The sequence below is a fragment of the Heptranchias perlo genome, unplaced genomic scaffold, assembly GCF_035084215.1.
Source record: "Heptranchias perlo isolate sHepPer1 unplaced genomic scaffold, sHepPer1.hap1 HAP1_SCAFFOLD_60, whole genome shotgun sequence".
Classification (NCBI taxonomy): Eukaryota; Metazoa; Chordata; class Chondrichthyes; order Hexanchiformes; family Hexanchidae; genus Heptranchias; species Heptranchias perlo.
In genome coordinates, this window is record NW_027139623.1 from 1,400,896 (window position 1) to 1,472,984 (window position 72,089).

General features: G+C 43.5%; 3 protein-coding genes across 5 annotated transcripts; 1 reads left to right on the forward strand and 2 right to left on the reverse strand.

Moving 5' to 3' along the window:
• Window positions 1-620: 620 nt before the first annotated feature.
• LOC137316725 (zinc finger protein 436-like) lies at window positions 621-8,180 on the reverse strand. 3 transcript variants are annotated; one of them, XM_067980580.1, is made up of 3 exons: window positions 7,912-8,180; window positions 7,236-7,308; window positions 621-1,810 (listed from the first exon to the last, which is right to left on the reverse strand). In XM_067980580.1, the coding sequence occupies exon 3, from the start codon at window positions 1,531-1,533 to the stop codon at window positions 715-717; it is 819 nt and encodes a 272-aa protein (XP_067836681.1). In that variant the 5' UTR covers window positions 1,534-1,810; window positions 7,236-7,308; window positions 7,912-8,180; the 3' UTR covers window positions 621-714. The 3 variants fall into 3 exon arrangements, with proteins under 3 accessions (XP_067836681.1, XP_067836679.1, XP_067836680.1); XM_067980578.1 differs by having other exon boundaries at window positions 7,116-7,308; XM_067980579.1 differs by having other exon boundaries at window positions 7,116-7,308; window positions 7,436-8,180.
• A 2,062-nt stretch (window positions 8,181-10,242) lies between these two features.
• On the forward strand, window positions 10,243-37,798 carry LOC137316719 (leukocyte immunoglobulin-like receptor subfamily A member 3). The gene is made up of 7 exons (XM_067980568.1): window positions 10,243-10,330; window positions 15,907-15,939; window positions 25,245-25,538; window positions 26,847-27,140; window positions 30,638-30,934; window positions 35,792-35,914; window positions 37,355-37,798. The coding sequence occupies exons 1-6, from the start codon at window positions 10,273-10,275 to the stop codon at window positions 35,899-35,901; spliced, it is 1,086 nt and encodes a 361-aa protein (XP_067836669.1). The 5' UTR covers window positions 10,243-10,272; the 3' UTR covers window positions 35,902-35,914; window positions 37,355-37,798.
• Window positions 37,799-47,870: 10,072 nt separating this feature from the next.
• On the reverse strand, window positions 47,871-52,583 carry LOC137316722 (probable G-protein coupled receptor 139). The gene is made up of 2 exons (XM_067980574.1): window positions 52,514-52,583; window positions 47,871-48,769 (listed from the first exon to the last, which is right to left on the reverse strand). The coding sequence occupies exons 1-2, from the start codon at window positions 52,581-52,583 to the stop codon at window positions 47,871-47,873; spliced, it is 969 nt and encodes a 322-aa protein (XP_067836675.1).
• Between the last annotated feature and the right edge of the window lie 19,506 nt (window positions 52,584-72,089).

Genomic DNA, 72,089 nt, shown 5'->3' on the forward strand with positions numbered 1-72,089 from the left:
ACACAATCAGTGCTGGGACATTCAGTCCTGTTATACACACAGTCAGTGCTGGGACACCCAATCCTGTTATACATACAGTCAGTGCTGGGTGAGTCACTCCTGTTATACACACAGTCAGTGCTGGGACATATTGGATATATTGGCCTTGGAGGGAGGACAGTGCAGATTCACCAGAATGAGACTGAAGCTTGAAGGGTTCAATTAATGAGGACCGGTTGTACAAACTGGGTTTGCATTCCCTTGAGTTTCAACGGTTGGGGGGTGATCTGATCCAGATATTTAAAATTATAAAGGGATTCGATAGGGTGGAAATAAAAACTATTTTCTCTCGTCGGTGAATCCAGAACAAGAGGTCATAAACTTAAATTTAGAGCTCGGGTGTCTTGGATTCAAATCAGGAATCTCTTTTTCACACAAGGGTAGTGGAAATCTGCTCAGGCTGATTGAAGTGGACCATGTGATATAATGGAATTTTCTGTCCTGTCAGACTTGGACATCTTGTAGATCCATTTTTTAAATTGGTGGAGGAACTGAGTGATAAGATGGATTCCACTCACTTCATCATGAGTCCTCAAACTGCCTCTCTTATCATCGCGATATCAAGGACTGGACACACTGTGTTCAAATGAAAGCTTATTTATTTGACACTTGTACAGAATATTAAACTCCAGCCCAGTTAAAGGGATTATTAACATCAGAAACAACTCCCAACAGTCAGAATGAACATGGTTCAGTCCTGGATGTGATTGACATCAGCAATAACAGCAGAATCCAACCCCTGCAGTCCATGTGAACTCGCTGGTGACTCAGCAGGTGGGATGATTGAGTGAATCCCATCCCACACACAGAGCAGGTGATCGGCCTCTCCCCAGTGTGAATACGTTCATGTCTCAGCAGATCCCATTTTCTTTTAAAGCTCTTCTCACAGTTCGAACATTTAAAGGGTCTCTTATCAGTGTGAACAAGTTGGTGTTCAATGAGGCCGGATGAACAAGTGAATTCCTTCCCACACACGGAGCAGGTGAACGGCCTCTCCCCAGTGTGAACTTGCTGATGTCTCAGCAGGTGGTATGATCGAGTCAAACTCTTCCCACACACGGAGCAGGTGAACAGCCTCTCCCCAGTGTGGACTCGCTGGTGTGTCAGCAGGTTGGATGACTGAGTGAATCCCTTCCCACACACGGAGCAGGTGAACGGCGTCTCCCCAGTGTGAGTGCGTTGGTGTGTCAGCAGATCACTTTTTCTTTTAAAGCTCTTCTCACAGACAGAACATTTAAAAACTCTCTTATCAGTGTGAACAAGTTGATGTTCAATGAGGTTGGATGACTGAGTTAATCCCTTCCCACACACGGAGCAGGTGAATGGCCTCTCTCCATTGTGTCTGCGTCGATGAGTTTCCAGCCGGGATGAGTAACTGAATCCCCTCCCACAGTCCCCACATTTCCACGGTTTCTCCATGGTGCGGGTGTCCTCATTTCTCTCCACGTTGGAGATCAGTGGAAGTCTCGTCTGCACAGAGAACACGTGTCTCATTTCTCCCCACTGTGAATGGTATGATGTTTCTTCAGGCTGTGTAACTGGTGAAAGCTCTTCCCACAGTCAGTGCACTGGAACACTCTCAATCGGGTGTGTGTGTCTCGCTGCTATTGCAGTCACAGTGATCTTTGAAATGTTTTCCCACAGATAGAACAGATCAACATTTCTCCTATATTTTAAGGCCGATAATCTTCAGGTGCTGGTGAATGGAGTCAGATCTTGACGTGATGTTTGGTTTGAGTTTCTCGTCTGCAAATCCGCCCCTTGTAATACCCTGTAAAAGGAGATAACAAAAGTCCTCACTGTGAATACAGGATAGAAATTCAGAACAGGCCATTCCAGTTCCTGTGGAACATTCTTCCCGCTCATTCCCCCAGACTGTAAATCCCCGTCCACACACTCACCCTCCTCCCTCTGCTGAAACACAAACCCATCGCACCACCTCCAACATTTTTCCTTCTATTTAAGTTTTCTCTCTCTCCTGAAGATCCTGACTCTGACTGGGTTCAGTTCTGCACTAAATGGTTCCCCTCCCTCTCCTCCCCTGAAGGTGCTGACTCTGGTTGGGATCAGTTCTACACTCACTGGTTCCCCTCTCCTCTCCTGAATATGCTGACTCTGGCTGTGTGTATATGCTCTGCCCCTCATTTCCACACAATGTCCCTCCCTCTAGCTGCCTGTAAGCCGTCCATCTGTGATATCTCCCAATTTTGGCGACAGACTGTCTCTGACCAGTTACCATTTCTCCTTCATTTAAAGAATATCCTTGACCTGTCACAATTTCTCCTTCATTTTCAGACACTCCCTGATCAAACACCATTTCTCCTACATTTATAGATGCTCTCTTTTCCTTCAGATTTCTCCTTCATTTACAAACTCTCCCTGACCCGTCAGCATTTCCCTTCATTATTAGACGCTCCCTGACCCATCACTGTTTCTCCTTCAGATATCGACACGACCTGACCTGTCAACAAGTCTCCTGCATTTACAGACACTCCCGGACCAATCACCGTTCCTCCTTCATTTACAGACACTCCCGGACCAATCACCGTTCCTCCTTCATTTACAGACACCCCCTGACCAGTCACCATTTTGCCTTCATTTACAGACAATCCCAGAACAAACACCATTTCTCCTTCATTTGCAGACACTGCCTGACAAGTCACCATTTCTCCATCATTTACAGACTCTGCCTCATCTGTCACCATTTCTCCCTCCTTTATAGACACTCCGTCACCCGTCACCATTTCGCCTTCATTTTTAGACACTCGCTGACCTGTCACCATGTCTTCTCCCATTTATAATACTCCCTTACCAGACACCATTTCAAATTCATTTATAGACACTCCCTGACACGTCACCATTTCTCTTTCATTTATAGATATTCCCTGACCCTTCACCGTTTCTCCTTCATGTATAGACACTCCCTTACCAGACACCATGTTTCCATCATTTACAGACACTCCCTAACCAAACAATTTTTCCTGGCACTTTACATGATTGTGAGGTTTATTTTGTATCTGTCGGTCTCTGATAATGTGTGTGAGTATGAGATTCATTCTGTTCCTGTCAGTCTCTGGTATTGTATGTGATTGTGGGGTTTATTCTGTATCTGTCAGTCTCTGATACTGTATATGAGTGTGGTGTTTATTCTGTAGATGTCTGTCTCTGGTACTGTGTGTCAGTGTGGGATTTATTCTGTGTCCGTCTGTCTCCGATACTGTAGATGTGTTTGGGGTTTATTCTGTATTTGTCTGTCTCTGGTACTGTATATGAGTGGGGGGTATATACTGTATCTGTCTGTCCCTGGTACTGTATATGAGTGGGTGGTACATATTGTATCTGTCTGTCTCTGACACTGTATGTGAATGTGGGGATTATTCAGTATCTGTCTGTCTCTGATACTGGAAATAAGTGTGGTTTTTGTTCTGTATCTCTCTGTCTCTGGTACTGTTTGAATGTGGGGTTTATTCTGCATTTGTCAGTTTCTGGTACTGTATATGAGTGTGGGGTTTATTCTGTATCTGTCAGTCTCTGGTACTGTGTGATAGTGTGGGATTCATTCTGTGCCTGTCAGTCTGTGGTACTGTACCTGTGTGGGGTTTATTCTGTATTTTTCAGTCTCTGATACTGTACATGAGTTTGGGGTTTATTCAGCATCTGTCTGTCTCTGATACTGGAAATGATTGTGGTTTTTGTTCTGTATCTGTCAGTTTCTGGTGCTGTATTTGATTGTGAGATTCATTCTGTATCTGTCAGTCTCTGGTACTGTGTGTGAATTTGGGATTCATTCTGTATCTGTCAGTCTCGGGTACTGTGTGTGAGTTTGGGATTCATTCTGTATCTGTCTGTCTCTGGTACTGGAAATGAGTGTGGGGTTTATTCTGCATCTGTCTGTCTCTGGTACTGTTTGAATGTGGGGTTTATTCTGTATCTGTCAGTCTCTGCTGCTGTATGTGAGTGTGGGGTTTATTCAGTATTCTGTCTGACTCTGGTACTGTATATGAATGTGGGGTTTATTCTGTATCTGTCAGTCTCTGGTACTGTGTGTGAATTTGGGATTCATTCTGTATCTGTCTGTCTCTGGTACTGCAAATGAGTGTGGGGCTCATTCTTTATTTGTCTGTGTCTGGTACTGAACATAAATGTGAGGATTATTCTGTATCTGTCAGTCTCTGGTACTGTGTGTGAGTGTGGGATACATTCTGTGCCTGTCAGTCTGTGGTACTGTACGAGTGTGGGGTTTATTCTGTATCTGTCTGTAACGGGTACTGTATGCGAGTGTCAGGTTTATTCTGCTTCTGACTGTCTCTGGTGCTGTCTCTGAGTGTGTGGTTTATTCTGTACTTCTCAGTCTCTGACACTGTATATAAGTGTGGGGTTTATAATGTATCTGGTACTGTACATGAGTATGTGGTTTATTCTGTATCTGTCTGTCTCTGGTACTGTGTATGAGTGTGGGATTCATTCTGTATCTGTCTGTCTCTGGTGCTGTATGCAAATGTGGGGTTTCTCCTGTATCTGTCAGTGTCTGATACTGTATATGAGTTTAGGATACATTCTGTATCTGTCAATCTCAGCTAATTTATCTCAGTCTGGGTTTCATTCTATAATTCAGTCTCTGAGACCATGTGCAAGTCTGGATTCATTCTATATTCTTATTTCAGTTTACATTATTGTATTTGAAACTATATCTTTAATACTTTAAAGTATATGCAGTATTTATCGAGTGTTTAATTTGTAAATATTGATACACTTTTGGATTTTCTTTAATCAAACAACGTGTGTGAGTTTTGGAGTAGTATTACATCTTCATCTCTGAACTCTGTTGTGAATGATAATGTACCTTTCAATCTGTTCATGGTGAAATTATTTAACTGGTATATAATGTGTAGCTCAGTCGATAATAATGGAATTAATTCTGTATCTCAGTCTGACACTGAGATTTTTGGACTGGAATGTAATATATCGCTCAGCCTGCACTAATAGATTTGATAATGTATCAATCAGTCTGTTACTGTATGAGATTTTTGGACTGGTGTGTAACATGTAGCTCAGTCTGTGCTAATGGAATTGATGTATCTTTGAGTCTGGTATGGTCTGACAGTGTTGGACTGCTATATAATGTTTGGCTCAGTCTGCACAAATGGAATTGATACATTATCATTCAATCTGACACTAAGATTTTTGGACTGGCATGTTATGTGTAACTCAGTCTGCAGTAATTTGACTTAGAGATTCATTCTGTATTTGTCTGACTGTTACTTTGTGATTCATTCTGTATCTGTCAGCCTGTTGTACTGTGTGTGAGTGTAGGATTCATTCTCTATATGTCAGTCCCTGGTACTGTGTGTGAATGAGATTCATTCTGTTCCTGTCAGTCTGTGGCACCATGTGTGAATTTGGGATTAATTCCATATCTGTCAGTGTCTGGTGCTGTATGTGAGTGAGACATTCATTCCATTTCCATCAATCTCTGATACTGTATATGAGTGATATATATACTGTATCTGTCAGTCTGTGCTACTGTATGTGAGTGTGGGATTCGTTCTGTATCTGTCAGTCACTTGTACATTGTGTGAGTGAGGGATTCATTTTATATGTCAGTCTCTGGCACTGGATCTGAGTATTAGATTCATTATTTATCTGTATCTAATTTGTATCTCAGTTTACAGCATGGTGCTCAAAACTGTATCTTTAATACCTAAATGTATAAATAATTTTTCCCAGTATTTAAGTGGTAGATAATCATATCCTTTAAAATCTGATGCTGTCGGTCATAATCAGAGAATGAGTGCACTTTTTGGGCTACTACTAAATCTGCATCGATGTGAACACAGTTGTGATTTAGTGTATCTTCCAAACTGATATGGTGACATTTTTGAACTTGTTTACAATGTGTAGCTCAGTCTGCATAAATGGAACACTGTATATTTCAGTCTGAATCTGTATTGGTCTTTTGTATTGGTATATAATATGTAGCTCAGTCTGCACTAATGGAATTGATACTGTATCTTTCAATCTGACACTGAGATTTGTGGACTGGTCCCTAATTTGTAACTCAGTCTGCACGAATGTAGGTGACTGTGAGATTCATTTTGTATCTCTCAGTCCGTGATACTGTGTGGGATTTATTGTGTATCTTGTGAGTAGTTTGTTTGAGTTTGCGATTCATTCAATATATACAGTCTCTGATGCTGTGTGAGTGTGGGATTCATACTTTATCTGCCAGTCTCTGCTACATTATGAGATATTTGGGATTCATTTTATGTCAACTTTGGTACCATAAAAGAGTGTGAGATTTATTCTGTATCTGTCTATAATTATTCTCTCTGATTACATTATAGTGTTCAATACTGTAGCTTTAATATCTTCATGTTTAAATAGTTTTTTCTCATTTAATTGGTAAATATGGATAAACTTTAGAATTTCATGCTGGAGGTTTTTAATCAGATAATTTGTGTATCTTTGGACTACTGTTAAATCAATATCTCTGTGTACTATTGTGAATGGTAATATATATTTCAAACTGATAATGATTTTTGAATTGGTATATAATGTGTAGTTCAGTCTGTACTATTGTAATCGATACTGTGTTTTTCAGTCTATTATTGTATGAGATTTTTGGACTGGTATGTAATGTGTATCTCAGTCTGCACTAATAGAATTGACACTGTATCTTTAACTCTCATACTATGAGTGTATTATAAACTGGTTTCTAATTTCTTTCCCAGGTTACACTGTCACAGCATTTCTCGGTCTGATGCTGCAGATGAGTTTTGGACTTGGCTGCAATTTGTATCTCATGATACACTATTCAAATGGATACTGTATGTATTAAAGTCACATGTGCGAGTTGTGGGGTGGTATTCAATTGGAATCTCGGGGTACATTATTGGGGTTCATTCTGTCCCTTTCAATTGAGTACTATGTGTGATTTCTATCTGGTATTTAATGTTGCCCTATTGTGAGATTGACACAGTGCCTTTCAATCCGAGAGTGTGATTTTGGACTGGGCTTTTTGTATCCACCTGTCAGCGGGACTGAGTTAGGGGGAAATGGAACAGTGTCTGCCTCACCTGCTCTGTTTGACAGTTAGATTGAAAATGTGTCCCTGGGTCTTGGGATCAGTGTGGGACTGACGACTTCTGCTGTCTGAGACTGTGGAGCTGATGAGCTGTCTGTGATTCCGTACTTACTGTGTGTGAGAAGGAGCTGGCTGCACTGTTCCTTGTGCCTCGGGTGGAGGAAACATCACATTCATTCTGGATCCTTCAAGAAAGAAAATTATCTCTTGTTACTCAGGAACAGGTGAGGTAGAAAATACAAAAGTGATCAGTTTAATATCTCTGTTAATGATTATTATGAATATCCACAAATGAAAACCAGTGATACAAACAGTGTCAATGTCTGACTCCACTGCAGTCCTGCAGCACTCAGCTTCTGCACACCAGGTGTGTTCGACGATTTTAAAACAATTTCGTGACATCCAGACACAACCCAACCCCTGCACTGATCCGTGAATGGGACTACCCGATGGGGCAGGGACCTTTTTAACCGGTCAGGTTTCTCAACTCCTCGAACATGGGACGAACCGTTCACCCGAAACCAAGCAACCGCTGTTTAAAATGTGTCCTTCACACTTCTCACCTGGTGCCTGCAATAGATACTGTTTGTCTAACTCCCCACATCCTGACTGTTCACTGTCCAGTAACAGGGTGAGACTGGAACTAAACCAGGAACATTCACCACTGATTTGGGGAGAGAAAGCAGCAATGATTTTAAATAGCAGGTTCTTCCTATTCTGTCTCCCTTCCCCTGGACACACCCTGTACACACACAGCCCGAGAATGACCTCTCCCTTCCCCCGCTCACTCCATGTTCCGGGACCAATTCCTGATCCACTCCGCCTCTTACAAACAGCCCCCGGACTCCCCCTGACCTTCCCCCGGACTCAATGCCGATCTCTGAGCCCATCTGCGGACACGGTCCCGAAGCGATGAGCTGCTGTAACGAGGCTGCTCTTTGCTCCCTTCCCCCGGGGGCCGTGATCTCTCCATTCCCGGCTGTTTTAAACCATCTTCTTCCGCTCACTGAGGGAATGGCGCCCACAGGCCGAGCTGGGGGAGGGCAGCGCGCATGCGCTCTTCTGCTCACCAACACCCAGCGCTGGGGGCGGGGCTGAGTCACGCATGCGCAGATATCTGGTTTAATTCCCAATACAAAAATCGATGGAAACTTTCCCCAATTGGAATTTTTCAGAGTCTGAGCAAAGGAAGTGGGTCTGGGGGAAAGGTCAGAGGGAATGGGGTCCACAGGCAGTGCAGGAACAGGCACCAGAATGGAAAACAGATGGGATTCCACCAGTGCCTAACGCTGGAATCCAGACTGACTTTACAATCTCTAACTATTAAACTAGATGTTTCCATCCCTGCTGTTTCTCTCGGTATCTTTTGATGGTAAAGAGCCTTTCAGAGATAAAGTGAGCGGTTCTGAAATGAACCTATGGATTCTGTTCATTCGTGGCCCCTTTAATGATAAAACTGATGCGATGATTTCTCAGACCAATCCTGGAGAAACATCCGAGGTAAGAGTGAGTCGGTGTGTTTGTTGGGACCGTATAGGATTCATATCTGACAGTAAAAGTCACAGATTAACTTAACCGGAGTGAAACTCTCGGTCAATGAGAGTTATACCAAAAGGCCCTGAGCTGCATAACTGCAGATGGTAGAACAGGCAAAAGAGGGTTAAATGTCGCCCATTGTTTTTGTCACTCTCTGCACTGTCCCTGAGTGTGGGATTAATAGCGTGTCTGTCTCTGGTACAATAACAGTGAGAGATGAGACCAGATCTTTTGTCTCTCCAACGGGATCTTTCTGGATAAAACGCAACTTTACAGGTCAGTCTGGAACAAATACTGTTTATGTCTGTCGTTCTCTCTCTCTCTGGTGCTGTATACGTATGTTGGATACTGTTAGCAAGCGTGATATAGACACACTGATTGGAAGTGCAAGACTGACAGTGTGTGTTTGTCTCTCTCCAGTGCAGAACATGAAGGTGGGAGACCGTCTGATATAAAACAGAGAGAATGAGATGTCCGGGCCGGGCCTCACTGTAACTGGGGATGTGTTTGGCTCCAGTCCCAGTTCATGGTCATTTTCTTTTCACAGATTCAGGGCGAGAGTCTCTGTGAGACAGTAACACTGGCGAAGAAATTCTGCGCCACAACTCAAACACCAACACACGAGATTCTCCAAATCAGCTGGAATAAGGTGTTTGTAAACTGCTGAACCCGTCTGGGAGGGGATGTGTGGGGAGATAGAATCGGGTCTGGGACTGAAATGGAAGGAGGCGGGTTGACTTGTTATCGAAGGGACTGTATTTAGGCAGGAATATTACATTCTGTTAATTGTAACGGAGTTTATATAAAAGCTCCGTGTTTCTGGGAATCCTTGAATATGAAGCCCGAGTCTGTAAGGGTTTGTGCGGAGCGCTGTGTTTCGGTTCTATTATCGATAAACGGTTTGAAATTGGCGGATGGAGAAAGCTGGAGGTGGTATTTTCATTCTCACAGTCGTTTCCAGGGGGATATGAGAGAGTAAACCAACTCAATATCAGAGTCACATTGAACATATCCATCTATATTCATAATACCAGACTTCTGTGGAACTAAATTGCTACCGCTTTTGGATGTTCCAGTTTTATTTTTAATCGGCTTTAATTTAATGCGGACAACACCTCGCGAAACTAGCCCACGGGAGGGCTGTTTTGCGAAATAGAAAAGCAATAATCGATACAGTAGCTCTTCTGAGGTTTGGGTTGAGGCACTTTGTTGTTACATTTTCCTGCGCCTGAATTTTGGGTGCTTGATGATGACACCGAGTGCCTGAAGTGGGACACGGTCCCTTCCCAGTAATACAGATCCTGACCATGATGGGAGCAATCGTTCTAACTAAACACAAATGATTTACGCTGTTGTTCTGGGTAAATGGTCCATTCTCACCCCTTCATCCTGTGATCACCGTCCAATAGTCAAAGGCGGCCATATTGGATCATTGCAATGTTCCAAACCCCATCTTATTTCAGGTTGTACAAAACTCGGTGCTGTTGCTTTAATTGTGGGGACCAACTCATTTCCACCCAGCCTCTGTATCCGCTCTCAGTCTCTCAACCCTTCCGGGTTTGTCCTTCTGTGAGTTGGAGCAAGTGATTCAGTCGCCGTTCCTTACATCTCTCATGTCTCAAAGTAGCACTTCTTCGAAAATGGATACAACCGGCTTTTTACTGCTGTTTGGTGAGTCGTGAAACAATTTTATACCAATTCCCGGTCTGAGTGGGCAACTGTAAGCGGGAGAGTGAGACTGAACCAGGCGGTGTCCGAACTCCGGTATCTCAGTGGATTAAAGCAACTCATAATCTGGTGTGGAGCCCTCGACATTGGAAAGCATTCAGAGCGGTTGCTTGCTTGTGTTGAATTCTCTGCGGGTAACGGTGAGGGGAGTGTTACGGTGAGGGGACAATCTCTCTTCACATCGGTATTAAAGTATCTCGGATCGAGTTTTTCTTTGACAATTGAATCTATGAGAATCTGTCTGTTAAAACCTGTAGCTTTGACCAACTGTTGGTCACCTGACCTAATATCTCCTTTCGCGGCTCGGTGTCACATTTTGTTTGATAACGCTCCTCTGAGGCGCCTTGAGACGGGGTGAAAAGGGGAGATATTGGTCTCCCGATTGCCCAGTTACTGTCTACAGTGTAGAAGTAAGATATATATAAAAGGAAAATTCAACGATCAACATCCACTGAGTTTGCTGATCTCCATCAAGGGGCGGGGAGGGGGGTGCGGGGTGGGGATTGGTGATAGCAGCGATACCAGTGGGCTCAGAGCCCCAAAGCCATTGAATGAAATATCGGCCAAGTGTCGCCTTATCGCATCTTATTGCATCTCGGACGAGCCCTGCTATTTCTGGCGGGGCAGTGGGACTCGCTTCATTGCTCATGTCTGGAGCCGGCGCGGACTCGATGGGCCGAATGACCTGCTGCCGTGCTGTAACCTTCTCTGATTCCATGATTCTATGATACCATATGTTCCATGCTTGGAAGTGAGCATGCGCGTTAGGAGGGTACAGTTATCCAGGGGTCACCACGGCTGACCTCAGGTCAATCAACCCCCTGCACTCAGACATGAGCAGATAATGCGGTGGGGTATTGGAGGGCGGCCCTGAGCAACTCCCTTCGTGAATACACCTCTTTGGGGGAGATAGAGAGAAAAAGGGGAGAAGAAAAATTTGAACACATTCAGTGGATAATCAAGTAAATATATTTTTAGTTATTCAGTTGGTGCTGAGACATTGTTCCTTCTGTCAGAGTTTAAGTTCCTCTTTCTTTGAACTAACCCTCCTCTGAGTTGAAACCGCTTTCTTCCGCCATGAAGCCAACTGCTCTTACTGTTCTCTTCAGTACTGGCCATTTTCAGTTTGCTTGCTTATTTTTCATTCTCTATTCCATCTTGCATCTCGATTTTAGGTGTTTTGTGATATTTATGTGCGTGTGTGTACTGTCTGTACGAATAAATGTTTCTGGTGAATAACTCAGGCGGCATTCAGCTCTCGGAATTTCTCCTAACTCAACTTCCTCCTTCAGTGTGCTGGATGTCACGAAGATACAGATCTACACAGTGGGTGGAGACTAATGTTCCTCAATAAACACAGTGCTGCAGCTGCAAGTTGTGCTCAGCATTAACCCCTTATCTCCAACTTTTCATGCTGTTTTTTGTAATTAGACCCAAGGGCACCTATTGATAATTACCATGGATTAATGGAATTAGTTACAAATTTACACCTCTCGATAGACCTTATTCAGTTATGGTGGTGAAATGGAGAACAAGGGGGCACAATCTAATATATCCCCTTATTGCTAGCTTAGGAGATATTAGGTGGAATATTAAACATCTCTATCGATTTCAAGTGAATTCAATTCAATTTTATTAATAAATGAATGCCTGATAATCAGTGTGCTCCTGCACCACTATTAGGGGTGGATTTCAAAGAATTAATTAATTACTCGGTTAAAAGCCTATCAGAAAGATTGCCACAATGTATTTTCATTCAATATATTTCAACACATTCTTGGTTCTGCTACAATGTTCTTACTGTCAGGGGTTCCCATTCTGTTTGAGTGTTGTCCCTAAATAGATCCCCTTAATGAAAGCTTCGAAGATGTTAGTTGCAATATTAAATATTTTTATTCATTTTAAGTCCCTTGAATTGTATTTTATTAATATATGAATGCCTGAGAATATATCCGTTACTGCACCTCTAATAGTGGTAGCTTTCAAAGAATTAATGAATATAACCATCGGTTGGAAGAAAATCAGAAAGATTGGCACAATGAATTTTCATTCAGTGTGTTTAAACACATTCTTGTTCTGCTGACTGTCCTTACTGTCAGCGGTTAAACTTCCTCTTTGTCCGAGGTGAAGCGCTTCTGAGCTGAAACCATTGGCTTCCGTTCTAAGTATTTGATATCACTGTTAAATTCTGCCTGCAATATTTTCAGATTCTTTACTTATTCATGTTCAATTTACTTCCTCCTTCCATACCGTTCACCCGAATTGTGACATTTGTAACAATGAGTAAACTGTTTGTAAAAGTATCGGTTCCCAGTGAGTTCAAACACCATTCTGTTCCATTATTTAGACTCCACCTCCTCCTTCAGTATGCTGCAATTGACCACATCACTGAGATATCGATCTGCACAGTGAGTGGAGACTAATGTCCTTCAACAAACACAGTGCTACTGCTGACCGTTGCTCAGAAAAAAATAATGAAAGGTTTTAATCGAGTAGTTGGGGAGAGACTGTTTCCACTGGCAGGAGGGTTGGCATTTAACGTTTAATCTCCAACGACCACCTTCAAAGATTTGTGTATGTGAATACCCAGGTCTCTCTGTTAATGCTCCCGCTGTGCAATTTGATCATTTAGGTTCTATTGCCTCTTCTCACTCTTCTTTCCAAAATACATCACTTCACACTTCTCTACATTAAATGTCATCTGCCATGTGTTTCCCCATTTCACCAATCTACCAATGTCCTCCTGAACTCTGCCAATATCCTTCTCATTGCTTACTAAAATTTCAAGTTGACAAGAATCATAGAATCATAGAATCTTACAACGTGGAACGAGGCCTTTCGGCCCGTCGAGTCTATGCTGGCTCCTTGAACGAGCTATCCAAATTAGTAACACACCCCAATTATTTTCTCCATAACCCTGCAAATTATCCCCTTCAAGTACATGTCCAATTGCCCTTTGAAAGTTCCTATGGAATCTGCTTCCATCACCCTTTCAGGTATTGTGTTCCAGATCTTCGCAAACCTCTTTATGTAAACATTTCTCCTCATTTCCCTCTAGTTCTTTTGCCAACTCTTTGAAATCTGTGACCTCTGATTACAGACCACGTGCCAGCGGAATCAATTTCACTCTACTTGCTCTATCAAAGCCCCTCATTATTTTGAATTCCTCTATTAGGTCTGCCTTTACACTTACCTGCTCTAAGGAGAACAACCCAAGCTTCTCCAATCTCTCCACATAACTGAAGTCCCTCATCACTGGTATCATCCGGGTAAATCTCCTCCTTACCCTCTCCAAGACCTTGACATCCTTCCTAAAGTGTGGTGCCCAGAGTTGTACACTGCCAAGGCCTCGGTCACTTGCTTGCAACCATCATAACCCACATCTCCTTACTTACTTCAAATCGAATTACTTCTGCGTTCCAACTTTGGAATAAACACTTTCACACTCCCTGTTGCCTGGACTTTGACCCGCCATTTGTCATCATACTTCTGCGGCTGTGTAACTTCTCAACCACTCCCGTTCTTCAACCGTTGATGCCTTTGCCCCGAGTAAAACGTTTACTCTCTTCTATCCTGGTCGTTCCTGCTGGTTTAATTCCAAGGGGTGCAGACTTGAGCATATCTGGATCACCACTGGTTTAGCCATCCATCACCAGATATGGCTGACCCAGAATTAGAACAAGCACGATGTCCTCTCTGAAAACCGCCTGCTGCTCCAGGATGACCCTGGGGACCAAAGATAACCTCCAGCTTCTTTTGCCCACAACACACAATCTCCATAAATCTCTTTCCCAGCCCCCTCCACACTCTCCTCCAACAACAAATACGATGACCTAGTGAACTTCATGAAGTCTTACAGCACAGAGGAAGGCCATTTGGCTCGGCATGCATGTGCCAGCTTTGAAATGAGCTGTCAAATTAATCCCACTCCCCTGATCTTTCCCCATCGCTCTGCATTCTTTCCCTTTTCAAGTTTCTATCCAATCCACTTTTGAAAGTTTCTATTGAATCTGCTTCCACCACCATTCCAGATCATAAAAACTTGTGGCATATCAAAATTTATCCTCATCTCCTTCGTATTCTTTTGCCAATTAACATAAATCTGTATCCTCTGATTCCCGACCCTCCTGCCAGTGGAAACATTTTCTCACTACACACTCGAACAAAACCCCTCATAATTTTGAACACCCCTATTAAATCTCCACTTAACCTTCTCTGCTCAAAGGAGAACAATCCCAGTTTCTCTTGTCTCTCCACATAACTGAAGTCACTAAGATTAAGACCATCCATTCAGATGCATCTGCTGCATCCCACAAGTCCTAATATCACCAGGCCCAACCTCTCCTCAGGCTCCTCCATCACCCAGCCCTGATCCTGAGCCTTTTTCGAGTTTCCCTCCGATCTCCACGCATGTACTTTCCGAGCTGAGCTTGCCCATTAGACCCACCTCCTGCTCCCTTGACCTTATTCGGGGTAAACAGCTGACTACCCAACTTCCATTCCGGGCCCCAAACCAGCTGAAGTTGTGAATGGTCAGTTTCCTTAGGTACTGTCCTCCTCTTGCAAAACTGTACAGTGGGTGGAGACTAATGTCCTCAATAAACTCAGTGCTGCAGTTGCCCGTTGAGCTCAGCATGAAGCTTTTAATCTCCAATGTTTCCATATCAATTCCCACCGTTAATGCATCCATCCATCCATCCCATAATAGAGCTCCGACACTTCTATTGCAATTCTGTTTCATGGTGTGGAGATGTGGGAATCTTTAAAAATGCACAATGTTTGGACACACACCCAACCCAGCTGCTTTCCTTTATCTTTCAGTGATGGTTTCACTCAGTCCCAAAACGGGGCTTTTGTGCATTTTGAAGAACTTTTCACGTTGTTTTGTGTCCGTTATGCTCAGCATTAACCCCATCATCTCCAATTTTTAAAATCTCAATTCCCACCGTTAATGCATCCATCTATTCCATATTGGAGCTCCGACGCTTGCATTGCAATTCTGTTTCGTGATGTGGACGCATGTGAAGATCTGTAAAGATACACAGTGTCTGCACACACACTCCACACTAGCTGCTTTCCCTTGTCAATCAGTGACGGTTTCACTCAGCCACAAAATGGGCCCTTCATGTTTTTTGAACAAGTTTTCATCCGGTTTTGTGTCATTAGGCCCAAGGGCACCTTTTGATACTTGTCGTGGGTAATTGGAATGTTTTACAAAGGGACGTCTCGATTGATTTTATTCAGTTATAGAGGGGAATCGAGAACAAGTGGGCATGGTATTAGAATTAGAGCTGGACCAATTGGAGTGAAAGCAGGAAGTACTTTTTCAAACAAAGGGTAGTGGAAATCTGGAACTCTCTCAAGTTCTGGAGTGGGAGTTTAACCGAAACGGACCAAAATGCCACCAATGCAATCACACTGATAAATATCCATAAAACAATTCACGAAAATCAGCTTGTTGTATTGATCGTCTAAAGGTGTTGGTGTTCATTTAACTAATTTATATTTTCTCCTTTTAGTTATCTTTGGGGCTCGGCAGAGTGTTTCTCAAGGTTAGTGTCGACGTTTTTCTTTAAAATAATGAAATTCAATAACTAATGTTCTAGACTGCTGAAGCATTCAGTTGTTTTTTATGTAAATGAATTTGATTACTGTAACCAATCGTGTTTTGTCATTCGTAGCAGTAATACAGGTCTGCATCTCAGCAGCTGTCATTGCGAAGGCACTATGGGATATGTCCGTGTTATGGACAGTACATCTATACACTTACTCTGTCGTGGGTTACAAAACTGCAAACAGCACTCCAGGTGGAACATAGGGACATAGGAACAGGTGTTGACCATTCGGCCCCTCGAGCTTATTCCTCCATTCCTTTAGACCATGACTGATCTTGCTTAGACCACACTTGGAGTACTGTGAACAGATCTGATCTCCATATTATAAACAGCACATGGAGGGACTGGAGAAAGCGTAAAAAGAATTACTAGGCTGATTCTAGAACTGAGAGGTTATAGCTATTAGTAAAGATTGAGCAGGCTGGGGCGCTTTTCTCTGGAAAAGAGAAGACTGAGGGGTGACCTGATAGAGGTCTTTAAGATTATGAAATGGTTTGATAGGGTGGACGTAGAGATGGTGTTTCCATTTGCGGGGGAGATCAGAACTATTGCTCAGAAATATAAGGTAGTCACTAATAAATCCAATAGGGAATTCAGGAGAACCCAGGGTGTGGTTAGAAGGTGGAACTCGTTACCCCCGGGAGTAGTTGAGGCAACTGACATAGATGCATTTCAGAGGAAGCTAGTTGAACACATGAGGAAGAAACGAATGGAAGGATATGCAGATACGGTTTGATGAAGTGGGGAGGGACAAGGCTCGTGTGGACCACAAAGACCGGCATGGACCTGTAGGGCCGAATGGCATGTTTCTGTGCTGTACATTCTGTGTAATTCTATGTAATTCTATGATCTGAATCTTAACTCCATTTACCCACCTTAGTTCCATATCCCTCAATACCCTTGCCTAATAAAAATCTATCAATCCCAGTTTTGACGAATTCAATTGAGCCCCAGCCTCAACAACATTTTGTGGAGGTATTTCAGATTTCCACTACTCTTTGTGTGAAGGAGTGATTCATGACATTACCCTTGAAAAGCCTAGCTCTAATTTTAAGGTTATACCTCCTTGTTCTGGACTCTTCCCACCAGAAGAAATGGTTTCTCTCTATCTACCCTATCAAATACTTTAATCATCTTAAACATCTCGGTTAGATCATCCTTTAATCTTCCATACTCACCCTAGTCCATGCAACCTGTCCTCATAAATGAAACATTTTTGCCCTGTTATCATTCTGCTTATTCTTCGCTGCAACCCCTCCAAGGCCAGTATATCCTTCCTGAGATGCAGAGCCCAGAATTGAATGCAGTGTCTCCAGATGCAATCTGACCAGAGCTTTATATAACTATAGCATAACTTCCAATACTTTGTATTCCAGCCCCCTTGAGATAAGTGCTAACATTCCATTAGCCATTTAAGTTAATTTTTGTACCTGTCCATTAGCTTTTAGTGATTTCTATACTTGGATCCCTAAATCTCACCATTGCGCCACAGTTCCTAGCTGCTCACCATTTAGAAAATAACCTGATCTTTCTTTCTCAGGTCTTTAGCAATTGTCTTCTCCCATCTACACAACTTACTGTGCCACCTAACTTAATGTCGTCAGCAAACTTGGATATAGGGCTCTTGATTTCTTCATCTGTGCCATTTATACATATAGTGAATTCTAAGGCCCCAGTACAGATCCCTGGGGGACATCACTAGCAATATCCTGCCAATTGGAATGCATACCCATTATCCCTGCTCTCTGTCTCCTACGTTCTAACCAATTCCCTACCCATGTCAATAGGTTGTCTCTAATTCCATGCACTTTCCCGGACAAATGTTCTACTTAATGTTAACATCACTTCTTTTGATCTATCCTGCGTTTCGTTTTGTTAGTAATTCAAATCTCAACACTTTGCATGAGCCAGGCATTGGCTAGATGAGTTGAAGGATAAATATGTCATCACCCCGAGATCCCTTTCCTGATTCTCTATGATCTGTATTTCCCTCTTGGGTACTTCAACCCTCCCCAATCGTCATTATCCCAACACATCACTGCTTCTCGGCGTTCCAAAACTCCTACTGTCCCAGGCTTGAATTCCTCGTGAATTAGTCCACAGCTGCTCTCTGTGTCACTCTTGGCATTCTCCAAAAGCCCATCGAGAGCTCTGTCAATCGTTTCATACGGCCAGCAACACCCCCCTCCTCTGTTGCTGATCTTCCCACCCATCGCTCCCCTGAGGTCTAATCTCCCAATCTTTCTTACTATCACACTCACCCGACCCTCTACTAACAACTTGGTCTCTTCAATTGATCAACCAGCACCCCTATCAATTTCCATCGAGAATGATGCTTCACTCACGAGCAAGGCCCTGGCCATGCATGTGGATGTTTGTAAGATTGCGTTGACCAACTGTCTTTGACTGAGTCTTGGCTCACAATGGCAACATCTTATCACTTACTAAAGCCTCCCTAGCGGCTTGTACATTCCAACACATGTCCCTCCAACACATGTCCCTCCAACATGTCCCTCCAACACATGTCCCTCCAACACATGTCCCTCCAACATGTCCCTCCAACACATGTCCCACCAACACATGTCCCACCACATATCCCACCGACGTTTTTCCTAACAACACGTGTCCCATCACATATGACAGCACCACCACATGCCCCAACAACACATGTCCCAACAACACATGTCCCACCATATATCCCACCACCACGTATCCCACCACCACACGTCTCACCAACGCCGCTGTGATAGCACTGTGATCCTAATCGTTAATGGCACCTTAGGCTTTTCTCCTGCTCCTCTGGAACCTTCTCTTGCTTCAATCACCTCATCGTGATCCACCCTTCTGACCGCTCCATAATTTGTATTTGTCTACCGACCCCTACCCTCCCACCCCCACCACCCAGTCCCACCCGATTATCTTACCAAGATTTCCTTCCTCAGACTGTTCATTGAGCGACTCCTCGTCCTCGGTGGTTTCAATCTCCATGTCAGCCTCTATGTCCCTCTCTAGCCTTTTTTAACTGCCCACGTGTACCTTCTAAACTTCTCTCTCCATATAAACACTGTTACCCAAATTCACGACCACATCCCCACCACCACCACCCCAACTCCGCCCCCACCCAACCATCACCCGCCGATCTCTGGTGACCTCTCTACTCCTTTGGCCATCTGCTCAGCTGCCTATGCTGCTTCCACTCCTTCCCAGCGCCCAACAAACGAAACCTTACTTCTAATTCCCCTAGCCCTAGTCTTGAATTTCATCTTTATTTCTCTCCTATTTCCTGCCATGTCCTCTCTGAACTCGGCTTGTCCATGAGATCCGGTTCCTTCGCCCTAACCCAAGAGAACGCAAAGACTTTTCTTTTCATTCACAAAATGGTGAGACTACCGAGTGGTCCCTCCAACCGTTTTGCGTGTTTAACCAACATTAGTTTGCAGGGTGACCATTGCGTGGAACTAAATATTCCAGGGTACTTGATTTTTAGAAATGATTGTCAAAATGGAAAAGTTTGTGGCGGGGGTTGTGGAGTGTGGTAGCCCTGATAATAAAGGATGCGATGAAGACAATAGTGAGAGAGGAACTTAGCTCAGAAAATCAGGATGTAGAATCAGTATGGGAGCTAAGAAAGAACAAGAGACAGAAAATACTGGTGGGAGTAGTTTATAGGCCTCCTGACAGTAGTTATAGTGTTGGACAAAGTATAAATCAGGAAATTAAGAGGAGCATGTAACAAGGGTAATGTAATAATCGTGTGCGACTTTAATCCTCATACAGACTGGGCACACCAAATTGGCAAAAGACGTTTGGAAGAACAGTTCATGGAATGCATTCGAGGCAATTTTCTGGAACAATATGCCGAGAAACCAAATAGGAAAAATAATATTTTAGATCTAGTATTGTTTAATGAGGCAGGGTTAATTAATAATATTATGTGTAAGGATCCTCTGGGGAAGAGTGATCAAGATGTGATAGAATTTCATATTGAGTTTGAGAGTGATGTAGTTAAATCTGAAACTCGGGACTTAAATTTAAGCAAAGCCAATTACGTAAGTATGAGGGACAAGTTGCTTAAGGTAGATTGGGAAATTAGATTAAAAGATGTGATGGTGGATAAGCAATGACGAACATTTACAGAAACAATTGATAATTCTAAACGAATATACATTGCCTTGAGGAATAAAGCTGCATGGGAGAAGTGATCGAACTGTAGCTAACTAGACACGTTAAGGTTAGTGGTAAACGAAGAGGCTTACAATGTTGCCAAAAATAGTAAGCCGGAGGATTAGGAGGGTTTAAGAAATCAGCAGAGGACGACCAAAACAATTGATAAAGAGGGAGAAAGTTGAGTATGAATGTAAACTAGCAAGAAATATAAAAACAGATTATAAGAGCTTCTGCAAGTATGTAAAAGAGAAAGGGATTAGCGAATGTAAACGTGGGTCCCTTAGCGGCAGAGTCAGGAGAAATTAAAATGGGGAATAAGGAAATAGCAGAGACGTTAAATTAATACTTTTTATCTGTCTTCATAGTAAAAGACACGAAAAGCATACTGGAAATAGTGTGGAACCAAGGGTCTAATGAGAGTGTGGAACTTAAAGCAATTATGTTTAGTAAAGAAAAAGTACTGGACAAATTAATGAGGCTAAATGCCAACAAATCCCCTGTACCTGATGGCCTACATCCTCGGGTTTTAAAAGAGGTGGCTGTCGAGATAGTGGATGCATTGGTTTTGATCTTCCAGAATTCCCTAGTTTCGAGAACGGTCCCTGTGGATTGGAAGGTAGCAAATGTTCACCCACTATTCAAGAAAGGAGGGAGAGGGAAAAAACAGAGAACTATAGATCAGTTAGCCTGACATCAGTAGTAGGGAAAATGCTGGAATCTCTTATTAAGGACATAGTAACAGGGCACTTAAAAAAATCATAATATGATTAGGCAGAGTCAACATGTTTTTATGAAAGGGAAATCGTATATAACCAGTCTATTAGAGTTTATTGAGGATGTAACTTGCAGGGTAGATAAAGGAGAACCAGTGGATGTTGTATATTTGGATTTTCAAAAGGCATCCGATAAGGTGCCACACAAGAGGCTGTTACACAAGGTTAGGGCTCATGGGATTGGTGTAATTTTTTAGCGTGGATTGAGCATTGGTTGACAGAGAGCAAACAGAGAGTAGGGATAAACATTTCATTATTAGTTTGGCGGGCTGTAACTAGTGTGCTGCCACAAGGATCGGTGCTTGGGCATTAGCTATTTACAATCTATATTAAAGACTTTGATGAAGGGACCCAATGTAATTTATCCAAGTTTGCTGACGACAAAAAGCTAGGTGGGAAAGTAAGCTGTGAGGAGGTCGCGAAGATGCTGCAAAGTGATATAAACAGGTTGAAGGAATGGGCAAGAAGGTGGCAGATCGAGTATAATGTGGGAAAATGTAAGGTTATTCACTTTGGTAGGTAGAATAGAAAAACAGAATATTTTTAAACGGTGAGAGCCTAAGAAACGTTGGTAGTCAGAAGGATTTGGGTGTCCTTGTACATGAATCACAGAAAGTTAACATGCAGGTACAGCAAGCAATTAGGAAGGCAAATGGTATGATAGCCTTTATTGCAAAGGGTTGGAGTATAAGAGTAAGGAGGCCTTGTTGCAATTTTATAGGGCTCTGGTAGACCACACCTGGAGTACTGTGCACAGTTTTGGTCTCCTTCCCTAAGGAAGAATGTAAGCAATCTTACAACACCAGGTTATAGTCCAACAGTTTTATTTGAAAATCACAAGCTTTCGGAGCTTTCCTCCTTCGTCAGGTGAGTGAATGAGTTTACACTCACCTGACGAAGGAGGAAAGCTCCGAAAGCTTGTGATTTCAAATAAAGCTTTTGGACTATAACCTGGTGTTGTAAGACCCCTTACATTTGTCCAGCCCAGTCCATCACCGGCATCTCCACATCACGACTATATTCAAGGCCGAGATCGATAGATTTGTATATTCTAGGGGAATCGAGGAACATGGGGAGCTGGCGGAAAAGTGGAGTTGAGGTTGAAGATCAGCCATGATCTTATTGAATGTCGGAGCAGGCTCGAGGGGCCATATGGCCTACTTCTGCTCCTATTTCTTATGGTCTTATATTCTTATTCCGTTTCAACTTCAGATGCCCGAAAAAACGTGCAGTACCGCCATCTGTCGGTCAGTAATGCTAACACAAAAGATGATCACTGTTCTCAATCCCTTTTGGGCTTGGGCAGAACTTTTGTGTTGCGGGCCGAATCACATAAAATCGACACTGAAAAGTGATAAGCAACTAAATATTTTGAAAATGACAATCTAACATCGATGGTTTTCCTTCTTTATTGTAGTGTGGAGACAATGTCATATTTCCCTTTCGTCAGAAAAGCTTCACTCCCTGACAGGCAGGCGGGGGAATTAGCTGGAGTACCAGTCATCTCAGAAATGTGCATTTTCACACATCACATTACTTTCAAACAATGGGAGTTCGGCCGAAACTTTCCAAAGATATTCACAGCTTTAATATTACTCTGGCTTTCATTTCGAAGCGCTCTGTAGGGGGCTGATTACATAGAATTAGATAGAATGTACAGCACAGAATCGGACCATTCGCTCCTGCTGGTCGATGCCAGGGTTTATATCCCACATTTTAATGACCGCTTCCCCACCCTGCCCCCACAGCCCTCTGTTCCATTCTCCCTCGTGTATGTATCTAGCCCCCCTTTGATGCATCACTGCCACCTGCTTCAACCACTCCGCCTGCCAGCGACTTTCACATTCTCTGTGAGAAGAATTTCCTCCTAAATTCTCAGTTAAAGGGACAACCGGCTTGTCGTAGCTCCAAAACCAAGTTGGGTGAAGTTTCTTGTGCAAGGCAGTTTGTTAGCTCGGCGAGCCAATCAGCGACAGAGGGAGGGGTCAAAGGCCCAGCTTCTCTCTCTCTTTCTCCCTCTCACTTCCTCTTTCCATTTCTTTTTCATTCCAGTTACCTCTCCTATTTCACTACACCCCCTCTCTCTCATTGCTCTTTGCTTATTTGCTGCCTCTCTTTTTCATACTCTCTCTTTCGTCCCACTGTCTCATTGCACTTGTCACTCATTCCCGCCCGCTCTCTCTTTTTATCTTCCTATCCAGTCTCGCTGATAACCCTCTTTCACTTTCTCCTTGATTCTCTCGCATTGTTTCTCACTGTTTCTCTTCTACTCCTATGTTTCATTCCTCTCTGTCACTCTGTTCCATTTGGATAACATCGCCACAACTGCAAATTAAAAGTTGGATAATTGATTTTAGAGTGTGAATATCAATTAATTATTTTAAAGGCAAACACCTGGGAATGAATCGTTAATCAGGGTTAACCACGGTACCAGAAGAATGCTGTAACCATGAGCCAATGGGAAGACTTAAAAAAATTGGATACAGAAACAGGCCATTTGACTCAACAGGTCCGTGTCGGCGTTTATGCTCCACAAGAGCCTCCTCCACCCTATTCCTTTCTCGCTCATATATTAATCCAGCTTCCCCTTAATTGCATCAATACTATTCGCCTAAACTACTACTTGTGGTAACGAGTTCCACATTCTCACTGCTCTCTGGGTAAAGAAGTTTCTCCTGAATCCCCTATTGGGTTTATTGGTGACGATATTATATTTATAACCCCTAATTTCTGTCTCCCCTACAAGTGGAAACATTTTCTCTACGTCTACCCTATCAAATCCCTTCATAATTTTAAAGACCTCTATCAGGTCACCCCTAAACCTTCTGTTTTCTGGAGAAAAGAGTCCCAGACATTTCAGTCTTTCCTGATAAGTATATCTCTCAGCTTTCGAATCATCCTACTAAATCGTTTTGCACCTGTCCAGTGTAATATGGATATCCTTTTTGTAACATGGAGATCAGAACTGTACACAGTACTCAAAGTGTGGTCTAACTAACGTTCTATGCACGTTTAACATATTTCCCTTCGCAGAGATTGTTAAACTAAAATATGCAAGACAGCTGCAATTCTGCTTTTCTGATTCCAGTCGGTTGCTGGAGGAATACAAGGATAGAATTATGGAGAAATTATAACACGCAAACAGGCCGTTCGGCCCAACCACTTCGTGTTGGTGTTTATCCTCCACACGAGCAATAGTCCTAATCCCATGTGCGTGCTCTGCTCCCAATTCCCTTCAACCGTCGATCGAACCTATTCTTAAATGTTGACATGGTCTCTGCTTCAATCCACAGCCTCGCAACACTTGCTTTAAAATGTCCCTCCTGCTCCCTGCCCGAAATACCATTTATATCTGATCAATCTCCACTCGTTCGGGCTCCCGGAAACCTCCTGTGTCTCTATACTCGGTCCCAACCCTTCTGAAATTTAAAGACGGCCACTAAATTACCCCCATTCTCCTTTGTTACAAGGAAAACAGCCACAGTTTTTGAATAAAAGAAGGAAGTACCATTTAGTTGGCGCCTTTTATGACCTCTGGACGTCCAAAGCGCTTTACAGCCAATGAAGTACATTTGAAGTGTAGTCACTGTTATAATGCAGGAACCGCGACGGTCAAATTGCACTCAGCAAGGCCCCACATACAGTAATGTGATAATGATCAGATAATCTGTTTTAGTGGTGTTGATTGAGGGATAAATATTTGGCTCAGGACACCAGGGAAAACTTTCCTGCTCTCCTTCGAAATAGTGGCGTGGGATCTTTTACATTCACTTGAGACGGCAGCCGGGGCCTCGGTTTAACGTCTCATCTGAAAGACGGGACATGTGACGGTGCAGCAGGCTCTCAGCTCAATATTCAGTCCCAGTGAGGTCATTGATTCTCATCCCCAAGAATGATAATGATGAAATCGAGCCCACCATCACTTACCTCCTTTATTTGAGATTCTAATCTCCACGGTTTAACAGAGACGTTCACTCTTTTTAATCCGGTTTGCACCACAGGCTAAATGACCAGAAATTGGAATTTCAAATCCACGCATTTCCATGTTCCCCTCGTATCGCAGAAAGCAATTTCAGGGCTAAAATCTGATTTTGGAAACAGAACCACAAACTGATTTCTCTTCTCTCTCACCTCAGTTTGATTCCACGAATGACTGGTCAATTCCCGTTTTGTGGAACTTCAGCCCCCGATTCCAACTGTTCTCGAAAACACAGCGCAATCGTTATTGAGTTCCCAAACTTCGACAGTACACGTAATCCACAGATCCATTTTTAATTGTTCTTTGCATTTATTTCACTACAGGTCCGCTTACAACGCCAGGGATATCCCCTGATGAATCGACTGGTGTTTATTTGAAAGGAGAGACGGCTACCATTACCTGCACCGTGACCGGAGACTATCCCAATAAAAACTTCTATTTTTACAGAGATAGACGACTGCTGTCCTCTGATCAGATCATCAAAAAGGACAACGTTGGAACATTCCCGGTTACCAGAGCAGACCAAGGAGGGCGGTACCAGTGCAAATATGAAACATTCATCAATAGCATGTGGTTATCGTCTCAGATCAGCGAGGCTGTGACGGTCACTATAGCAGGTGAGTGAAGGGGGCTGAGATTGTTAATATTTCAACGCCCTTGATAAGTACAAAAATTCCTACTTGATTAAATATAACTGAGTTTAATATTCACAGGGAGGGTCTCTGCGCTCAGCTCCTGACATGGTCTTTGTAACAATGTTTACTATTCACAGAGAGAGTCTCTTCGCTCAGCTTCTGACAGGGTCTCTGTAACATTGTTTAATATTCACAGAGAGGGTCTCTGCGCTCAGCTCCTGACATGGTCTTTGTAACAATGTTTACTATTCACAGAGAGAGTCTCTTCGCTCAGCTCCTGACTGGATCTCTGTGACAGTGTTTAATATTCACAGAGAGGGTCTCTGCGCTCAGCTTCTGACAGGGTCTCTGTAACAGTGTTTAATATTCACAGAGAGGGTCTCCGCGCTCAGCTCCAGACAGGGTCTCTGTAACAGTGTTTAATATTCAGAGAGAGGCCATCGGCGCTCAGCTTCTGACAGGGTCTCTGTCACAGTGATTAATACTTAAAGTGAGGGCCTCTGCGCTCAATTACTGACAGGGTCCCTGTCACATTGTTTAATGCTCAAAGTGAGGGCCTCTGCGCTCAACTCCTGACAGGTTCACTGCAACAGCGAATAATAGTCAGAGAGAGGGAATCTGCGCTCAGCTCGTGAAATGTTCTCTCTAACAGTGTTTAATATTCAGAGGGAGGGACTCTACGTTCAGCTCCTAACAGGGCCTCTGTAACAGTCTTTAATATTCACAGAGAAAATATCTGCGCTCAGCTCCTGACAGGTCTCAGTAAAAATGGAGTAGAAATCCGCCACGGGCAGTTGTGTAAGACGGACGGGATCGGATCTGTCGTCTGATATCAGCCCGATCCGATATTCAGATCCAGTGATGTCATTGATTCACATCCCCAAGAATGATAAATAAAAAATCGACCATCACTTCCCTCCTTTATTTGAGGTTCCAATCTCCACGGTTCAGCAGAGAAGTTCACTCTTTGATATCCGGTTTGTACCATAGCCTCAATGACAAAGAATGGGAATTTCAAATCAGCGCATTGTCCATGTTCCCCTCGTATCGCAGGGTGTAATTTCAGGACTAAAACCTGATTTTGTAAATAGAACCACAAACTGATTTCTTTTCTCTCGCACCTCAGTTTGATTCCACTAATGAAGGTCAATTCCCGTTTTGTCGAAACTCAGCCGGCGATACAAACATTTCCCCTCAACACCGCACAATCGGTATGGAATTACCAAACTTCCACCGTAACTTAATCCACAGATCCATTTCCAATTGTTCTTTCTACTTATTTTACCACAGATACGCTGAAAAAGCCACGGATATCCCCTGATCAACCAAGTGGCGTGTATTTGAAAGGAGAGACGGTGACCATTACCTGCACCGTGACCGGAGACTATCGCGATAAAACCTTCCGTTTTTACAGAGATCGCCAACGGCTGTACTCTCATCAAATCATCACTAAGGACAACATTGGAAAATTCAGAGTCACCGGAACAGACCAAGGAGGGAGCTACCACTGTCAATATGGAACCTCCGTCAATAGAAGGCAGTTTTGGTCCCAGCTCAGCGAGGATGTGACGGTCACTATCGCAGGTGAGTGAAAGGGGCGGGAGGAGCAGAGATTATTTAAATATCCATTCAACAGCATTAGGGGTAGATTATGACTAGGCGTTATCGTAGAATGGACGATAGTGAATCGGCAGAGCGTTTCTCATCTCTTCCGGTTTATCTTTACATTGACTTCAATGGAAATGATAATTGGGTGTGTTTAAAATCTGTGGAGTATAAAATGTGCTCGATCGCCCGTTTCAGGCCTCCGCCTCAGACGGATTTATATTCCACTGTCAGAAATTTATGATATCAATCCCGACTAAAATTTTACCTCACAACCCAGGGTGATAGTTGGAGAATAACTTTAAACGAACACGCCCGGCGGAAAGGGGAGGGTTCGGGCGCTAAATTGGGCTGTGTAGCGCCCATTGTTTCGGCCCGACACGGCCTCTTCGATATCCAAGATGGCGTCTTGGATGCTCACGCACGTTTCCAGCGTGATGTGCGCCAGACGCTATTTTAGTATAGGAGTTAGCGCAGGCTAACAAATCACTGGTCACACACACTGCCAGCTATTCAACCATGACAGGCACATCATCCAAACACGCGTCGCACTTTCTTGCAGGAGAAGATGTTGCATATCAGGAAGCAGCAAGTGGCAGTGGCATTTAGCCCATCGAGCCTGTTCTGCCGTTCAATGAGATCACGGTGGACCTGTGACCTAACTCCATATACCTGCCTTAGCCCAATATCCCTTAATAGCCTTGGTTCACAGAAATCTATCAATCTCAGAATTAACTTTCACAAGTGAGCCAACATCAACTGCCATCTGCAGAATACCATTCGAACTGTTTCCCACCCTTTGCATGTAGAAGCATTTCCTAAATTCACTCCAACACGTCCTTGCTCTAAATGTTAGGCCATGTCCCTGCATCCTAGTATTCAAGAGTGGGAGAGTCTCCAAGAACAGTTACAAATGTCTCGGCAGCCAGTAACAATAATCCAGCCACTAATTTGTATATCCTGCATGGTCGCTTTAAATAGCGCCGGTGAGTGTCCTCCAGGCAATCTTAGACACGTTCAGATGGTCGGGGTTAAGACTGTGCGTTGAGTTGTGCGTTAAGTCCCAAAATGGTGTTTATCACTCTAAATCAGCGTTGCACACTGATTGAAGCCATTTTCTCCCTACTTTACATGATTCCGGCTTCATAATCTTCGCCCACTGCTAACTCCAATACCAAGATGGCATCTGGTGCACATCACACTGCAAATGTGCGTTCGCATGCAAGACGCCATCTTAGATGTTGGAGAGGCCACATAGCGCCGAATGAACGGGCGCGACACGGCCTAATTTAGCGTCCTCAGTTTCTCCAGTCTTTCCACATATCTGAAGTCTTTCATCCCTTTTACTTTTCTAGTAAATCTCCTCTGTACCTTTCTAAGGTCTTGACATCCCTCCTAAAGTGTGGTGCGCAGATTTCGCCGCAATACTACAGCAGGAGCCTAACCAGTGTTTTGTAAATGTTTAGCACAACTTCCTTGCTTTTGTATCCTGTAAGTCTGTTTATAAAGAATTCAGTATCCCCTTTAGCGGCCTTCTCAATTTGTCCTGCCACCTTAAAAGTTTAATGAATGTACACCCCCAGGTCTCTTTGTTCCCCCACCCCCTTTAAACTTGTACCATTTAGTTTATATTGCCTCGCCTCATTCTTCCTACCAAAATGAATTAATTCGCACTTCGCTGTGTAAACTTTCATCTGCCATGTGTCTGCCCATTTCACCAGCCTGTCTATGTCCTCCTCAAGTTTGTGACCATCCTCCTCACTTCTTTCTATGTTTCGTATCACCTGCAAAATTTGAAATTATGCCCTGTGCACCCAAGTGCAGGTTATTACCATATATCAACAAAGAGCAGCGGTCCCAACACCGACCCATGGGTGACACCACTGCACATTTCATTCCAGTTTGAAAATCAGCCATTCACCACTACTGTCTGCTTTCTGTCTCTGTGCTAATTACGTATCCCCGCATCCACTGCCCTTTAATCTCATGGGCCTCAATTTTGCCAACAAGTCTATTGTATGGCACTTTTTGAAACGCCCTTTGAAGGTCTTTATATAAAACATCAACTACATTACCCTTATCAATCTTTTCCACTACTTCATCAAAGAACTCAATCAAATTAGTCCAACACGATTTACCTTTAACAAATCCGTGCTGGCTTTCATTTATTAACCCATATTTTCCCAAGTGCCAATTAATTTTGTCCCGGGTTATTGTCTCTAAAAGTTTCACCACCATCGACGTTAGTCTGACTGGCCTGTAGTTGCCGGGTTCATCCCTCCACAATTTCCACCCGTACTTTTCTCAGCAAGCTGGGATGCATCCCATCCGAACCGGGTGACTTTTCTACTCTGAGCTTTGCTAACCTTTCACGTGCCTCCTCTTTATCTATTCTCATCCTATCCAGTTTCTTCTCCTTTACTGGAACATTGGCAGTATCCTCTTCCTTAGTGATGACAGGTGCAAAGTACTGATAAGGTATCTCAGTCATGCACTCTGCCTCCACAAGAAGATCGCCTTTTTGGTCCCTAATCGGCCCCACCCTTCCTTTGACTTCCTTTTTACTATTAACTCCACTGAGTTTAGTGTTACCTCACGAGGCACCTCCAAACTGGCTGGACTTGTCACATTACAGGTTTCTCTGTCAAATAAGCGAAACTGCGTGCCGAGATTTTCAAAATCACCCTGTTACTCAAGTACTTTAATGAATTACATTCTGGTTTTCCATATCATCTCACTGGGTTGGATTTCGACAGCAACGCCCAAACCTGCGACCTCCAACACCGAGAAGGACAAGGGCAGTAGCTGGATGGGAACAGCATCACCTCCAATTTTCCCCCAAGTTATAAATCATCTCGACTGAGGTACATGCCACCGTTCCTTCATCGTCACTGTATCAAAATCCTGGAACTCCCCACCTAGCAGCATCGATGGAGCACTTTCACCACATGGAGTGCAGCTGTTCAACAACGAGGCGGCTCACCACCACCTTCTCAATGGGCAATTAGGGACGGGCAACAAATGCTGGCCTGCCCAGCGTTGCGCTCATCTCAGAGCCCGCTAACACTTAACTCCTTTATTTGAAATGGGAATCTCCACTGTTTAGCGGAGACGTTCATTCTTTTTAATCAGGTTATGGCTCGGCTAAGCTACCACAAATGCGAATTTAAAATCAATGCCTTCCCTCTGTTCCTCTGGTATCCCAGAGGGAAATTTGAGGGATAAACGCTGATTTTGAAAATAGAACCCCAACTGATTTATTTTCTTCCGTTTGATCCCACTAATGAATGGCCAATTTCCCCCTTGTATATACTATACTCCTCAGTGCTTACAACTTCTATATCACGTGTCATCTGCAAACATTTGAAATTATGCCCTGAATACCTACGTCCAGGTCATTGATAGTTTGGTTCACAAAAAATAAGTCTGTATTGCGGTTGAATCGATCGTCACTACTTTTTCCTTTCGAATTACAGGTCTACCCAAACCAAATATATCAGTGGATTCTAGTCTTGTTTTGAAGGGTGGAAAAGTTACCTTTAATTGTACAAACCCCCGGGACCATCCTGGCTTCACATTTTACTTATACAGACACGGAGAAGCGAATTACTCGGATGTCCAGACTGCTGCTGCACGGGACAGTTCTATCACCTTCACCATCGCGAATATAGATCACACCGATGGAGGAAATTACACCTGTCTGTATAAAGGGGATGTGAGGGGAAGGCTGCTAACGTCGGCTGAGAGTGACCCTGTACATATAACTGTAAGAGGTGAGTGAGATTCACACAGTAACTGTGTTCATTTCTTCTTCATGAAGGCTGAATCGGTTGTCTTATTTAACAATGAATGAGTGAATGAATGAAATAAAAATCAATGAACGATTCAAAGAATCAATGAATCAATGAATCAGTCAGTGAATCAACGAATCAATCAAAGAATGAATGACTCAATAAGTGAATGATTCAACGAACCACTCAATGAAAAAAACAGAATTATTGTATGAATGAACGAAGGAGTGATTGAATCAATCAATCAGCCAATCACTCAATTTGCAAAATAGTTAAAAAGTGAATGTATCAATTTAAAAATCCATGTATCAACCAGAGACACATTACGATGACGCCAATACTTTCAGACGTATCTAATTATATGATGTTTGAAAGGATTGAAATACGTTCTCTCGTCCTCTCGTTCCGTTTTCCCAGTAACACACTAGGTCGTCGGTTGTCTAGCAAATTCGATGCTGATTCCTAATTTCCGGACAGGTACCCATTAAATTGTTGTGCATTTAATATATTTGTTTTGGCAATTTTACGGGGATTACTTTCCTGTCAAACAAGATAACAATTATTAAAAGCAAAATAATGCGGATGGTGGAAATAATAGAATCATAGAAATTTACGGAACAGAAGGAGGCCATTCGGCCCATCGTGTCTGTGCCGGCCGAATAAAGCTATCCAGCCTAATCCCACGTTCCAGCTCTTGGTCCGTAGCCCTGTAGGTTACGGCACTTCAAGTGTATATTCAACCATTTTTTGAATGCGATGACGGTTTTCTGCCTCTACCACCCTCTCAGGCAGTGAGTTCCAGCCCCCACCACCCTCTCGATGAAACAATTTCTCCTCAACTCCCCTTTAATCCTTCTGCCAATCACTTTAAATCTATGCCCCCTGGTTATTGACCCCTCTGCTAAGGGAAATAGGTCCTTCCTATCCAATCTAACTGGGCTCCTCATAATTTCATACACATTAATGAAATCTCCCCTCATCCTCCTCTGTTCCAAAGGAAACAACCCCACCCTATCCAACCTTTCCTAATAGCAAAAATTCTTCAGTCCTGGCAACATCCCTGTAAATCTCATCTGTACCCTCTCTAGTGCAATCACAACTTTCCTGTAATGTGGTGACCAGAAATGTATGCAGTATTCTAGTTGTGGCGTAACAAGTGCTTTATACAGTTCTAGCATAACCTCCCTGCTCCTATATTCTATGCCTAGGCTAATGAAGGAAAGTATCCCGTATGTCTTTTTAACCACCTTATCTACCTGTCCTGCTCCCTTTAGAGACCTGTGGACATGCACTCCAAAGTCGCTTTATTCCTCTACACTTCTCAGTATCCTACCATTTATTGTGTATTCCCTTGCCTTGTTTCCCCTCCCCTAATATATTATCTCACACTTCTCCGGATTGAATTCCATTTCCCACTTTTCCGCCCAACTGACCAGACCACTGATAGCTTCCTACCGACCATAGCTTCCTCCCTCACTATCATCCACATTAACTCTAACCCTAACCCATTTTTTGTATCACTATCACCCACACGGCCAATTTTTGTAACACTATCACCTATACGGCCAATTTTTGTACGATATGAAATAAAAACAGAAAATGCTGGAAATAATCAGCAGGTCAAGCAGCATCTGTGGAGAGATAAACAAAGTTAACGTTTCAGCTCGATGACCTTTCGTCAGAACTAGTAACAATTCCGGTGTGATGCATTCAAGAAAGAAAACTTTGATTGAATTGTTACCCGCTGTGGTGCAAATTTAATTATACCATCAGGAAAACGCAGACTTTGAGTTGTTCCTCGCTCCCGCTGTTTGCATTGAATGTTTCTAGATTCAACATAGAGTGGGTAAAAGCTCAATTATTTCCAACAGTTACAATGGGTTCCTCCTATACATGTTTCAATCATATTCACAAGATACGCAATAGTATGCACAATGTAAAGGTTAATTCCGAGTTACTGACTTGCCTTACAACAATCAGTGTATTCCCATTGCAGCCAGACAGAGAGATGAACAAACACACACACACGAATTCCCACATAGACTCATATACACACACACACTCATACACGCATAGAGGAACACACTCACATAAACACACACACTCATATACACATACATCCCCACACACAATCATACACACAAACACATGCATACACACATACACACAGAAACACACTCACAGAAACACACACACACACACTCACAGACACACGCACACATCGTTCAGCTCTATCCGTACAGCATTCCCCCTGTGATGCCAGTCTATCCGACCTACAAAATCCCAGTGTTGAGAAGCTAAGTTATCTAATCCTCTGATTACTCTGTTTCCTAATGTTTGCCAGTGATTTAATTCATTCAGGCTGGTCGAAATATAAGCCAGCCTTGTTCGAACGTCTTTCACTTTGTACATGGACATGTATTTAGGTAAAATCAGATCGAGTTCCTTAACCTGGAAAAGTTTATCTTTCCAACGTCATATACAAAAAGTCAAGTCTCACAATCCATTCAACATATGTTGGAAACGGCGAAAGGGTCACCTTTAATTAACAGAGGCTGTTGCTGGAACAAATCTGATGAGCCCAATTATTCAGATAGCTACAGTGTCAGAGAACAAAATAGATAAATGGAGAGCGATTAAAGACATCCCCGAGTGAGTCTGATAATTAATGCCGAGCAAAAGAACGTAAGAACATATAAAATTGGTGCAGGAGTAGGCCATACGGCCCCTCGAGTCTGCTCCGCCATTCAATGAGATCATGGCTGATCTTTGACCTCAACTCCATATTCCCGCCCTATCCCATATCCCTTGATTCCCTTAGTGTCCAATAATCTATCTATCTGAGACTTGAATATACTCAACGACTGAGCATCCACAGCCCTCCAGGGCAGAAAATTAGAAAGATTCACAACCCTCTGAGTGAAGAAATTTTTCCTCATCTCGGTCCTAAATGGCCGACCACTTATCTTGAGACTATGAGCTCTAGTTCTTGACTCTCCAGCCAGCGGAATCAATCTCTCAGCATGTACTCTGTCAAGCCCTCTAAGAATTTCATATGTTACAGTCAGATCACCTCTCATTCTTCTAAACTCCAGAGAGTAGAGGCCCATTCTACTCAATCTCCCCGCATAGGACAACCCTCTCCTCCCAGGAATCAATCTATTGAGCCTTCGTTGCACCGCCTCTAAGGCAAGTGTATCCTTTATTAGGTAAGGTGACCAAAACTGTACACATTAATCTAGGTCTGGCCTTACCAGAGCCCGATATAATTGCAGCATGACCTCCTTACTCTTATACTCCAACCCCCTTGCAATAAAGGCTAACATACCATTTGCTTCCTGATTGCAGGCTGTACATGCATGTTAACTTTCTGTGATTCGTGTACAAGAACACACAAATCCCTCTGATTACCAACATTTCTTCGTCGCTCACCTTCTAAATTTGTATTCTTCCTACCAAAGTGGTTAATTTCTTATTTCCCCACATTATACTCCATCTGCCACCTTCTTGCCCTTTCACTTAACCTGCCTACACAGCCTCTTTGCTTCGTCCACACAGCTTACTTTCCCACTTAGCTTTCGATATTCAGTAAGCTCGGATATATTACACTCCCTCCCTATCTAAGTCATCGAGGGAGATTGTAAACAGCAGAGGTATAAACAATACTTGCGGCACCCAATCAGTTACAACCTGCCAACCCGAAAATGACCCGTTTATTCCTACTCTCTGTTTTCTGTCCGTTAACCAATCCTCAATCCATGCTAATATATTACCCCCAATCCCATGAGCCCTAATCTTGTGTAACAACCTCTTGTGTGACACGTTATCGAATACCTTTTGAAAATCCAAATATACCACATTCACTGGTTCCCCCTTATCTACCCTGTTAGTTGCATCCTCAAAAAACTCTAATAGATTTACCAAACACGATTTCCCTTTCATTAAAACGTGTTGACTCTGCCTAATCATATTATGACGTTCTAAGTGCCCTGTTACTCCGTCCTTAATAATAGAATCTAGCATTTTCTTTATTACTGATGTCAGGCTAATTGGCCTATAGCTCCCCTTTTCTCTCTCCCTCCTTTCTTGAATGGAGTGATTACATTTGCTACCTTCCAATCCACGGGGAACATTCCAGAATTTAGGGAATTCTGGATGATCAAAACGAATGCGTCCACTATCTCTTCAGCCATTTCTTTAAAACCCCATGATGTAGGCCGTCATGTCTAGCGGATTTATCGGCATTTAGTGCCATTAATTTCTCTAGTACATTTTCTTTACTAATCTTAATTTCTTTAAGTTCCTGACTCTAATTAAACCTTTAGTTCACCACTATTTACGGTATGTTTTTTGTGTCTTCTGCTGTGAAGGACGATATAAAATATTTGTTTAACGTCTCTACCATTTCCATAGTCACCATTATAATTTCTCCCGTCTCTGCCTCTAAGGGACCCACGATTACATTCCTAAATCTCTTTTGTACTTACTTGTAGAAGCTCTTACAATCTGTTTTTATATTTCTTGCCAGTTTACTCTCATATTCAATTTTCTCCCTCTTTATTATTTTTTTGTGGTCATCCTTTGCTGATTTCTAAAACCCGCCCAATCCTCAGGCTTGTGACTCCTTTTAGCAACATTGTACGCCTGTTCTTTTAAGCTAATGTTATCCTTAATTGTTCTAGTTAGTCATGGTTGGATCGCTTTCCCGTGGAGTTTTTATTCCTCAAGGAACTGAGAACATCATTTCTGAGTCAGGTTTATAGAGCGATCGCGTAATGTGGTTGCAGTGGAAACGTGAGAATTACCCATTAATCTTCTCCCCTTCATTTAATCTTCTAGGTTCTTATGTCAAATTTGATTCAAGCCCAATTCGTTTGTTTCTCGCCACATTTATCCTGTTTGGGACTATGGTTATCCTGTGGATAGAGTGCAAACCGAAAAAGGTCTAAAAGGACCGTGATGGTATGTTTGAAGAATTGCTGAAATGGCAAAATATTTCATATTGGACGAAAGTCAAAAAGGAAGAGATTTTGTTTCTCATATCGGTCTATTATTAAGTATTAATTTTCATGTTATTAAATATTGGCACTACGACTAAAGGCTCTCCTGATGCTTAAATTCAAGGGACGTATAATGTTTCTCTTCCACACATAATGCGGATAACCTACATATTATTTCCTCACACATTGTCAGTGCAAAAGAAGCGGTGAGAAAGACACAACAACGTGACTGGGTGGCGTGAAACTAACATAAAATGACAGAGTTGTGAATTACTACCGGATTTAACGTATTTAGGATGGTCCTTTGCAAATTCCTTTTTTTTTACATCGATTATATCTTAATTAAAATATATTTCACCCTTTATTAATATTTACAAATAACAGTTGCAGTTGCAGACCCCTGAGAGTTTACATTTAACCACACTCCCACCAAACGGCACAGTTATGCAAAATCATTTCAACCCTGTAAAAAAATCTGGAGATACATTTACTCAAAAAAAAACTGTTTAAAATGCAATAATCACTTTACCACCTAAAAACTGTCAACACAGTCACATTTATTGAATCGATGTGCATCATGCCTTTCTATCAATACAAAGAGTTTGATAAAATTCAACCAGTCACTACTGTCGATGGAATTCAACCATTAACATCCAATCAATTACTCACTGTCTCAGGTAGGGTAGCAAAACTTAGACAGAAAGGCAGCGATTGTCAGATAAGCACATGCAGAAAAATAAAGCTTGACATGTTATTGACATAACTAGGAAATTGGTTGTAACATCGCCCAAGATCAATAGATGAAAATGTGTTCTCCATTTTCGAGGGAGCGACGGGGTTTAAAGGGAAATTTCGCTCGCCCGCTCCACAGCGCCACCAACGGGCCGAACTCTACTGCTGCATGATTACAAGCATCTGTTTTCATCAGCAGTCTCTGTGTTAAATGCTGCCACAAGATCGTGGCGAAAAGTCATGACAACTGGAAGTTGTACGGGAAATGCACACTGACACAAAAGTTTTAATAGTGGTAGTAAACGGTTGGTAGCGTTGTTCTTGATCAGTTGATGAGCATAAGTTGTTTGAAGATAAAATAAATGGCGATGAAAAAAGAAGAGAAGCTTTAGAATTTTATTTCACAGCGCTACCTGGTATCCAGAACCTGCAACTATCACATGACAGTTGATATCGCAAAACTGAATGGGAAATGTCACATCAAATCTTCGCACAAAAGCCTTTCCGAAAAGTAGGCCAACTGGAAATAGGTTTTGTGAAGCGGATGTGTGCGCCCTAAAGAAGATTTTTAGTAATATGTAGTTATTTAGTCGATTGATGTCATGAAGACTTCAGTTCATCACTTGCTTGCGCAGTCTTGTTGATACCCATTTATTTTGTCTTTTGGCAGACCACGTTACTGAAGAGATACATTCTGTCGAAAGGGACGATGAAGAGAATGCTGTTTAAGCAGACGGATGGATGGATGGTCGGACGGACAGACGCCATATAAATCTGCTATTTTCTCCACAACAGAGTTTGACAGTACACCAAACGGAACGACTTGATTTTTATATCAAATGTGGATACAATAACTTTCGATATCTCTTTCTATCGATAGTTTTGGGTATGTGTGTGTGTGTAAGATATAGATACAGGCAGCGATAGTCGTGGTCTCTAATGATTAACATCCATAACGATCTGTAAAGTTTTATAGCATTCACTTTTGGAATTACTCAAATACAGTTGAATTGTTGCAGTCTACCTGTTTTATGGATTTGATTTTGTTTCTCAATATTTGTAGACGGTTGACTTGTTCCGGGTTCATGGAATTGAATCGGTATTTAAGTTTGTTTTAGTACTACTTGTTTCAAATTGTAGTTCGTGTTCACTTGCATATTTTTCTTATTAGATTTGAGTTGGCAAAATCTATTCGGTGAATTGAATGACATGTGTTTTGCATAGATAGATAGATAGATACATAGATAAATAGATTGATAGATAGATAGATAGATAGATAGATAGATAGATAGATACATAGATACATAGATGAATAGAGAGATAGATAGATACATAGATAGATAGATGAATAGATAGATAGATAGATAGATACATAGATGAATAGAGAGATAGATAGATAGAAACATAGATAGATAGATAGATAGATAGATAGATAGATAGATAGATAGATAGATAGATAGATAGATAGATAGATAGATAGATAGATAGATAGATAGATAGATAGATAGATAGATAGATAGATGAATAGAGAGATAGATAGATAGATAGAAATGACCCGGGCAAGGGTATGGTCAGCTAAATATTTTCCCCTTACACGGTGAAACTTATCGCTTTTCGTTGGATTTTAGCTTCATAAAACCCTGTTTGTTATTCATTTTGCAGAAAAGTCACTTTCGCTTACCGCTGGCTGGGAAGGGTCCGATTTCAATTAACGCCACTCTTTATCTGGATAATATTTTACGTTAGTCATTAAAAACGTTTTAATTCTGGCAAAACTGTTAATTAAGGATTCATTTCAGAGGTAAACAAATACAATTTTCCAAACATATTCCCAACTGCTCACTGTATGTATCAATTATAAAGATACTGTAAAGGTTTGAGAAATGAAACAGTACTAAATTCACGAAGAATGCAGTGCGTGTTATTTGTTAATGATGTGCATAGTGAGAGCTGGAGCACAGGGCGAATGGAGTGGATTGCGAACAGATTGGGAACTTTAGAATTTGGTGAGGGGGGAATGATGTCTAGAGGGGGAAGTGTAAGGTGTAATACAACACCAGGTTATAGTCCAACAATTTTATTTTAAAATCACAAGCTGAGTGTTTATGAGCTTGAGGGGCGGCTGGAGTCACTGCAGAGCATAAGGGAGTTTGAAGGTTTCCTGGACCGTGCGTTCCAGTAGGTGGTCAGCCCACAGACACAGATAGTTCATCATGCAAGAGACAGGCAGTGCCGGATTCTTCTGGGTGTGTGCCACTCTCAAACCAGTATTCAGCATTGAATACCAGTGAGGGTGACGACACCTCGAAGGAGTGCAGTCCTGAGCATGGCACCATGGGGCAATGGGACTGAACGGGGGGCGGGGGGGTGGGGTGCACACTGAAGTGTGGAAATGCAGTAGCCATAGGGGTTTCGATAGTTTAGGGACATTCAGGCGTTTCTGTGACAACCAATGTGAGTCCCTCATGGTTGTGTTGCCTCGCTGGCGCCAGTTTAAAGACCATCACGGAGAGGGTGCAGGGGGAAGGGGAGCAGCCAGAAGTCGTGGTCCATGTGGGATGAAACAACATAGGAAAGAACGGTGTAAAATCTTGTGGTTAGATTTTAATGAGCTCGGGAGGAGGTCACTCCGAGTGCCACGTGCTAGTGAGTACAGATATAAGAATGTGTGGCTAGGGACATGGTGCAGGAGGGAGGGCTTCCGAATCTTGGGACATTGGAAGCAGTTCTGGGGCAGGAGGGACCTGTTCAAGACGGACGGTTTGCTTCTCAAAAGAGCTGGGACCAATGTCCTCGCGGGGAGGTTCACTCGTGCTGTGGAGGAGGTTTTTATTAATGTGGCAGCAGCATGGGCACCAGGATGTAGCATTAGGAAGAAGAAGCAAGGTGCACAAATGATTGGGAGAGACAGATAGAACTAAAGGAGCAAATAGTAAAGTATGAAGTGGGATCAGACTAAGAGAATACGAGAAGGTCTATGATAGTTTTACAGTGCATGTCTGTAAACGCAGGAAGCGTGGTAAATAAGGTTGGTGAACTGCAGGCGCAAATAGCCACATGGGAATATGATGTGGTGTTGATAATGGAGACGTATCTCAAAAATGGGCAGGATTGGGTACTAAATATTCATGCATACAAGGTATTCAGGAAAGATAGGGAAGGAAAGAAAGGAGAGGGAGTGGCAGTACTGATTAAGGAGAATATTGCAGTGCTGGAGAGAGGATATGCTTCGGGGTCGAAAACAAAATCAATTAGGTTAGAGTTAAGAAACAATAGAAGCACCATTACACCACTGGGTGTATTCTTTAGGACGCCAACTAGTGGGAAGAATATAAAGGAACAAATTTGCAGGGAAATTACAGAGGTGTGCAAGAACTATAGAGTCGTGTAAATAGGGTACTTCAACTATCCTAATATAGACTGGGATGGTAATAGTGTAAAGGGCACAGAGGGGGAGTAATTTCTGAAGTGTATTCAGGAGAACTTTATTGATCAGTATGTTACCGGCCCACCAAGGAATTGCTGGATTTAGTTCTGGGGAATAAAGTGGGTCAAAAGTGAAACAAATGTCAATGGGAGAACGTTTAGTGATCAGTGATCATAGTATTATAATGTTTAGATTGTTTATGGAAAAGGACAAGGAGCGATCCAGAGTAAAAATACTTGTTTGGAGGAGAGCTGATTTCGATCGATTGAGAACGGATCTGGCCCGGGTAAATTGGAATCAATGATTGCCAGGCAAAACTGTAATCGAACAATGGGCGGCCTTGAAAGAGGAGATGGTTCGAGTACAGTCTAGGCACATTCCCACGAGGCAGAAAGGTAGGGCAACCAAAACCAGAGCTCCCTGAATGACGAAAGAGATAGAGAGTAAGATGAAGCCGAAAAAGGGGGCGTCTGACAGATGTCAGGTTAATAATCCAAGTGAGAACCAGACTGAATGTGGAAAGTACAGAGGAGAAGTGAGAAAAGAAATGAGAGGGACAAAGAGACAGTGTGAGAATAGACTGGTGGCTAACATAAAAGAGAATCCAAAAAGAGAATCTATATGCATATAAATAACAAACGGGTAGTAAGAGGAGGGGTGGGGTCGACTAGGGACCATAAAGGAGATCTACACGTGTTGGCAGAGGGCATGCCTGAGGTACTAAATGAGTACTTTGCATCTGTCTTTACCAAGGGAGAAGATGCTGTCAGAGTCTCATTAAAAGAGGAGCGAGTTGAGATACTGGATGGGCTAAAAAATGATCAAAGGAAGTACTGGAATGGCTTAGTTGTACTTAAGGTAGATAAGTCACCCGGTCGGAATGGGATGCATCCTAGGTTTCTGAGGGAATTAAGGGTGGAAATTGCAGAGGTGCCGGCCATAATGTTCCAATACTCCTTAGATATGGGGATGGTGCCAGAAGACTGCAAATGTTACACCCTTGTTCAAAAAAGGGTGTAAAGTTAAACTCGGCAACTACAGGCCAGTCAATTTATCCTCGGTGGTGAGAAAGCTTTCAGAAATGATAAGGCGGGACAAAATTAATAGTCACTTGGACAAGTGTGGATTAATAAAGGAAAGCCAGCACGGATTCGTTAAAGGCAAATCGTGTTTAACTAACCTGATAGAGTTTTTTGATGAGGTAGCAGAGAGGGTCGATGAGGGCGTTGCGGTTGATGTTGTGTATATGGACTTCCAAAAGGCGTTTGATAAAGTGCCACATAAGGGGCCACTCACCCAAGTGGTCGGCAGACAAACTGTTCCACAGGATATAAATCAAGAAACTGATTCTCCATTCACAAACACTGAATTGTCGCAGTGTAATGATACCGAGGGCTTCAGAGGGCGAGGAGTAAGGCTAATTTGACAATTTTCAATTGATCCACAGTGAGATTTGTAGCTATGGACCAGGCGGTGTCTGATAGTGATTGCTGATATCAGTTTCATTCTCATAACTTGCTCCTGTAATATTTACTATCAATTTAACCAACTCATATAAGGAAATACTATGGCCGATCCCAGCTCGTTCCTTTAGTTCTCCGAATCACAGCGTCGGTTCAACTGACCATGAAAATGACCAAATAGATTCAAATTCACTCACTCCTCATGTACATTTATTGGTTTAGTCTTCCACCAAGCACGTGTAGAAATTGCTGGTTAACTTGCTTCCAGGGTGTCCCTTTCTCACGTTTATACAAATCCTCTGGGCTGGAGGCTGACGTTGGCTCCGCTGTGGTGATTCTCATCCTTGCTCTGTTGGGTGTCAGGCTTCTGGAGGGATGGTGGGTTAAACAACATGTAGCATGGCGGTCATTACAAACACACGAACTAAGTAACTGTCGTCTCTATTGTTCCTCTCTACTAACCATCTCAATGCTCAATGGAGAATTAAATCGGGCGACATGTAAAACAGGCGGACCTTTCGACCCAGTCCGTTTGCCAACCAGCGGGTAGGTTAAAATTATACCGTTTGATAATAATACAGTTGGATTTTGTGATGAGAGAGTTATGGTAGTGGAAGCATAAGCTTCATTGAACTTGAGGCCTTTTCTGCTCCTTGCCTCTTCTTATGTTCTTCTTTTGTAAGCCGGTAATTTACTTCATGTTTTTAACCCTTCTGATGGCCCCTCAGGGTGCTGAGAAGCAGCGAAACAATGAGACGAGAACATAAGTGTTGAACTGTCAATTTAGCTTTCATTGTTTTACTAAATTAAACCACTAACCACACTCAATCGACTCAGGAGGAAACAATCGGAGCAACGTTCGCTCTCTGTATCGTCCAATATTTTAAATTTTAGACTAGAACACGCCCCACTCACAAACTCACAAGCAAACACGCACACACATACACACACAAAGTGGCATACACACACAGACAAACATTCACGCAGACACACTCACAAACACAATTACGCACAAACGCATAGCTTTCGTTTACTTCAATAATTTACCTTTAATCTGCTACTTATCTCAGTCCCGATAGATTTCTGGAACCAGGACGGATTTCTCCTGTCCCAATAGCTTTCTGAAACCGCAATGGATTACTGAAGTCTCAGAAAATTTCACGAACCCCAATGGATTAATCCTGTCCTGATCCATTTCTGGAACCCCAATGTATTACTCGCGTCCAAGTAGATTTCTAGAACCCCGGTGGGCTTCTCCCGTCCAGATAGCGTTCTGGAACTGCAAAGCATTTCTCACATCCCAATAGATTTCTCGAACTCTAATGCATTTCTCTCGTCCCAATAAATTTCCAGAACGCTAATGGATTTCTCTAGTCCCAATAAATTTCTAGAACCCTAATGGATTTCTCTCGTCCCAATAAATTTCCAGAACTCTAATGGATTTCTCTCGTCCCAATAAATTTCCAGAACTCTAATGGATTTCTCTCGTCCCAATAAATTTCTAGAACCCTAATGGATTTCTCTCGTCCCAGTAAATTTCTAGAACCCTAATGGATTTCTCTCGTCCCAGTAAATTTCTAGAACCCTAATGGATTTCTAACGTCCCAGTAAATTTCTAGAACCCTAATGGATTTCTAACGTCCCAGTAAATTTCTAGAACCCTAATGGATTTCTCTCGTCCCAATAAATTTCCAGAACTCTAATGGATTTCTCTCGTCCCAGTAAATTTCCAGAACCCTGATGGATTTCTCTCGTCCCAATAAATTTCTAGAACCCTAATGGATTTCTCTCGTCCCAGTAAATTTCTAGAACCCTAATGGATTTCTAACGTCCCAGTAAATCTCTAGAACCCTAATGGATTTCTAACGTCCCAGTAAATTTCCAGAACCCTGATGGATTTCTAACGTCCCAGTAAATTTCTAGAACCCTAATGGATTTCTAACGTCCCAGTAAATTTCCAGAACCTTGATGGATTTCTAACGTCCCAGTAAATTTCTAGAACCCTAATGGATTTCTAACGTCCCAGTAAATTTCCAGAACCCTGATGGATTTCTAACGTCCAAGTAAATTTCTAGAACCCTGATGGATTTCTAACGTCCCAGTAAATTTCTAGAACCCTAATGGATTTCTCTCGTCCCAATAAATTTCCAGAACTCTAATGGATTTCTCTCGTCCCAGTAAATTTCCAGAACCCTGATGGATTTCTCTCGTCCCAATAAATTTCTAGAACCCTAATGGATTTCTCTCGTCCCAGTAAATTTCTAGAACCCTAATGGATTTCTAACGTCCCAGTAAATTTCTAGAACCCTAATGGATTTCTAACGTCCCAGTAAATTTCCAGAACCCTGATGGATTTCTAACGTCCCAGTAAATTTCTAGAACCCTAATGGATTTCTAACGTCCCAGTAAATTTCCAGAACCCTGATGGATTTCTAACGTCCCAGTAAATTTCTAGAACCCTAATGGATTTCTAACGTCCCAGTAAATTTCCAAAACCCTGATGGATTTCTAACGTCCAAGTAAATTTCTAGAACCCTGATGGATTTCTAACGTCCCAGTAAATTTCTAGAACCCTGATGGATTTCTAACATCCCAGTAAATTTCCAGAACCCTGATGGATTTCTAACGTCCCAGTAAATTTCTGGAACCCTGATGGATTTCTAACGTCCCAGTAAATTTCTAGAACCCTAATGGATTTCTAACGTCCCAGTAAATTTCTAGAACCCTGATGGATTTCTAACGTCCCAGTAAATTTCTAGAACCCTAATGGATTTCTAACATCCCAGTAAATTTCCAGAACCCTGATGGATTTCTAACGTCCCAGTAAATTTCTAGAACCCTAATGGATTTCTAACGTCCCAATACATTTCAAGAACCCTGATGGATTTCTCACATTTCATTAGATTTCTGAAACTCCAATGAATTTCTCCCATCTCAATATATTTCGAGAAACCCGATAGATTTTTCCTGTCCCACTAGATTCTAATAGATTTCTGCCATATCAATAGATTACTGGCACCTTAAGGGATTTCTCCTATCCCAACATATTTCTCGGACCCCAATGGATTTCTCCAAACCGATAGATATCTAGACCCCCAGTGGATTTATTCTGGCCTAGCAGTTCTCTGTTACCCCGATGGATTTCTGGATCCCCAGTGAATTACTCTCGTTCAAATAGATTTCTGGAACAATAATGGATTACTTTTTTCCCAGTATACATCTAGAACCCAACGGATTTTTCCCATTCCGATCGATTTCTGGAACTAAAGTGCCACAATAGACATCTAGAACGCAAATTGACTTCTCCCATTACAGTATAACACAATGTCCAGATGTGACCCAGTGTTCACCGTGCATTATTCTTAAATGTTTCACATTGACCAGATGTGCCCCAGTGACCAGCGTGCACTTTATTAAATATTTCAAATTGGCCATATATGCCCCAGTGTCCAGTGTACATTATTAGTAAATGTTTCAGATTGACCAGATGTGGCCCAGTGTCAATTCTGTCCATTAATATTAAATGTTTCACATTGACCAGATGTGGTCCAGTGTCCAGTGCATATTATTATTAAACGTTTCACATTGACCAGGTGTGCTCCAGTGTACATTATTATTAAATGTTTCACATTGACCAGATGTGGCCCAGTGTCTAGTATGCATTATTAAATGTTACACGTTGACTAGATGTGATGCAGTGTCCAGTGTGCATTATTAAATGTTACACGTTGACTAGATGTGATGCAGTGTCCAGTGTGCATTATTAAATGTTACACGTTGACTAGATGTGATGCAGTGTCCAGTGTGCAGTATTAATCAATGTTACACATGGACCAGTTGTCACCCAGTGTTCAGTGCGCATTAGCATTAAATGTTTCACATTGACCAGAGGTGACGCAGTTTCCACTGCACATTTTTGCTAAATTCTTCACATTAACAAGATGTATTCCATTGTCCAGTGCGCATTATTATTAATAAATTGTTCTCATTGACCAGATGGGGCCACTGTCCGTTGTGCATTATTGTAAAATGTTTCACATTGACCAGATGTGACCCAGTGTCCAGTGTATATTATAATTAAATATTTCACCTTGACCTGATGTGCCCCAGTGACAATTGTGCATAATTATTAAATGATTCACAATGGCCATATGTGCCACAGTCTCCAGTGTGCATTATTAATAAATGTTTCAGATTGTCCAGAAGTTGTCCAGCGTCAAGTTTACAGTATTATTAAATGTTTATCATTGACCAGATGTTGTCCAGCATCCAGTGTGCACTATTATTAAACGTTTCACATTGACAAGATGCGGCCCAGTGTCCAGTGTGCGTTGTTATTAAATGTTTCACATTTGCCATATATGCCCCAGTGTCCAGTGTGTGTTATTAGTAAATGTTTCAGATTGACTAGATGTGGCCCAGTGTCCAGTGTGCATTATTACTAAATGTTTCACATTGGCCACATATGCCCCAGTGTCAAGTGTGCATTGTTAGTAAATATTTTTCATTGAGCAGTTGTGGTCCAGTCTCCAACTTGCATTATCAGTAAATCTTTCCCATTGACCAGAGGTGACCCAGTGTCCAGTGTGCGTTATTAGTAAATGTTTCTTATTGACTGGACGTGCACCAGTGTCAATTGTACATTATTTTTACATGTTTCTTATTGACCAGATGTGACTCAGTGTCCAGTGTGCATTATCATTAAATATTGCACGTTGACCAGATGAGACCCATGTCCAGTGTGCATTATTAGTAAATCTTTCACATTGGCCGTATATACCTCAGTGTCCAGTGTGTGTAATGAGTAAATATTTCAGATTGACTAGATGTGGCCCAGTGTCCAGTGTGCAGTATTACTAAATATTTCTTATAGACAGGATATGACCCAGTGTCCAGTGTGCTTTATTAGTAAATCTTTCACATCGACCAGAAGTGGCACAGAGCCCAATGTGCATTATTATTAAATGTTACAGGTTGTCCAGATGTGACCAAGTGTCCAGTGTGCATTATTTTTAATGTTTCACATTGGCCGTATATACCCCAGTGTCCAGTGTGTGTTATTAGTAAATATTTCAGATTGACTAGATGTGGCCCAGTGTCCAGTGTGCATTATTACTAAATGTTTCTTATAGACCAGATGTGGCCCAGTATCCAGTGTGCATTGTTATTAAATGTTTCATGTTGACAGGATGCGACCCAGTGTCCAGTTTGCATTATTGTTAAATGTTTCTCAGTGTCCAAATATTGTTCTGTGTCCCATGTACAATGTTGTTAAATATTTCGGATTGATCAGATTTGACCCTAAATGCTTCACATTGAAGAGGTGCAGTCCAGTGCCAAGTGCGCCTTATTATTAAATACCTCACATTGATCAGACGTGGCCCAATGTCCAATGGCCAGTATTATTTGATGTTTCACATTCACGAGATGTGACCGCATGTCGAGTGTACATTACTGCTAAATGCTTCAAATTGACCAGCTGTGATCCAGTGTCTAGTGTGCATTTTTATTAAATGCTTCACATCGACAAGGTGTATTCCAGTGTCCAGTGCGCATTATTATTAAATGTTGCTCATTGACCAGATGTGATCCAGTGTCCATTGTACATTTTTGTAAATGTTTAATATTGACCAGATATGACCGAGTGGCCAGTGTACTTTATTATTAAATGTTTCACATTGACCAGAAGTTGGTGAAGTGTCCACTGCGTATTATTATATAATGTTTCACCGTGACCAGACTTGACCCAGTGTCCAATATACATTGTTATTCAATGCTTCACATTGACCGGATATGGCCCATTTTCCATTGTACATTGTTTATTATTAAATGCTTTACATTGACCAGATGTGGTCCAGAGTCCAGTGGCCATTCTTATTATCAAATCCTTCACATTGACCAGATTGTGTTTATCGTAGACATTGTTTTATTTTGTTGTATTTTAGTTTTAATCCACTCTACTAATAAGCAATGCGAGGCCCAGACCTTCGCTGAGGAAGGCAATTGCCTGTATCCCAGTGGGATTAATGTTACATAACCCCATCAGTCAACTGGCTAGCTTCCCGTGCCCCGCTTTCTTACTGTGCATACAATTCCCCTTTCGGCATTGCTCAATTAAACCACATCAAAACCCGACTTGCCTTCTTCTCCCTACCTAGATAATGGACCAATTCCCTCCCCTCTCAAGACAGTCAGTCTCTTTCATCCCATCACCTGCCGGCGTGGTGTCATAGAATAGAGGAGGAGACTGGGTTGTAAATCTACAAAAGCTGCTACAGTTTGATGTCAGTTGTTCGTTATTTGCATAATCTGCCATTCAGTGTAAACAGATATTTCACCCCATTCTTCAGCTCCTCTCTGAATTTCCTCTGTGTCAGTCCATAGATACACGTGTTGGTGCAGGAACTGAGAAGCTGCAGCATGTATCCCGTTTGCTGATTGATGTATATCGGGTTAGTGTAGTATTTGTCTGTATAATTGTAGTTTTCCGCCCGCCAAATTAAGGAATGGACAACGTACGTGACCCAGAGTAGAATGAAATTGCCGGATAGAGTGAAGAGCAAAATCATGGATTTCTTTCGGTTTTCGGTCTCTGGATCGTTGTGATTATCGACGTTCCTCAGGAGTGTCCTGCGGACTATATTGGACATTATAATGTGTTTGATGGTGAGAGCATTGAACAACAGGATGAAAAAGATTGGCAGTAAAGGGGTTAAAATACTGTCGAACCACTCGTACGCCGCCCATAATAGCGAGGTATGATAGGCAGCGGTTAAAACGCAGAAATACGGGACACTATTAATTATAAGTTGGGGCTGGTACACAAAGTAAAAGGGGATGCTCCTCAAACAGCCCAGCACACACACGGTCGCTACAACCAGGCTCGCCGTCCTTTGGGTACAAAACTTTGGTTTGAGATTCTGACAGCAAATGGCTACGAAACGGTCGAAGGTGAAAGCGACCGTGAACCACACTGAACAGTCCAGCGCTACAATCTTCATGACAAGTTTCAGGGTACATATTGGGGTGATGAACAAGAAATTTACTGGCAAATAAATGTTGTTAATTCGCTTCAGAATGACTTCAATGATCACCACCGTTAAATCGGCCGCTGCCATTCCCACCAGGTAGCGAGTGATACATTTGGAGAGACCGCATTTGCCTCGGGACAGGATCACAATCGCCACCAAGTTAACTGTAAGAGAGAGAGAAAAAAAAAGGAAATTATCACCACACTCAGTACAAAATAGATCACTCGGAGAGTTAGAGAGAATCCACGGCATGGCAGCTTAGAGGAGCAGAGGTAAATCCGAGCGGAGCTAGAAAATAAAACAACGCAGAGCTGGTAGAGTGGTTTTTTTTAATTTAAGAGAGAGAAGTAGAAGGGAAGGGGTTCAATCAAGTGACATTCTTGCAAAATTCCTGGTCTCATTTTCCTTTTTTGTGCATTTCTAACGCCGTCTACTTAAGTTTCCTCTGATCTCTTCTCAACTCTGCCACTGCTTTTCTTGATATATATTAATGACTTGACTTGGGTGTACAGGGCACAATTTCCAAGTTTGCAGATGACACAAAATTTGGAAATGTTGTGAACAGTGAGGAAGACAGGGATAGACTTCAAGGGGCTTTATATAGGCTTGTGGCGTGGGCGTGACACGTGGCAGATGAAATCAACGCAGAAAACTGCGGTAGGAAGAATGAGGAGAGGCAATATGAACTAAAGGGCATAATCCTAAAAGGGGTACAGGAATAGAGAGATCTAGGGGTATATACATAAATCGTTGAAGGTGGCAGGGCAGGTTGAGAGAGCGGTTAAAAAGCATATGGGATTCTGGGCTTTATAAATAAAGGCATAGAGTACAAAAGCAAAGAAGTCATAAAAGACTGAAGAAGCCATAAAACAAAGAAGATATAAAACACTGGTTCGGCCACAACTGGAGTATTGGGTCCAGTTCTGGGCACCGCACTTTAGGAAAGATGTGAAGGCCTCAGAGAAGGTGCAGAAGAGATTTACTAGAATCATTCCGAGCAATGAATGACTTTAGTTACGTGGATTGACTGGAGAAGCTGGGATTGTTCTCCTTGGAACAGAGAAGGTTGAGAGGAGTTTTGATCGAGGCATTCAAAATCATGAAGGGTCTCGACAGAGTAGATAGAGAGAAACTGTTCCCATTGTCGGAAGGGTTAACAACTAGAGGAAATAGATTTAAGGTGATTGTCAAAAGAACCAAAGGCGTCTTGAGGAAAAAACTTTTACACGGTGAGTGGTCGTGATCTGGAATGCACTGCCTGAGGGGGTGGTGGAGGCAGAGTCAATCATGGCCTTTAAAATGGAAATGGATAAGTGTTTGAAAGGAAAACATTTGCACGGCTACCGTGATCGGGCGGGGGAGTGGACGAGCTGGATTGCTCTTGCATAGAGCCGGCACGGACTCGATGGACCGAATGGCTACATTCCGTGCTGTAACCTTTCTATGATTCTATTATTGTACTCCATTTATTCGTTCCCGGTTCCCTCTGAGCCTCAACCAATGCTGTCTCATTTCCCAGCTCTACAGTCCCGATATCTCTTTGAGCCTCAATCAATGCTGTCTCATTTCCTTGCTCTACAGTCCCGGGCTCTCTCTGAGCTTGAATCAATGATGTCTCATTTCCCAGCACTGTTGGATGCAGAGATCCCAAACACACTCATGGAGGTTTACAATCGCCAGCCCTCGATTAATTTCCCCAGTGATTAGGAAAATCTAGGATTGGCGAGTGTTGAACTGCGTTACTCAACATGCACAGATTCCGTTTACACAATGTCCATTTCTATTTAAATTGCAATCCTTATGCAGAGTATTTACATTTTACACAAATCCACCTGTAGTAATCAAGAGGAAGATAGTAACAGACGTCTGGAGGACAGGGATAGACTAGTAAACTGGGCATACACATGGCAGATCAAATTTAACGCAGAGACGTGTGAGGTGATGCATTTTGGTAGGAAGACTGAGGAGAGGCAATATAAACTTAATGGTACAATTTTAAAGGTGGTTCCGGAACAGAAACCTTGGAATTACATACACAAATCTTTGAAGTTGGCAGGACAAGTCGAGAAGGCTGTTAAAAAGCATATGGGATCCTAGGCTTTATTAGTAGAGGCATGGAGTACAAAAGCAAGGAAATTATCCTAAATCTTTATAAAACACTTGTTCGGCCTCAGCTGGAGTATCGTGTTCAATTCTGGGCAATACCCTTTAGGAAGGATGTCAAGGCCTTCGAGGGGATGCAGCAGAGAGATGAGGAACTTCAGTTGTGTGGGGAGACTGGAGAAGCTGGGCTGGTTCTCCTTAGAACAGAGAAGTTTAAGGGGAGGCTTGATAGAGGTGTTCAATATCAGGAACAGTTTTAACAGAATAAATAAGGAGAAACTGTTTCCAGTGGCACAAGGGTCGGTGACCAGAGAACATAGTTTTAAGGTGATCGGCAAAAGAGCCAGAGGGGACACGAGGAAACATTTTTTATGCAGCCAGTTGTAATGATCTAGAATGCACTGTCTGAAAGGGCGGTGGAAGCAGATTCAATAAGAACTTTCAAAAGGGAATTGGATAATTATTTGAAGGGAAAACATTTAGAAGCTATGGGGAAAGAGCCGGGGAATGGGACTAATTGGAAAACTCGTTCAAAGAGCCAGCACAGGCACGATGGGTCAAATGGCCTCCACCTGTGCTGTGCCTACTATGTTACTCTGATACCTGTTTCAGTTGTACCGTTTTGTTCAGAAACCAAATAATGACCTGCAAAGTGTTGCCGTGCTGAATGTCTCCTTCATCAACAATCAGTGGGGACGCCCTTTGTTGTCTGTCTAATCATATTTTATAACATTTATTGCAGATAAATCTCCCATTGCTTGGCAATCCCATCTAGTTTAAGCAGTAAATTTTCTGGTAGCAAGACTGAAGCACACTTATCAGAGAGCGCTACCTAACATCCAATAGAATTGCTACATAGGTGACCTCTGGGCACCGCGCTCACCATCAAAGAGGCCACTTTCATAAGTCTCAGGCAGGACATGTTAACGCGAGATGGCCCAGTACTATCTCTGTAACTAAACTGGAACGAAAAGCAATCAATTATCACAGACCAAAGAACCATTCATTGATATTGAGCAAATAGTCTACTTTTGACATTGGCAAAGATTGTTTTGAATCAATGTAATGACTGTGGTCAATTCACTATCAGCAGCACCGAGCCACCATTATGTGGGACCTTGAACCTTGTGAACTCGGAGACAATTCTATGGACTAAGCTGATTATTTATCGGTTTACAAATACTTCGGTTGTCCTTGCGTGTTAACATGATATTTCTGGCAAAACAAAAGATAATTTCAGACTTCAGCACAGACAACGATTTGCTTTCTCACAGCCCGAATAAGTTTTGTATTCTGTCTGATGCTAGCGTCTATTCGAGATAAGGAATTCTCGAGCACATAGTAAAGGGTAATTATCTGACATTATTTCTCGGGTTGTAAATTCAAAACAGTTCATAATTTAATTCATGAATTCCTATTAAATAGAAACAAAAATATTGTACAATGAACGGAATAGGCGATTATGTCACAAACACATCAAGACAAATAATCATAGAACGATACAACACAGAAGAAGGCCTTTCTGCCCATTGTGCCTGTGCCAGTTCTTTGAAAGAGCGATCCAATTAGCCTTGTTCTATGTATCTATCTCTTTATCTCTGTTTTTATCTCTCACTCTCTTTCTCTCTATCTATCTCTCTGGCAAACACACTCTCTCTGTATTTGTCTCTCTGTTCATTAATCCGTGTTGTATATGTATTGAATCAATCAAAACATATCGAGACCAATAAGTTACAGGGCAAGACCGGCATTTCGAGCAGTAACAGTTACATTGGTTTACACGATGACTAGTTCTATTTCCTTACCCGTAATACCAACGGCTGCAAGAACGGGATAGTAAATACGTTCTATCTCAAAGATGACTGGATAGTCCATGTTCAGTGTGAAGGAGCGATGTCTGCAGCGTTGGACACGAGGCTGTGACTGAAAAGTGTCTATTCGGTCAAAGGATCCCTTACTTATACCAGAGGGGATCCTCCTCCGGGACAGTTAGATTGAGAGCACCATCAGAGATATTAGTCACGTTCAGTTAAACAAACAGATTCAATCAACCATTCTCCCCAACGCTTCGTTATGTAACAGAATCTATTTAAATGGATATTTCAAAACACTTACAAATTTCTTTGGAATTTCTTCAGAAAACAACGGTTCCCCTGTAGCCCTGGGACTGAGCCGGACAAACAGCCTCATTAACACGACTCAGTGTATTTATTACATGTGCGGACCCAACACTTCGATAGTCATCTTTAAATAATCTAAGCTCAGAACGGTGTGTACGGCACCGAGGGATCTGAAGGCCACCCACGGGATTTTAACTTTATAAATACAATCGAGAATTTGAGTTGCGAACATGAGGAGAGCTGATGTCCGTGCTATTTCATAGGGTTTTACTATTGAAAGTCGCAATTGGAGGCAGATGGGATCAAGGGGATTAAGGAGTTATTTACATGTTCGAAGTTTATTCATATCAGTAAATCAGGAGGAAACATACTGAGCAAACCTTTTCATTTGTTAGAGAAATATTAAAGATTTCACAGACACTCAGAATACCATTAACAGGCTTCTTTGGATACAGTGGTATGGTAACACTCGTGTCTGTAGCATCACGAAAATCTCTGAATGGCTTGGCAAGTTACAGTGTCAGGGCTCTGGACCAGTGAAGTAGAAGATGTCACACAAGCCCAACAAACTGCCATGACGACCTATGCAAACAGAATCTGAAAGTGCAGTTCCTACCTATCATAATTGGAGCCCGGTAGCAGCCAACTGATAAGCGGCAGAAACATATCACAGTTGAAGAAGTCAAAGGCATAATGTCAATCGTCATAATTCTGGCCAATCAGATTTGAAAAGAGTCACTGCTGAAACTGCATTTCTCAGCTGGTCTGAATACAGGCCCTTCAACCTGCAGAAGTCTCGCTGTGAGTTTATCACAAACCAAACACTGTTCCCTCCATCCTTTCAGTCTACTCTTGAACTATCCGTGCTCCCACCACTCCCTTCCATCCTCAGGACAGCTCCCACTAAACCTCTAACATCTGGGGATTAGTTTCAGAATTGGACCGAACTGTGCGAAAGGAGTTATCTTTGGACTTTGGTTAACACCTTTGTCCAGCAGTTAGGAATGTCTGTGGTAAATAAAGAGAAGTTGTGAGTGAAGGGTGAGAACTGTTGAGGGGCTCGCATCTCCTCCTCTCAAAACAAAACAACCCGTTACTGGATTGCGTTTGACATCAAGAAAGAAAACCTACCTGATCAAAGACTCAAAGAATCATAGGGTACATGAGGAAGCCGTTCGGCCCATCATGCTTGCGCCTTCTCTTTGGGAGAGCTATCCTATTAATACACCTCCCCACTCTCTTACCGCATAGCGCTATAGATTTCTCCTGTTCAAGTACATATACCCTATTCTCTATTGAAAGTTACTGTTGAATCTGCTTCCACTGCTCTTTCAGGCAATGCATTCCAAATCATTATAACTCACTGAGCAAAAAATTGTCTCCTCATCTCTCCTCTGGTCCTTTTGCCAATTATCTTCAATCTGTGCCCTTTGGTTACCGACTCTCCTGCCACTGGAAACAGTTTCTCCTTATTTAATCTTTCCAAACCCTTCATAATTTTGAACACCGCTATTAAATCCCCCTTTAACGCTGCCTGCTCTCAGGAGATCAATCCCAGCTTCTCTAGTCTCCCCACAAAATTGAAATCCCTCACCATTGGTACAAATCTGGTTAATCTCCTCTGTATCCTCCCCAAGGCCTTGGCATCTTTCCTGAACTATGGTGCCCAAAATTGTGTACAATACTCCATGGGAGGCCTAACCAGTGATTTATAAAGGTTTACCATAACTTTCTTGCTTTTGAACTCCACGCCTCTACTTATACAGCCAAGGATCCCCTATGCTATTTTTTAACAGCCTTATCAACTTGACCTGCAACCCTTCAAAGATGTGTTTATGTATGTGCACCCACGGGCCTCTGTTCATGCACCTCCAATAAAAAATGTACTATTTCGTTTATAGTGCCTCTCCTCATTCGTCCTCCCATTTCACCATTCTGCCGATGTCCTCCTGAATTTGTTACTATCTTCCACATTACATTTCCGAGTTTCATGTCATCTGCAAACTTTGAAAGTATACCCTCTATACCCAAGTCCAAGTCATCAATAGATATCAAAAAGAGCAGTGGTCCTGATACTGACCCCTGGGGAACACCACTGCATACTTCCCTCCAGTCTGAAAAACAAGCGTTCACCATACTGTCTGCTTTCTGTCCCTTAGCCAATTTGGTATCCATGCTGCCATTGTCTCTTTAATATCAGAGGCTTCAATTTTTCCAGCAAGCCTATTATATTATCAAACGACTTTTGAAAGTCCATATACACAACATCAATTGCAATACCTTCATCAACCCTCTAAGTTATTTCTTCGAAGAAGTAAGTCAATTTGTCAGACACGATTTGCCTTTCATTTTGGTGTCAATTTAGATGTTTGGTCCAAAACCGGGATCAAGTCGAGCAAGCCATTGTGTTAACATCCGCTGGCTCAGCTTGAGGCAGCATGCAGAGAGTTTGATGCAATTGAACGAATTGCTGCTGAGAGGTAAAGAGGATGGGTTAATGCTTGCTGAAATTCGGCTGGAATAAGTTGAGTTCGTAACAGTTTTGAAATCTGGGAGGAAACCTCCCAATGTAGGTACAGATTATGGATCAATAGAATCATAGAATCATAGAATCATAGAAGTTACAACATGGAAACAGGCCCTTCGGCCCAACATGTCCATGTCGCCCAGTTTATACCACTAAGCTAGTCCCAATTGCCTGCACTTGGCCCATATCCCTCGATACCCATCTTCCCCATGTAACTGTCCAAATGCTTTTTAAAAGACAAAATTGTACCCGCCTCTACTACTGCCTCTGGCAGCTCGTTCCAGACACTCACCACCCTTTGAGTGAAAAAATTGCCCCTCTGGATCCTTTTGTATCTCTCCCCTCTCACCTTAAATCTGTGCCCCCTCGTTATAGACTCCCCTACCTTTGGGAAAAGATTTTGACTATCGACCCTATCTATGCCCCTCATTATTTTATAGACTTCTATAAGATCACCCCTTAACCTCCTACTCTCCAGGGAATAAAGTCCCAGTCTGTCTAACCTCTCCCTGTAAGTCAAACCATCAAGTCCCGGTAGCATCCTAGTAAATCTTTTCTGCACTCTTTCTAGTTTAATAATATCCTTTCTATAATAGGGTGACCAGAACTGTACACAGTACTCCAAGTGTGGCCTCACCAATGCCCTGTACAACTTCAACAAGACATCCCAACTCCTGCATTCAATGTTCTGACCAATGAAACCAAGCATGCTGAATGCCTTCTTCACCACCCTATCCACCTGTGACTCCACTTTCAAGGAGCTATGAATCTGTACTCCTAGATCTCTTTGTTCTATAACTCTCCCCAACGCCCTACCATTAACGGAGTAGGTCCTGGCCCGATTCGATCTACCAAAATGCATCACCTCACATTTATCTAAATTAAACTCCATCTGCCATTCATCGGCCCACTGGCCCAATTTATCAAGATCCCGTTGCAATCCTAGATAACCTTCTTCACTGTCCACAATGCCACCAATCTTGGTGTCATCTGCAAACTTACTAACCATGCCTCCTAAATTCTCATCCAAATCATTAATATAAATAACATATAACAGCGGACCCAGCACCGATCCCTGAGGCACACCGCTGGACACAGGCATCCAGTTTGAAAAACAACCCTCGACAACCACCCTCTGTCTTCTGTCGTCAAGCCAATTTTGTATCCAATTGGCTACCTCACCTTGGATCCCATGAGATTTAACCTTATGTAACAACCTACCATGCGGTACCTTGTCAAATGCTTTGCTGAAGTCCATGTAGACCACGTCTACTGCACAGCCCTCATCTATCTTCTTGGTTACCCCTTCAAAAAACTCAATCAAATTCGTGAGACATGATTTTCCTCTCACAAAACCATGCTGACTGTTCCTAATTAGTCCCTGCCTCTCCAAATGCCTGTAGATTCTGTCCCTCAGAATACCCTCTAACAACTTACCCACTACAGATGTCAGGCTCACTGGTCTGTAGTTCCCAGGCTTTTCCCTGCCGCCCTTCTTAAACAAAGGCACAACATTTGCTACCCTCCAATCTTCAGGCACCTCACCTGTAGCGATGGATGATTCAAATATCTCTGCTAGTGGACCCGCAATTTCCTCCCTAACCTCCCATAACGTCCTGGGATACATTTCATCAGGTCCCGGAGATTTATCTACCTTGATGCGCGTTAAGACTTCCAGCACCTCCCTCTCTGTAATATGTACACTCCTCAAGACATCACTATTTATTTCCCCAAGTTCCCTAACATCCATGCCTTTCTCAACCGTAAATACCGATGTGAAATATTCATTCAGGATCTCACCCATCTCTTGTGGTTCCGCACATAGATGACCTTGTTGATCCTTAAGAGGCCCTACTCTCTCCCTAGTTACCCTTTTGCCCTTTATGTATTTGTAGAAGCTCTTTGGATTCACCTTTGCCTGATCTGCCAAAGCAATCTCATATCCCCTTTTTGCCCTCCTGATTTCTCTCTTAACTCTACTCCGGCAATCTCTATACTCTTCAAGGGATCCACTTGATCCCAGCTGCCTATGCATGTCATATGCCTCCTTCTTATTTTTGACTAGTGCCTCAATCTCCCGAGTCATCCAAGGTTCCCTACTTCTACCAGCCTTGCCCTTCACTTTATAAGGAATGTGCTTACACTGAACCCTGGTTAACACACTTTTGAAAGCCTCCCACTTACCAGACGTCCCTTTGCCTGCCAACAGACTCTCCCAATCAACTTCTGAAAGTTCCTGTCTAATACCATCAAAATTGGCCTTTCCCCAATTTAGAATTTTAACTTTTGGGCCAGACCTATCCTTCTCCATAGCTATCTTAAAACTAATGGAATTATGATCACTGGTCCCAAAGTGATCCCTCACTAACACTTCTGTCACCTGCCCTTCCTTATTTCCCAAGAGGAGGTCAAGTTTTGCCCCCTCTCTAGTCGGGCCATCCACATACTGAATGAGAAATTCCTCCTGAATACACTCAACAAATTTCTCTCCATCCAAGCCCCTAATGCTATGGCTGTCCCAGTCAATGTTGGGAAAGTTAAAGTCCCCTACTATTACCACCCTATTTTTTTTGCAGCTGTCTGTAATCTCCTTACATATTTGCTCCTCAATTTCCCGTTGACTATTTGGGGGTCTGTAGTACAATCCTATCAAAGTGATCTCTCCCTTCTTATTTTTCAGTTCTACCCATATGGACTCAGTGGGCGAACCCTCGGATATATCCCCTCTCACTACTGCCGTGATGTTCTCCCTAATCAAGAACGCAACTCCCCCTCCTCTCTTACCTCCTGCTCTATCTTTCCTATAGCATCTGTACCCTGGAACATTGAGCTGCCAGTCCTGCCCCTCCCTTAGCCATGTTTCAGTAATAGCTATAACATCCCAGTCCCATGTACCCATCCATGCCCTGAGTTCATCTGCCTTGCCCATCAGACTTCTTGCATTGAAATAAATGCAGTTTAATCTAGACTTCCCTTGGTCTTTGCCCTGCTTTCTCAGACCATCTGTCCGGTCATGTTCTGTACACTCTCCCTTACTGCCTTTTGTTTCTGTCACCACTTTATTTCCCACTGACTTCCTGCATCGGTTCCCATCCCCCTGCCACATTAGTTTAAACCCTCCCCAACAGCACTAGCAAACACTCCCCCTAGGACATTGGTTCCAGTCCTGCCCAGATGCAGACCGTCCAATTTGTACTGGTCCCACCTCCCCCAGAACCGGTTCCAATGGCCCAGGAATTTGAATCCCTCCCTCTTGCACCATCTCTCAAGCCACGTATTCATCTTAGCTATCCTGTCATTCCTACTCTGACTAGCCCGTGGCACTGGTAGCAATCCTGAGATTACTACCTTTGAGGTCCTACTCTTTAGTTTAACTCCTAACTCCCTAAATTCAGCTTGTAGGACCTCATCCTGTTTTTTACCTATATCGTTGGTGCCTATATGCACCACGACAACTGGCTGTTCACCCTCCCCCTCCAGAATGTCCTGCAGCCGCTCCGAGACATCCTTGACCCTTGCACCAGGGAGGCAACATACCATCCTGGAGTCTCGGTTGCGTCCGCAGAAACGCCTGTCTATTCCCCTTACAATCGAGTCCCCTATCACTATAGCTCTGCCACTCTTTTTCCTGCCCTCCTGTGCAACAGAGCCAGCCACGGTGCCATGAACCTGGCCACTGCCACCTTCCCCTGGTGAGCCATCTCCGCCAACAGTATCCAAAACGGTATACCTGTTTTGGAGGGAGATGACCGCAGGGGACCCCTGCACTGCCTTCCTACTCTTCCTCTGTCTGTTGGTCACCCATTCACTATCTCCCTCAGTAATTTTTATCTGCGGTGTGACCAACTCACTGAACGTGCTATCCACGACTTTCTCAGCATCGCGGATGCTCCAAAGTGAGTCCATCCGCAGCTCCAGAACCGTCAAGCGGTCAAACAATAGCTGCAGCTGGACACACTTCCCGCAGGTGAAGGAATCAGGGATACAGGAAGGAGCCCTGAATTCCCACATCCCACAAGAGGAACATGACACGGCGCTGGGATCTCCTGCCATGACTTAACCCTTAAATTAGCTTAAGAACAACTACAATGTCAAGAGGAAAAAAAAGGAAAGAAAAACTACTTACCACTCCCTTTAAGGAGTTTACTCCTTTAAATTGTTCTCAATTTAGAGAATGTTAACTACACTAGGGACCTTGATTCACTAAAAAATAAACGCTACTTCCTATAAGACCTGCAGACCTTCCCTTTCCTTTTACTTCAGTTACTGTAGATAAGGAGAAATACTCACCTGAACCTACTCACCAATCAGGTGCCTCCCCTGTGTCGCGTCCCGATCTGATTCCTGACGTCACTTCGAACTCGGTCGCAGCTCCGCTCGGCTCCGCTCGGCTCGGCTGTTCTCAGCGCTCTGAAATCCCGCCTTTTATCGGACGCTCCCTCCGCTCCGCTCGGCTCGGCTCCTCTCAGCGCTCTGAAATCCCGCCTTTTATCGGACGCTCCCTCCGCTCGGCTCGGCTCCTCTCAGCGCTCTGAAATCCCGCCTTTTATCGGACGCTCCCTCCGCTCGGCTCGGCTCCTCTCAGCGCTCTGAAATCCCGCCTTTTATCGGACGCTCCCTCCGCTAGGCTCGGCTCCTCTCAGCGCTCTGAAATCCCGCCTTTTATCGGACGCTCCCTCCGCTAGGCTCGGCTCCTCTCAGCTGTTCTCAGCGCTCTGAAATCCCGCCTTTTATCGGACGCTCCCTCCGCTCCGCTCGGCTCCTCTCAGCGCTCTGAAATCCCGCCTTTTATCGGACGCTCCCTCCGCTCGGCTCGGCTCCTCTCAGCGCTCTGAAATCCCGCCTTTTATCGGACGCTCCCTCCGCTCGGCTCCTCTCAGCGCTCTGAAATCCCGCCTTTTATCGGACGCTCCCTCCGCTCGGCTCGGCTCCTCTCAGCGCTCTGAAATCCCGCCTTTTATCGGACGCTCCCTCCGCTCGGCTCGGCTCCTCTCAGCGCTCTGAAATCCCGCCTTTTATCGGACGCTCCCTCCGCTCGGCTCCTCTCAGCGCTCTGAAATCCCGTCTTTTATCGGACGCTCCCTCCGCTCGGCTCGGCTCCTCTCAGCGCTCTGAAATCCCGCCTTTTATCGGACGCTCCCTCCGCTCGGCTCGGCTCCTCTCAGCGCTCTGAAATCCCGTCTTTTATCGGACGCTCCCTCCGCTCGGCTCGGCTCCTCTCAGCGCTCTGAAATCCCGCCTTTTATCGGACGCTCCCTCCGCTCGGCTCGGCTCCTCTCAGCTGTTCTCAGCGCTCTGAAATCCCGCCTTTTATCGGACGCTCCCTCCGCTCGGCTCGGCTCCTCTCAGCGGAGGTAGCGAGGTAAAGTGGCGTGTCATTGGCCTATATGTGATAACTGAGCACTTGCTTCATCGAAGGTAGCATAAGGATTGTGAAGCAGAGGGGAACAAGAATTCATCAATTCGGTACATTGAAGTTTAACAGAGGGAATGCCATTAACAGCAATGTGGTGCGAGTCAGGAAAGAGCAGAACGTGGGCAGAGCAGTGCACAGGAGTTGGAGAAGGACGGTGTGCCGAATGGTGCAGTGAGTGGCAGAGATGTCGATGAGGACGAGGAGAGATTCATAACCCAGGTTGTAATCATTCCGGTTATCTTTTGTGATTTTGACCAGTGCTGTCTCAGCAATGTGGACGGGACAGAAGCCGCTTCAGAGATACTCGAATAAAACCTGGGGACAGAGCTTTCAGCGCAATTACAAACCAATAAGCAATTCAGGACTTAGGGGAGGAATGGAAGGTGGTGATAGGGCAGTAATTGCCATGGAAACTAGGAACCATAGAATTGTAAAGCACAGATGGGGTAATTTCAGTCCATTGCGGCCTGGTTGGCTCTTTGCTAAAGCAATTCAAATCTAACCCCAGTCCTCTACGTTCTCTCCATAGCCCCGTATATTAAGATCTTTAAAATGATCTTCCTATGTTTCAAGTGTAGAAATAGGGTGCGCTGAGGGTTGACGGCCTGCGGAGGGGGTGATCACAATGATTCTGAAGGAAGCTGCTGTGCTGGGTGATAGTGATAACGTCAGGAAACATGTGAAAGAGAAGCTGAATTTGAATCATCCGTGGCGTGGGCTGTCGGAGATCGAGGGAACAGATCGTGGGCTTCATGAACAAGGTGGTGAGCTGAAGGGTGGAGCAAGAGAGAACAGAAACTGCTTAGAGTAAGAATAGTGAGGACACAGTTAGTTGAAGTGGGAGGGCTGGGAGCTTAGGAAGGTGGAAAGGTAAAGGGCAAGAAAGAGGGCGCAGTTGGAGTTACGCAGATAGTTTTGATTTTGGACGCACGAAGGCCCATGAATTGCTCAAACACCATCCACATCCAACGCCTCTCCTCCACTCCCTAATTCAGCAAAAAACTCAATCTCGTTGCTTAAACAAGATTTGTCTTTAACAAATGCGTGCTGGCTTTACTTAATTAATCCACACTTGTCCAAGTAACTGTTAATTTTATCCCGAATTTTCATTTCTAAAAGTTTTCCCACAACCGAGGTTAAAATGACTGGCCTAGAAACATAGAAAATAGGAGCAGGAGCAAGCCATTCGGCCCTTCGAGCCTTCTCCGCCATTCAATATGATCATGGCTGATCCTCATCTGAGTCCTAAATGTCCTACCCCGTGTCCTGAGACTGTAACACCTTGTTCTAGACCCCCCAGCCAGGGGAAACATTCTCCCTGCACCCAGTCTGTCTAGCCCGATCAGAATTTTGTACGTTTCAATGAGATCCCCTCGCATTCTTCTAAACTCTAGTGAATACAGGCCTAGTCGACCGAATCTCTCCTCAAACGACACTCCTACCATCCAGGAATCAGCCTGGTGAACCTTCGCTGCACTCCGTCTATGACAAGTATATCGTTTCTTGGGGAAGGAGACCAAAACTGCACACGATACTCCAGGTGTGGTCTCATCAAGGCCCTGCATAACTGCAGTAAGACATCCTTACTCCTTTACTCAAATCCTTTTGCATTGAAGGCCAACATACCACTTGCCTTCCTAACTGCTTGCTGCACCTGCATGTTTGCTTTTAGTGACTGGTGGACAAGGACAAACAGGTTCCTTTGTACATCAACATTTCCCAATCTATCACCATTTAAATAATACTCTGCTTTTTTGTTTTTCCTTCCGAAGTGAATAACTTGACATTTATCCACGTTATACTGCATCTGCCGTGTATTTACCCATTCACTCAACTTGTCTAAATCGCCTTGAAGCCTCTTTGCATCCTCCTCACAACTCACAATCTCACTTAGTTTTGCGTCATCAGCAAACTTGAAAAGATTACGTTTGGTTCCCTCATCCAAATCATTGATATATATTGTTAATAGTTGGGACCCAATCATTGATCACTGCGGTACACCACTAGTCACTGCCTGCCACCACAAAAGACCCATTTATTCACACTCTCTGTTTCCTGTCTGTTAACCGATTTTCAATCCATGCTAGTATATTACCCCATTCCCATGTGCTTTAAGTTTGCACACTGACCTCTTATGTGAGACGCTATCAAAGGCCTTCTGAAAATCCAAATACACCACGTCCACTGGTTCTCCCTTATCTATTCTACAGTTACCTCCTAAAAAGAAACTCCAGTATATTTGTCAAACACGATTTCCCTTTCGTAAATCCATGTTGACTTTGTCTAATCGCGTTGATATTTTCTAAGTGTCCTGTTATAACATCCCTTATAATAAACACTTGTATTTTCCCTACTCCTGATGTTAGGCTAACTGCTCTGTAGTTCCCTGTTTTCTCTCTCCCTTCATTTGTAAATAGTGGGGATACATTTGCCAGCCTCCAATCTGTAGGAACTGTTCCAGAGTCTATCGAATTTTGGAAGATGACAACCAATGCATCAACTATTTCCATGTCTACCTCTTTAGCACTCTGGGATGCAGATTATCAGGCCCTGGGGATTTATCAGCTTTCAGTCCATTGATTTCTCCAGCACTTTTTTTTACTAATACTAATTTCCTTTAATTTCTCCTTCTCACTAGTCCCTTGGTTCACTACCATTTCTGGGAAGTTATTTGTGTCCTCTTGCGTGAAGACAGAACCGAAGTATTTGTTTAATTGCTCTGCCATTTCCTTGTCCCCCATTATAAATTCTCCCTTTTCTGACTGTAAGGGACCTATATTTGTCTTCAATAATCTTTTTCTTTTTACATACTTGTAGAAGCTTTCACAGTCCACTTTTTTGTTCCTTGCAAGTTTACTCTCATACTCTATTATTCCCCTCTTATTTAATCTCTTGGTCCTTTTTTGCTGAATTTTAAACTGCTCCCAATCCTCAGGCTTGCCACTTTTTCTGGCAAAGTTATATGACTCCTCTTTGGATGTAATACTATCATTAATTTCTTTTGTTAGCCATGGTTGGGCCGCTTTTCCTTTTGCGTTTTTGCTCCATAAATGCCGGCCATTGCCTATCCACCGTCATGCCTTTTAATGAAGCTTCACAATCTATCATAGCTAACTCACTCCTCATACCTTCTTAGTTTCCTTTGTTTAGATTTAGGACCCTAGTTTCGGATTGGACTACTTCACTTTCCATCTCAATGAAGAATTCTATCATGTTATGTTCACTCTTCCCTAAATGACCCGCGCAACAAGGTTATTAATTAAGCCCTTCTAATTGCACAATACCCAATCTAGGGTAGCCTGTTCCCTGGTTGGCTCCTCAACGTACTGGTCTAAAAAAACATATTATACAAACTCCAGGCATTTATCCTCCACAGTATTATTGCTAATTTGTTTCGGCCTGTCGAAATGGAGTATCCTTATTTTCTGCAAATTGCCGTCCCTTACATTACCACTACTGTTTGGAGGCCTGTGGACAACTCCCACCAGTGTTTTCTGCCCCTTGGTGCTTCTTAACTCCACCCAGACAGATTGTACATCTTGCCTTTTTGAGCCAATATCCTTTCTCACTATTGCTCTGATTTCATCCTTTACTAACAACGCCACCCCACCTCCTTTTCCCTTTTTTGCCTGTCCTTCCTAAATATTGAATACCCTTGGATAACCAGCTCCCAGCCTTGGTCACCCTGCAGCCATGTCTCCTTAATCGGAATTAAATCATATCCGTTTACATTTATTTGCGCTATTATTTCGTCTACCTTATTACGAATGCTTCGTTCGTACAGATAACGTGCCTTTAGATTTGCTTTTTTACATTTTAAATATCTTACCATTTTTTGTACGATGGCCCAATTTGTCTTATTACCATTTTTTCTTACCCGGACCCTATTTGTTCGTGCACTCTTTTGTTTGTACGCTCTGTCCCTTCCTGACACAATCTGGTTATCCTTACCCCAATCACTTTCCTGCCCTGCTTCCTCGTCTTTCCTCTTGAGCATTCTCGATTTCAAACCACCGGGATCCTCCCCCTCCCGCCCCCACCCCGCCTTATTTAGGTTAAAGCCCTATCTACCTTCCTAGTTATTCGATTCGCTGGAACTCTGGTCCCAGCATGGTTCAGGTGAAGTACGTCCCAATGGAACAGCTCTGTCTTTCCCCAGTACTGTTGCCAGTGCCCCACGAATAGAAACCAACTTCTCTCACACCAATCTTTGAGCCACGCATTCATCTCTCTGGTCCTATTTATCCTGTGCCAATTTGCTTGTGGCTCAGGTAATAATCCAGAGATTATTACCTTTGTGTTTCTGCTTTTTAATTTAGACCCTAGCTGCTCAAATTCTCTCAGCAGAACCTTTTTCTTAGTCCAACTTATGTCGTTGATGCATACATGGACCACGACAACTGGATCCTCCCCCTCCCACTCCAAGTTCTTCTCCAGCCCGGAGGAGATGTCCTTAATCCTGGCACAGGGTCTGCAATATAGCCTTATGGACTCATGCTCCTGACTGCAGAGAACAGTGTCTATCCCCCTAAATATACTGTCGCCTACTACTAACCCCTTCCTTTATACTCCTCCCACTTGAACGGCTTCCTGTAACACGGTGCCATGGTCAGTTTGCTCGTCCTCCCCGCAATCCCCGCACTTGTCCACGAGGGTTGCAAGAACCTCAAATCTATTGAACAAGTGTAGGGACTGAGGCTCATTCAATACTACCTCCTGGATCCCCGTACCTGCCTCACTCGAGGTCACCCCCTCCTGTACCAGACCACGTGACAATTCTAAAGTATTTACTCAAAGAGGTGTGGCTGCCTCCTGAGCAAAAAGTCCAGGTAGCTTTCTCCATCCCTGATGTCTCGCAATGCCTTCAGCTCGGCCTCCAGTTCCTCGACTCGGAGCTAAAGTTCCTCGGGCCTCAGACACTTGCTGCAGATTTAGTCGCCCTGGACAAAAATGTCCACAAGCTCCCACATATTGCAGCAGCAACACATCTCCTGTTCTCCCATTATTTTATTTATTTATTTATCTAACTTAGTGTTAATAAAATTACTTACCTCGTTTAATTTATTAGATTAATTAAGTTAAGCTTAGTTTACAAAATTTAGTTATATGCTATATGTTAACCTAAAATTTAGCCCACAGTCACTGCCAATCATTTGCCTGCCTCACCTGAGACGTCACACACTGCCGTTTTCTCTTGTTGCAGGTCTGCTGCTGCTCAGGTCCGCCGCCGCTCTGCGGAATAACTTAGGAGAAGCAAGGCAAAGGAGCACCTCCTTCCACCACTTCACCGAAATCCCACACTTCCCAAACTCACAAGTTGCTCACTCCGTGTCCGCTCCACTCAGTGCCGGTTGCCCTCACAGGCCCCTGTATTTCCATTGATCGTGACTCAGATGAGTCAGCCCTGTTGTGCAACTGTTTCAAGAACCAGTTTAATCTAGCTTACCAATTAACAAACTACAGCAGCTCTCCAGTAGGAGAGATTGCTTGTTTGTCTCTGCTTAAGCTTGACAGAAGCTTACAAATTTAAAGTTTAAAATTGAACATAAATAGTTGATCTGGCTTAAAAGTTAATTGCAATTAACAATAGATTTTAAAAGGGATTAACCCTTAAATTCCCACACTTACCAAACTCTCAAGTTTCTCACTCAGTGCCGGCTGCACTCATTTACAATACACTGTGGATGTAAGGGAATGATTCACGGACATTCTCTGTTATACCTCGGAGTGTTTGATTTGATAGAAAAAAGTGACATAAATGGGTAAGCACATGATTGTTGAATGTGTGTTCTCAGTATCACTGGTCGCATAATGTAACTGAAGGGCCGCTCAAAGCCTGTCCCCTGGTCATCAGCCTCAGAGAGCAGGAAAAGGGATACAACAAAAGAGAAAAAAGACAAAAACATTAAATACCTTCATCCTAGTGACTGTAACTGGTCTCACTTTAAAAAGAAAACTCCTTAAAGACTGACTCACAGTTGTACAAACCGATTTCATTGAGATGTCTGCAGATTTGTTTTCATTCGTTCACGGGATGTGGGTGTCGCTGGCGAGGCCGGCATTTATTGCCCATCCCTAATTGCCCTTGAGAAGGTGGTGGTGAGCCGCCATCTTCAAAAGCTGCAGTCCGTGTGGTGAAGGTTCTCCCACAGTGCTGTTAGGAAGGGAGTTCCATGATTTTGACAAAGCGACGATGGAGGAACGACGATACATTTCCAAATCGGGATGGTGTGTGACTTGGAGGGGAATGTGCAGGTGGTGTTGTTCCCATGTGACTGCTGCCCTTGGCCATGTAGGTGGTAGAGGTCGTGGGTTTGGGAGGTGCTGTCGAAGAAGCCTTGGCGAGTTGCTGCGGTGCATCCTGTGGATGGTACACACTGCAGCCATTGTGCGCCGGTGGTGAAGGGAGTGAATGTTTAGGGTGGTGGATGGGGTACCAATCAAGCGGGCTGCTTTGTCCTGGATGGTGTCGAGCTTCTTGAGTGTTGTTGGAGCTGAACTCATCCAGGCAAGTGGAAAGTATTCCATCACACTCCTGACTTGTGCCTTAAAGATGGTGGAAAGGCTTTGGGGAGTCAGGAGGTGAATCACTCGCCGCAGAATACCCAGCCTCTGACCTGCTCTTGCAGCCAGTGTATTTATATGGCTGGTCCAGTTAAGTTTCTGGTCAATGTTGACACACAGGATGTTGATGGGTTGATGGTGGGGGATTCGGCGACGGTAATACCGTTGAATGTCATGCGGAGGTGGTTAGACTCTCTCTTGTTGCAGATGGTCATTGCCTGGCACTTGTCTGGCGCGAATGTTACTTGCCACTTACCAGCCCAAACCTGGATTTTGTCCAGGTCGTGCTGCATGCGGGCACTGACTGCTTCATTATTTGAGGGGTTGCGAATGGAACTGAACACTGTGCAATCATCAGTGAACATCCCCATTTCTGATGTTATGATGGAGGGAAGGTCATTGATGAAGCAGCTGAAGACGATTGGGCCTCGGACACTGCCCTGAGGAACTCCTGCAGCAATGTCCTGGGGCTGAGATGATTGGCCTCCTTCAACCACTAGCACCTTCCTTTGTGCTAGGTATAACTCTAGTCACTGGAGAGTTTCCCCCTGATTCCCTTTGACTTTAATTTTACGAGGACTCCTTGGTGTCATATTCGGTCAAATGCTGCCTTGATGTCAAGGGCAGTCAATCTCATCTCACCTCTGGAATTCAGCTCTTCTGTCCATGTTTGGACAAATGAAACCAAGAGAGAGTCTAACCACCTCCGCATAACATTCAACGGTATTACCATCGCCGAATCCCCCACCATCAACGTCCTGTGTGTCAACATTGACCAGAAACTTAATTGGACCAGACATATAAATACACTGGCTGCAAGAGCAGGTCAGAGGCTGGGTATTCTGCGGCGAGTGACTCACCTCCTGACTCCCCAAAGCCTTTCCACCATCTTTAAGGCACATGTCAGGAGTGTGATGGAATACTTTCCACTTGCCTGGATGAGTGCAGCTTCAATAAAATGGTTCAAGAGTCCTTGCCAATGTTACTTTATCTCAACAATTCCGTCTGTTATACAAACCTCTTTCTGGTACAAGAATATTAGCCCAGAAATTACTTTTGCTCAAATAGTGGACAAATAATGAACACATTGCAATAAAATTCAACAACAACTCGTATTCGCAGACCGCCTTTAATGTAATAAACTTAGCTGAAAAATCTCGCTAAAAAAAAATTCATAATAAGAATAAAACCGGATGGACCACCCGGCATCGGATCACTAGGCACCGGACACGACTAAGGCAAACCAAGCCCAGTCGACCATGCAAAGTCCTCCTCACTACCATCTGGTGACTTGTGCCAAAATTGGGAGAGCTGTCCTACAGACTAGTCAAGCAACAGCCTGACATAGACATACTCGCAGAATAATACTTTCAGCCAACGTCCCACACTCCTCCATCTCCATCCCTGGGTATGTCCTGTCCCACCGGCAGGACAGACCGACCAGAGGTGGCGGTACAGTGATATACAGTCAGGAGGGAGTGGGACTTGGAGTCCTCAACATTGAATCTGGACCCCATGAAATCGCATGGCATCAGGTCAAACATGGGCAAGGAAACCTCCTGCTGGTTACCACCTACCGTCCTCCCTCAGCTGATGAATCAGTCCTCCTGCATGTTGAGCACCACTTGGAGGAAGCACTGAGGGTAGCAAGGGCACAGAATGTACTCTGGGTGGGGGACTTCAATGTCCATCACCAAGAGTGGCTCGGTAGCACCACTACTGACCGAACTGGACGAGCCCTGAAGGATATAGCTGCCAGACTGGGCCTGCGGCAGGTGGTGAGTGAACCAACACGAGGGAAAAAGCGACTTGACCTGGTCCTCACCAAACTACCTGTCGCAGATGCATCTGTCCATGACAGTATTGGTAGGAGTGACCACCGCACAGTCCTCTTGGAGACGAAGTCCCGTCTTCGCACTGAGGATACAATTCAACGTGTTGTGTGGCACTGCCACCGTGCTAAATGGGATAGATTCAGAACAGATCTAGCAGCTCAAAACTAGGCATCCACGATGTGCTGTGGGCCATCAGCAACAGCAGAATTGTATTCCAGCACAATGTGTAACCTCATGGACCGGCATATTCCTCACACTACCATTACCAACAAGCCAGGGGATCAACCCTGGTTCAATGAGGAGTGTAGAAGAGCATGCCAGGAGCAGCACCAGGCGTCCCTAAAAAAAAGAGGTGCTAACCTGGTGAAGCTGCAACTCAGGACTACATGCATGCTAAACAGCGGAAGCAACATGCTATAGACAGAGCCAAGCGATTCCACAACCAACAGATCAGATCAAAGCTCTGCAGTCCTGCCACATCCAGTCGTGAATGGTGGTGGACAATTTAACAACTAATGGGAGGAGGAGGCTCTGTTAACAACCCCATCCTCAATGATGGCAGAGTCCAGCACATGAGTGCAAAAGACAAGGACGAAACGTTTGCAACCATCTTCAGACAGAAGTACCGAGTGGATGACCATCTCGGCCTCCTCCCGAAATCCCTACCATCACAGAAGCGAGTCTTCAGCCAATTCCATTCACTCCACGTGATATCAAGAAACGGCTGAGTGCACTGGATACAGCAAAGTCTATGGGCCCCGAAAACATCCCGGCCCTCGTGCTGAAGACTTGTGCTCCACAACTAGCTGTGCCTCGAGCCAAGCTGTTCCAGTATAGCTAAAAGTTAGGCATCTACGCGACAATTTTGAAAATTGCCCAGGTATCCTGTCCACAAAAAGCAGAACAAATCCAATCCGGCAAATTACCGCCCATCAGTCTACTCTCAATCATCAGCAAAGTGATGAAAGGTGTCGTCGACAGTCCTATCAAGCAGCACTTACTCACCAATAACCTGCTCACTGATGCTCAGTTTGGTTTCCGCCAGGACCACTCGGCTCCAGACCTCATTACAGCCTTGGTCCAAACATGGACAAAGGAGCTGAATTCCAGAGGTGAGGTGAGAGTGACTGCCCTTGACATCAAGGCAGCATTTGGCCGAGTGTGGCACCAAGGAGTCCGAGTAAATTTGAAGTCAATGGGAATAAGGGGAAAAACTCTCCAGTAGCTGTAGTCATACCTAGCACAATGGAAGATGGTAGTGGTTGTTGGAGTCCAATCATCTCAGCCCCAGGACATTGCTGCAGGAGTTCCTCAGGGCAGTGTCCGAGGTCCAACCATCTTCAGCTGCTTCATCAATGACCTTCCCTCCATCATAACTTCAGAAATGGGGATGTTCGCTCATGATTGCACAATGTTCAGTTCCATTCGCAACCTCTCACAAAATGAAGCAGTCCGTGCCCGCATGCAGCACGACCTGGACAACATCCAGGCTTTGGGCTGATAAGTGCCAAGTAACATTCGTGCCAGACAAGTGCCAGGAAATGACCATCTACAGCAAGAGAGAGTCTAAACACCTCCGCTTGACATTCAACGGCATTACCATCACCTAATCCCCCACCATCAACATCCTGGGGGTCACCATTGACCAGGAACGTAACTGGACCAGACATATAAATACTGTGGCTACAAGAGCAGGTCAGTGGCTGGATATTCTTCGGCGAGTGACTCACTTCCTGACTCCCCAAAGACTTTCCACCATCTTCAAGGCACAAGTCAGGAGTGTGATGGAATACTCTCCACTTGCCTGGATGAGTGCAGCTCCAACAACACTCAAGAAGCTCTACACCATCCAGGACAAAGCAGTACACTTGATTGGCACCCCATCCACCACCCTAAACATTCACTCCCTTCACCACCAGCGCACTGTGTCTGCAGTGTGGACCATCCACAGGATGCACTGCAGCAACTCGCCAAGGCTTCTTCGACAGCAGCTCGCAAACCCACGACCTCTACCACCTAGAAGGACAAGGGCAGCAGGTACATGGGAACAACACCACCTGCACGTTCCCCTCCAAGTCACACACCATCCCGACTTGGAAATATATCGGCCGTTCTTTCATCGTCACTGGGTCAAAATCCTGGAACTCCCTTCCTAACAGCACTGTGGGAGAACCTTCACCACACGGACTGCAGCTTTCAAGAAGATGGCTCACCACCACCTTCTAAAGGACAATTAGGGATGGGCAATAAATGCCGGCCTCGCCAGCGACGCCCACATCCCATGTACGAAAAAAAAACGTTCCCAATTGGCTTCACGGAGGATTGAGGGAAGACGGGCACAAAAGGAATAAAAAGATATCAGGAGGACTGGCAAAAACCTTGGTCAATGAATGGATTTAAGGAGGGTGTGAAAGGAGGAGATGTAAATGGAGAGACGGAGCCGATGAGTTTGATTTTCGAGAGTAGAATTTAGATGTCTGCAGGAATGGCCGCCAATGCTGGGATGAAGAGAGTGGAGAATGGTAAAATATAACAATAACTATTTGCATTTCTATAGCGTCTTTAAAGAACACAGGACGTCCTAAAACGCTTTAGAGTCAATGAAGTACATTTTGAAGTGTAGTCACTGTGGTAATGTAGGAAACGCTGAAGCCAATTTACACACAGCAAGGTCCCACAAACAGCGATGAGGTAAATGACCAGAAAAACGGTTTTATTGATGTTGGTTGAGGGATAAATATTGGTATCGTGGAGAACACTATTAGATCTACCCGAGGGGGCAGATGGGCACTCGGTTTAACATTTCCTCTGAAAGTTGGCACCTCTGACAGTACAGCACTCCCTCAGTATTGAACCTCCGACAGTACAGCACTACCTCAGCACTGACCCTCCAACAGTGCAGCGCTTCCTCAGCACTGA

Excerpts from the sequence above, each read along its gene's own strand:
- LOC137316725 (XM_067980580.1), bottom strand. The coding sequence starts at position 1,533 with ATGAGACACGTGTTCTCTGTGCAGACGAGACTTCCACTGATCTCCAAC.
- LOC137316719 (XM_067980568.1), top strand. The coding sequence starts at position 10,273 with ATGTCTCAAAGTAGCACTTCTTCGAAAATGGATACAACCGGCTTTTTA. Across the intron at positions 10,331-15,906 it reads CGGCTTTTTACTGCTGTTTG|TTATCTTTGGGGCTCGGCAG; the intron begins GTGAGTCGTGAA and ends TTCTCCTTTTAG. Across the intron at positions 15,940-25,244 it reads TCGGCAGAGTGTTTCTCAAG|GTCCGCTTACAACGCCAGGG; the intron begins GTTAGTGTCGAC and ends ATTTCACTACAG.
- LOC137316722 (XM_067980574.1), bottom strand. The coding sequence starts at position 52,583 with ATGGACTATCCAGTCATCTTTGAGATAGAACGTATTTACTATCCCGTT. Across the intron at positions 48,770-52,513 it reads TGCAGCCGTTGGTATTACGG|TTAACTTGGTGGCGATTGTG; the intron begins GTAAGGAAATAG and ends TCTCTCTTACAG.